Source organism: Dreissena polymorpha, chromosome 7, assembly GCF_020536995.1.
Source record: "Dreissena polymorpha isolate Duluth1 chromosome 7, UMN_Dpol_1.0, whole genome shotgun sequence".
Taxonomy (NCBI): Eukaryota; Metazoa; Mollusca; class Bivalvia; order Myida; family Dreissenidae; genus Dreissena; species Dreissena polymorpha.
In genome coordinates, this window is record NC_068361.1 from 20,452,371 (window position 1) to 20,524,459 (window position 72,089).

Genomic DNA, 72,089 nt, shown 5'->3' on the forward strand with positions numbered 1-72,089 from the left:
TGTGTGTGGCTTTAAATGTAACAACGTGTTATTTGTACACGGTACACTACTGAAATATGGGTCTAGAACTTTGAGTTATATCTCAATGTTTGAGACGAGTTGGATCATCATGCTCAATTATCTGTTAACTGAAGTTTGTTATCTCCACGCTTTTTAAAAAGTGTGGGGATATTTTGGTGATCTCTGCCGTCTGTCCGTCCGTCTGTCCGTCCGTCCTGGCCACTATCTCCTCCTACACTATTAGCACTAGAACATTGAAACTTAAACACATGGTAGCTTTGAGCATTTGTGCTACACCTGCAATATTTGGAATTTTGATCTGACCCTTGGGTCAAAAGTTATGGGGCTTGGGGTGGGGCCGGGTCAGAGATTTTCACTCATTTGGTTAGGCTATTTTACATTAACTTCTTCATTTCTACACCAATTCACTTCAAATTAATACTGAACCTCTCTTATGACAATACGGTCAATCTCAACTATGCATGGCCCCATTACCAACCCTAGGGCGCCCCGCCCACATAGGCCACACCCACCCAAAATTTCATTTTTCTATAATTTCTTCATGTCTACCCCGATTCACTTCAAATTGATACTGAACTTCTCTTATGACAATATGTTCAATCTCAACTATGCATTGCCCCATTACAACCCTTGGGCGCCCCGCCCACATAGGCCACACCCACCCAAAATTGCCTTTTACTATCATTTCTTCATTTCTACACCGATTCACTTCTAATTGATACTGAACTTTTATTATGAAAATACAGTCAATCTCAACTATGCATGGCCCCATTACCAGCCCTGGGGCGCCCCGCCCACATAGGCCACACCCACTCAAAATTGCCTTTTACTATCATTTCTTCATTTCTACACCGATTCATTTCTAATTGATAGTGAACTTCTCTTATGACAATACGGTCAATCTCAACTATGCATGGCCCCATTACCAACACTGGGCGCCCCTGGGTCAAACATACGGCGTGGGGATACGCGTCGGCCTCTGCCGCGCCATTTCTTGTTATGTTTTGAGTCTGACTCAAGCCTGTGTTTGAGGAGGAATATGAGTACATTCTTTTAGCTAAGATCTGAGATTGTACGTGCCCTGACCTACAGTCTCGGTATTCAGATGACACAGTTCATGGTGAAACCATATCGTTTTTATAAGTGAGATCATCAGTGTTTTGATGGAATCATCGTCGTTTATGATGACATCACACCATGCTACATATGCACTAAATTACTTCTTTTTTATATCAAATTCTACACTGATATCTTCATTTCTATCTGATGTTACATTCGTATATCACATCATATGTTGATGATACTAGTCTGTTCTATTCAGCAATTGATTTTCATAGTAAACTAGATGCACATTCAATGTGTGTGCTTAATATACTGTAAGTCTAGGTGAACGCGTTTTGCACTGTGGGAACACATACATAAACAATGTACTACTGTATTCAAGAGTGTCTTTAGCAAGTTATAAACTAGTTATTGTAATTATGATAGTATTTTTTCTATTCTTGATTTTTGGGGCTTTGTGTGGACAAGATATGTAGCAGACAAGTGTTGGCAATATAATTGGTCTGGTAAGGTGTTGTATATGATAACTGGGCTTAATGCATGTGCGTTAAGTGTAGTCCCAGATTAGTCGGTAAAGTCCACACAGGCTAATCAGGGACGACACTTTGCGCTTCTGTGATATTTTTTGTTTCAATTACGTTTCTTTTAAGCAAACAATCCAGTTAAGGTGGCAAGTGTTGTTTCCCATTAGGCTGTGTGGACAACACAGGCTTATTTGGGACGATACTTTACGAAATGCATTAAGCCTGTTTTATCCAGAGCGCTGCTCATATATTTACATGGTCTAACTATACATGGTATATCTGCTACACTGCATGTATTGTATAGGTTCTTCTGAACCAAATAGAATGTCAAGAAGTGATTTTTTAATTATGTGTTTACTAGGTCATAAAACAGTAAAAATTGGTTTACTGAATTAAAATGTTTAATGTTTAACAAGTCATCACATCGTCTATAGTTGTTGCAGAACATGTGCAGCCTTGTTATTGCATGGCTGAACTCTATCTCTTTATGTTCATTTTAATTGTGTATACTAATGAATTGATTGTATAATATATACATTGTTGAATTAAGATGTAATAAAGTCATGTCAAGGAAATAAATTCCATTTAATTCTTTAAATTATGGTGTAACTTTTTCTGACCAGAAAGGTTACACCAATTTATTTGTCTATTACTATTGAAGTGTGTGTAAATATAGCAAATATTCAGTGTCATTCATAAAACAAATTGTTACCTTGCTTTATTATTAGGATTTAATAACAATGTATGCACTATTGTAAAATGTACACAATTAACTTGTACAAAATCTTTCAGTTGGAGACTGTTGTTAGAAAATATTAATTTGAACGCTCTGAAAACCAATGATATAGTGGACATGTTATCTTTTGAAAAGGTTATTGGTGCTTAGTCTTAATCTGACCCAAATTTTAGAAAAACCACAAGTTAATCTAAAAAAAATATTTTATTTTAAATCGTTCGTTTAGCTGTAACAAGTTAAACACAATATTTAGTTGGTTTTAATTTTTGCGTTCAGATATTTATAACTAACAACTTAACTTATTATGCTTAACCATAATTATAAACAATGTGTAAAGGTTTTTTTAATATGGTACATTGTACCTATATGTTGTGTTCTATGTGTGCATAATTATGAACAGATGTTTTGGAAACTTTTGTAATTGTAATTGATATATAGATTAAATTGTTGAGAATATGCAAAATGTCATCATCATTTGACATGTTTCTTTATTTAAAAATTTGTAGAATCAGCTAAATGAACGCATGAACAATATATCGACTCCTATCTTGAGATTTTTTTTGTTGAATGTTTTCTGCATGACCAAATGCTCCCTGGGCCGGTATTCACCAACCCATTCTAAAAAAGTTGAAAAGACATGAAATCTAATAATTAGCTGACTCTATGTAACACAAAACAGAGATGGATGTACCATACTTTACCATACATTAAGCGCACAATGTGAAACACGTAAGGTAGAGCTCTAATAATTAGTTGACTCTATGTATCCCAAAACAGAGAGTGATGTAAATGTACTAGCCGTTGGGTCAACAGTTCATAAAACAACTACTGCTTAAAATAGCAGTGACCTTAGTCATTAAATTAGTATGGCAGTAATAAATTTAATCAATAAATATGTCCTTCCTTGATTAATCAAACATTCTTATGTTATGTACTTGATGTCAGTTTTTCTGCTGCAAACACTTGTTTAATTAGTGAAAGCAACTGAATAAATCCACCTAGATTTTGATATTTGTGTTGGATGTATAACAACATAAATAAAAAATAACTGAATTTTTTTTCACAAGTATCGCATTTACAGTAAAGATATGGAGATTTTTTTGCAATAAAACAGAAGAACTGATGTTATTGATATTATCCATTATGAATGTTAAGTATATTTCAAGAATTAACCTGAAGGCATTAAAGCTAATTAACAACTCAATGTATTCAGAATATTTAAAACAATATGTTGCCAAATTACTGTTATTGTAATTGGATTAGCATAATGTAGGGAGTGTGATATTTGAAGTCCAAGTGGTTCAAAAGAATTCCAGTATGGGTTCATTTTTTGTACAATTTCCAAATTAGCAGTCTCTCTTAAAGCATATATATATATATTAGTTTTTGTTTATGATTCATTTATATTGCAAACTTTATATTTTGCCATTATTTTAGTCGGTGTTTTAGCTCACCTGAGCACATAGAGCTCATGGTGAGCTTTAAGGATACGGTGATGTCGTTGGTCCGTCAGTCCTTGTGAGTGTCCAGTACCGTAATTATACTACACATTTGCTGTTGTGTTTAAGTAATAGTTCATTGAAACGAAACGTGCGAATATGTATGCATCCGCTCCTTTGCGAACTACGTTATATCTGCATAAATGTAAAATTACAACTAAAATAATAAGAATGGATCGTGCTTAAATTAGTTACTATTTGATGCGATCAATAAAATATATGTTTAATTGACTGCATACCTCTTTAATGCGTTTGTTTGTCAATACATATTGAATGTGTTCGACTTCATGCACCTAAAGGTTATGTTGACAGATACAATTATGTTATTATAATAATATGCTTAATACAATGACAGGAAATTAAATACCGTGTCCGAGGCCTAGTGATTAGAGCGTCCGTTTAAGGCCAAGGATTTTGTCTGGAACGTGACCTTCACTGACATTGGGTTACATAGCAGCTGTTATAATTGCCTTCTAACAATCTAAATATAAAAGATACTGGAAAATAAATTAAAAATCATGCTTATTGGTTGAAATGCGCGGAAATGCATGTGTTTTTTTTTTTACAGGGGATGAGTGTCACAATAAACAAACGAGCTTACCGCAAGTTATAATTATTTAAATCAATAAGAAACAAATGAGTACACATGTATACGAAAATATGGTATCTTAAACATTTCTAAGTGCTTGTTGATGTATGGCTGTAAACCTTTGTAAACAGTTTGCGGATGGGCACACGTGGTTCAAGTCACTACTAAATCGCAATCATGTATTAATACGAAATAATCTCATAAATGTTAGCAGAATTGCTTATAGGGATAACACCCTTTAAGAAACATAACATAGTGCGTGCATATCCGACTGAAAGAGAATCATTTTCGCCACCACCAGAAACTGTGCGAATCTGCGAAATAAAATATCGACAATATTAACGCATGTATGTATTTATTTGGTTATAAAACTGGTTTATCGTTTGCAATATTGGGAATATTTTTTATATCTACATTACATTTATTCCTATAAAATAATTTATTCCAACACAATTTTGCTATGCTACGTCACAATAGCTTGAAATTATTTCAAATATACCCCAGGTTGCAAATAAATAAACCCCTCAAAGATCAGAAATGTACCTCATACATATAGAAATATTGCACCCATATCTGAAGAACAAAGAACAAACAAGTTTTTTTATTACATAACATTTCATTTTTCATTAGTTTTTATAACAAAAAATTCATTTTTCAATATTCATATTTTGTTAGAATAACAATATATTCATATATGATAAAAATATGTATCTTACCTCTACGCTGATACAAAGGTGCCTGCTATAAAAATACCAGGAAGAATTCGCTTTTATCAATTTTGTTTATCTAAATAAAAAACATATATTACTCGGAAGCAGCCATTAAGTCTTCATATTATTTCGGAGTTAATCAGATAAACGATTTCATACTACGATGTATTACGTAAATTTTATGCAGAAAAACAACAATAGTAGCCTCACTGAAATGCAGACGGATATGCTCGGCATCATGACAAGCCTCATACTTTGTTCAATATGTATACATTCTCTGCAGTGCTGCAAGTACATTAATGACGGTGCATGGTATTTGAGACTGGTTAAACTTGAATTTTCCTAAGCTGTCTATTAATTAGTGGACCGGTTAAATGTCACTGCCGTACCTCCTGAAATACTTCAGACGCAAAGTCTCTACACTTTCCGGTATTTTAAGATTACACCAGTTGAATAAGGCCAGCAATAATTTAACATCTAAAATGTTATATACAACTAGAGAATCGAATATTTAGTTAGTAGTGTTAGACGTGTGAGCAATTCTTAAAATCAAATACTATTATAAACAATGTGCAACTATACGAAACACGCGTTTCATTTTGTATAGTACATGATGTCATTTTATAATAGTAATTTTACATTGGCAAATCACACGTTTTCAAACAAACTTATTTTGAGTCCATAGCGAATGATTAGTATTAACCCATTTCAAAAACGATTTAAATGGCATCTGTTTTAAGACTGATGGGCTTTAAGCTCTGCAAAAACGGTGCTTAGTCAATGTGCGTAAATTGTCGTCCCAGGTTAGCATGTGCAGTCCGCATAGTCGAGTCAGGGACGACACTTTCCGCCAAAACAGAATTGTCGCTGAGAAGAGACTTTTTTGTAAAGAAAAAGCCATTAAAAGCGGAAAGTGTCGTACCTGATGAACCTGTGCACACAACTTGCCTACTAATTGCGCTTTATGTGAAAATATGGCTCAATCCATAAACGGACTACACATGCTAATCTGGGGCGACACTAAGAAACTAAATGACCCGCGTCGTGCAAATACCGGATCTTATGCCATATGCCACCAGCGTAGCTCCAGCCTAGCCTGCGCACCCGCTAATGACACCATGTGTTTGCATTTTGAAGTGTATGAGGTCCTTCCGCGCCTAAGGCTTCGTTTTGTAAGGACCCGGAGTGTGTCCCGGCGTTCCTGTGTGATACACTGTTTTAGACTGACGAAAGTTGGAACGAAGTATTATCGCAAATTTGCTGGTTTTTTATAACTGAAAAATTTTCCATTTTGGCGCGGTCTTGTGCAGTGGGGACAAAAGCCGGGGGAAATATCATTTGTCCATTATGGCGACCACTAGCCAAGCTCACATACGTACGGACGCCGGAAGCTGGGATTTACAGCTAACCAGACAGTCACTGTAAATTAAGGTCTATGAGTACACTAACCCTACATGCATGTATACATACCATCGATGAACAACACGAATATAAATGTATATAATGACTGAACACGCCTCATAATTGATGGCATCGCCTAATAACAACTGATCACGTCTCAAATATACTGATCATGCCGTATAATTTCTGAAAATGCCTCATAATTTACCACGCCTAGTAATGAATGACAACGCCTCGTAACGACTGACCACGTGTTATACCGACTGACAACGCCTAATAATGTCTGACAACGTGTTATAGCGACTGATAACGCCTTATAATGTCTAACAACGCCTAATAATGACTGACCATGTATTTTTGCGACTGACAAAGACTAATAATGGCTGACAATGTATTATAGCGACTGGCAACGCCTAATAATGAATGACAACGTGTTATAGCGACTGACAACGCCTCAAAACCACTGATCACGTCTCATAGCGACTGACAACGCCTTATAATGTCTGACAACGTGTTATAGCTACTGACAACGCCTCATAACGACTGACAACGTGTTATAGCGACTGATAACGCCTAATAATGTCTGACAACGCCTAATAATGGCTGACAACGTCTTAAAGCGACTGACAACGCCTCATCACGACTGACAACGTGTTATAGCGACTGATAACGCCTAATAATGCCTGACAACGTGTTATAGCGACTGGCAACGCCTAATGATTGCTGACAACGCCTCATAACGACTGACCACGTGTTATAGCGACTGACAACGCCTAATAATGTCTGACAACGTGTTTTAGCGACTGACAACGCTTCTTCACGACTTTCAACGCTTCATAATGACTGACCACGTTTCATAACGACTGATCACGCCATATAAAGAATGGCAACGCCTCAATAAGTAATTCGAAATACTTGTTGATTTATTTAAAAAACAAGCTTATGTTTGAAATGTTAAGGACATTATATGCTAAATATATCGCTTCTAGATCATGTTATTAATTCTATCAAACAGTTCTGCATAATAAAACACACGTATAAAATATAGTTTAAAAGAAAGGGGAAAAAAAGAAACTAAATGAGTCGTGTCATGCACAAATGCGTCTGTGATTGAACCCGGATCGCCTTGGTGAGAAGCGTGTGTACGAATAACTGCACTGAAGGGACATGAACATGCTTAACACTGTTTCCCAGAGCGAGGCTCTCGTTTTTTTCTTTCAAATGCATTGTGATGTTGTACCTACTGATGAGCATTTCGTGACAGCTAATATACAGACATAACGTTATGGGAAAACAGGGCTTAATGCATATGCGGAGTGCAGAGGCTAATCTGGGACGACACATTACGCACATGCATAAAACTTGTTTTTCTCCATAACGCGAGTCATATCTAATGCAGGTATTTCGAGTTATAACTCGAAAGGCCAACAAATAGGTTCGCCAGATGGTTGGCCAACTTTGTACAATTCGGTCGTTTGTTACGAACCTCTGACGAAATTATCAGTGAGTACTTTGAAACAGCAACCGACCTTGCTTGCTGTTAAAATTGGTGACTATACACTAATTGATACACAGGACGACAATGTTCGTTACACGCTTGGAAAAGAGAAAACCCACGTTGGGTCCAGTGGCATAATAGTGACCAGTCAGGCAGCCTCAATCTGTATGCGGCGCTCAACTTTCGGCTTCGGTCAATATACGATTTGTGGCTGCCTGGCTGGTCACCATTATATCAACTGTCATTCTTATGCAGTTATTGCTTAATGTACACTGAATCCAATTCACATAGGGTCCCATTATGGAACGGCCGACGTTTTTCTTCACACCAGATTGTGCAAGGCTAGTATCAGTTGTAAAGATGAACGTCTCCTTCCGAAAGTTGTAATCAAAAAGAAAATCCCATTCGCCCAAATGCAAGCGCCCTCTGTAACAGGGTCTCGGCAGTGCGATGTCGACAAATGCAAAGTATTTCAATGAACACAACCCAAACGTTCATTTTTCAACGAAGTCCCCAATGTCATGCACACAAATATTGCAGATATACATAAGATGCTTTGGGTAGGGGGGGCGTTTGTTTGCGAAATAGCTTCTCGACCAGAAGGTAAACAGAACTCTTTACAAATAGGCACTGATTTCAACGAAATATCTTAGTATTTTTTTCATTACAAATTAGCATAAATACTAAAGCGCCCGAGGATGCGTTATGTAAGGACCCGGAGTGTGTCCCAGCACTCCTGTTAATACACTGTACGAGGCCCTCGAAGGCGGAACGAATTCGGAGCATTGCCACAAATTTGCTGCTTGGTTATAACTAAAAGATAGTCAATTTTGGTGCGGTTTTGTGCAGTGATGGAAAAATTGGAGTACCCGGGGGAAACCTCACATGTCCGCTATGGCGACCAATAACCAATCTCACATACGCCGGGAGCTGGGACTGAACCCGCCTTGGTGGTGAGCGCATGTACCAATCACTGCGCTTACCAGAGAGACACTGTATCATACGTAGGTAAAGTTAGGTCAATGAGTTCATTATCTCTACAGCGATTGGAAATATATTCGTTATTTTACAAGAGAACTATCCATTTTAATAGTTGTCATCGAACCAGGGCCCTCTGAGAGCAGAAGCGGGTGCGCTACCACTGCGCCACACTAGCTTTAACTGTACATGTAATCTGCGAATCACCATCATTTTCATAATAATAACCAAATTAAACCAGGCATACGCGCATACGCAGAGCGGCGTCATACGCACCATTATAACAGTGCAAGTAGATTTCGCTTTTTACATTTTATTTTAATTAACATACACTTGATTATTTAATGCACATATCATATCCGTTTAATTACCAATAAATCAAAAGAAAAAACCGAATCCTTTTGGTACTACTTTCCTCATCCACAATTGTCCTGGTGTTATGCATGTATATGTTTATATATGTTTGTGTGCTGCCAGGATTCCTATAATGTCGAAGATGAGAAAAACGACACGGTATTCTAGTACACGAACGTATTTGCGGTATGTTGAAATCAAACCAGGCAGAGTTGTTTCCGTCCCTGACGCCGCCGGTTACAACCTTCTTAATCTTACAAATCGATATGCTTTGAACATTAAATTAATATTGTAATATCGCATGTGCAAGCATAAAAAGAAAATATGGAACATTAAATTATACGATTAAATGTTTGTTGCTAGCGTTTCCTGCTACTTTGCTCATCCCAAACGAATTATGCCAGTAGACTTTTGTGGTGAATAAAATATGTGCATCGACATATTCAATTCTTGTTTTGCATGTTTTAGTATACATGTACCGTGTTAAAATCCAATCTCTTCTTAACAAACAAAAAATAAGCAAATGAATACACCTTACCAAACCGCATATTAGAAAACTACAGTAGACTCTGCCAATACCGGACTCTCTGAATACCGGAACTCTCCCGATTCCGGACGGTCGGGCCAGTCCCGTATTTTCTCCTTCTATTTCTTTGTTAAAAAATGTTGAATAAACCGAACTCTCTGAAAACCGGAAACCGGACGGGTATCTCCGTAAATTTGGTCATTTTCAACGTAAAATACATTGAGTATACCGGACGGTCTAAATTCTCAAGATGCCCGAGGCGTGAAAATAACAATACCTAGTCAGCACAGCGAGTGCGGTGTCACACATTTTGCTGGCGCAATTATCGATAATCGGATTAAACATACCATAAAGGTGTCAAGTCGTTACCGCGCTTTGGGAGTCCGATTAAGTAATGTTAAACAAACTGTGAATGTCTATAATAGACGTGCGGTAACACCAAAAAGTGATTGACTCGATCGTTTTATTAATTATTTATTATCGCCTATGATAAACAATTTAATTGAAAAAATAATGCATGCCGTTGCGACGATCACTTTCTTGTGATCTTCTCGGTATTTTACATTAGAGGATAAGATAAAGCTCATCACGGAATCAACTGCTCAACCAAAACCATCTCTGAAGGCACTCGGCGAGCGCTTCAAGATCGGGAAGTCAACGGTCGGCGACATCTTGAAGAAAAAGAACGTCTACCAGGAGATTTTGAGATTATGAATATCTAAAAAATAATTATGACGCTGTTTTTTGCTTGTGTGTATGTTTTTTGAAATGTTGTACATGTATGTATTGCATAATAAATCGTGTATCTACAACAATCTTATTTGTGTCGTCACTCGCCTATATGACAAATGCCACGTACGTACATGTATAAAGCACCACGCTTACTTTGGGATTAATCAAAACAAGTCGGTATGGATTTTTTTTGCTTTTAATCGATTAAAAACACATTTTTTTAAGAATGCAATTAACATCATCAGTACCTGCGTACAGTTATCACATGGAACATGTAAATGTATATAGTTTATTTTATTTTAATGTGATTCTGTACATAATGCATACCATGTATATTTCGGCAATATGAAAACTCTTGGTAAACCGGAACTCTCTGAAAACCGGACGATCAGGCCGGTCCCGAGACCGTCCGGTTTACATAGAGTCTACTGTATTACCTCATGAGTTCGCAAAGAAAGGTCGTTCTTACGAGGGCCCTACAATGTGCTTTCGGATAATGAAACAGCGGTCTCTTAAACATCTCGTAGTTTTAACCTCTTTTTTATAGTAAATGTAATTGTTTCAGATAAAGGCTTCAGAGGTCGACAATTTGAAGCAACTACTACCCATAACGGAACACCGCATGCTTCCGTATCGTCTGTTTCTACCGTTACGATATCGGAAATAAAGAGCAAATAGGCCACACTCACATAACTTACATTTCATGTTTGATGTGGTAAGCGCCCCTTATGCATTTTAAGTGGGAAGGGGAGGTGAATATACAAAACTAACGCTTACGTTAATAATATTTTTCATTAAATGAGGTGACACATACAGATAAAACAAATTACGACATGTCTTTATGTTTAACAATGTGGTTTTCTTGTTTTATTTCAATCATACAACAAATCATCAATAAACATTCCCATAAAATATTACAAAGCACACTCGTGCACGTTCGCATGCAAATCCCGAAAAGAGATTTGAGTCCCATACCCACTGACCAAGGTGCAGCTGCCCCTTTTAACCTTTTAACCCCTAAGTCTTTTGCCATTAGAGCGATGCTATTGTAACAGATCGTCTAAAATAGGGGATATTGCAATACCATCGCCTATATCATTACTGACACTTTGCCAATCGAAGCTTTTGAGAACAATTTTCATCCATTCGATATCATTTAATTTTAACTTTACAAAACTGCAGCTACTGTAGAGTATCTGAATTATTTGTACAATATTTAAGAAAATACATTTGTGTCTGGTCAGACATGGTTTAATGATATGCCATTAAAGTCAACGCTTATTTCCTCAACACATACAGACAATAACAATAATGAAAACATTTAAAAACAAGAGGGCCTGAAAGGCCCAAAGTCGCTCACCTGAGATAACAAGATATTATTGGGACAAATTTAATCTTCTGACCAAGTTTCACGAAAATCGGAAAATAAATGTGGCCTCTAGAGTGTTAACAAGGTTTTACTATAGCCATATACGGAAAAATGCCCCGCCCCCTGGCAGCCATGTGTTTCAACCAACCGGCATCATTTTTGAACTCGTCCAAGATATTATCGGGATAAATCTTCTGACCAAGTTTCATGAAGATCGGACAGTAAATGTGGCCTCTAGAGTGTTAACAAGATTTTACTATAGCCATATAAGGCAAAATGCCCCGCCCATCGGAAGCCAATTTTTTCAAGCAAACATAATTATTTTCGTACTCATCCAATATATCATTGAGACCAATCTTCTGACCAAATTTCATGAAGATTGGACAATAAATGTGGCTTCTAGAGTGTAAACAATGTTTTACTTTAGCCATATTTAGCCATATAAGGAACAAGATGTGTTTGTGAAACACAATGTTCCCCTATATGATGTTTGACCTTGTAGGATGACCTTGACCTTGTGAAGGATGACCTTGACCTTGACCTTTCACCACTCAAAATTTGCAGCTCCATGAGATGCACATGCATGCCAAATATCAAGTTGCTATCTTTAATATTGCAAAAGTATTTATAAAATAAGCGATTTGGGCCACATATATTTGACCTCTGACCTTGAAGGATGACCTTGACCTTGACCTTTCACCACTCAAAATGTGCAGCTCCATGAGATACACATGCATGCCAAATATCAAGTTGCTATCTTCAATATTGCAAAAGTATTCATAAAATGAGCGATTTTGGCCACATATATTTGACCTTTGACCTTGAAGGATGACCTTGACCTTGACCTTTCACCACTCAAAATGTGCAGCTTCATGAGATACATATGCATGCCAAATATGAAGTTGCTATCTTCAATATAGCAAAAGTTATTGCAAAATGTTAAAGTTGGCGCAAACAGACAGACCAACAGACAGACCAACAGACAGACCAACAGACAGGGCAAACACAATATGTTCCCCACTACTATAGTGGGGGACATAAAAATGCCCCGCCCACTGGTGGCCATGTTTTTAAAGCAACCAAAACCATTTTCGAACTCAGCCAAGATATCACTGGGACAAACCTTCTGACCAAGTTTCATGATGATCGGAAAATAAATGTGACCTCTAGAGTGTTAACAAGGTTTTACTATAGCCATATAAGGAAAATAGCCCCGCCCCCGTGGTGGCAATGTTTTTCAACCAACCGGCATCATTTTTAAACTCGTCCAAGATATCATTGGGATGAATCTTCTGACCAAGTTTCATGAAGATCAGACAATAAATGTGGCCTCTAGAGTGTTAACAAGATTTTACTATAGCCTTATATAGCCATATTAGGAAAAATGCCTCGCCCCTTGGCGGCCATGTTTTTCAAGCAAACGTAACCATTTTCGAACTCTTCCAAGATATCATTATAAACCAATCTTCTGACCAAATTTCATGAAGATTGGACAATGAATGTGGCCTCTAGAGAGTTAACAAGGCAAATGTTGACGCCGCACAACGCACAACGCACAACGCACGACGGACGACGGACAAAAAGCGATCACAAAAGCTCACCATGAGCACGTTGTGCTCAGGTGAGGTAACAAGATCTATCAGTATACAGTTTTTCATTCGCTAGATACGAAATCAACCATTCAATAAAGTTTATTGTCACACTGTCATGTCAGTAATCTGATTGTAACAAAGGCGTGCTCTGGAAACTGATGATACATGTATTTGGCTTCTTTTCAGCCCCTTTCTGCTGTTTCACCGAGGGTATATAGGCTTCGGTTCATCCGTCTGTCCGTGTATCTGTCGGTCTGTCTGTCTGTCCGTCAGTCAACAACACGAGATGAACTAAGAATGTACTTATAAAAAGGGACCAAACACATATGACGATCAATTGCAGTTTTATGCACTTTTCACCCGGGGTCAAACGTATGCTGAATATGGACATATATAGAAGCATACAACAGCCCAAACATGTATACTGTTGGATATACAACGAATTGACATGAAACTTGAATTTTAGAAGCTACACATAAGCATATTTAAGACACGATGAAAGTTAAGCACAATAAACAATTATGAAAGACATAAAAGGAAGAAACTAAAGAAACAAAAGTAACGTATTTAAACAATGTAAATGAATAAAAGCTATATCAAAGGAAGAGCGATTTGTTAGTTTAAAATTGGTATGTAATGATGCCCGATTTATTTTTGGCAGGATATGTCTTCAATATATAACCGGCTGGATTTTCTCTGTTCGGTGTCTTAAAGTCATTTGGACATAACAAGTGTTGAATAATATCATGCAATAAATATTAAGTCAACTCAAACCATTAAAAAACGCAAATAAAACACGAACAACAATTATTGCTTTTGCTCTGATGGCAATGATCTATCAAGTTATATCCAAATATCAAATAGCATTCTTAGCGTATTTTCATTTCGACAAATTTCAATGATTTAGTAAAATGAGTGAGACTGCCCCAGTGAATTCCATTCCCCATAATAACTTTATCGTTTCTCTGGAAGTATTTCCCATTCAGATTGACAGGGTGACAAGTGATATACCACCAACCTCCTCCGCCAAACGTGCATGCACAACATATACGATCTTTGTCATTATCTGCATCGACAGTTGAAAACGACTGACCATTGTGATGAGCTAAATCGTCATCTGCGTTACCAGAGTATCCGTCTACATGGAGCTTATACTTTTCAGACTCGGACGAAATACTGAACTTTGAATACAGCGCATATCGCTTTGTACCATTGAACGTCTCCATATCAATCCGCAGTTCTCTTGGTTCGTCCTTCGTCAGCTGGTAGATATTCTCATTTCCCAACCAGAACTCCCCACTCACGTTATCGAAGCCAGATTTGTAATCTGCCCAAGTGCGGTTGAAATTCACAGATCCGTCTGCTCTCCTCTGTATTACTATCCATCCCTTATTTGTGGATTCCTTATAACAATATACCTTGATGCCGTTTGGGTGAGAACTGGGGTAGATTGTGTATATGCCACTGTCTTTTACAAAGTCGCAAGAATGTGGGTGATGACGTTGAAGCTTAATAAAATTATCAGTTACGGTCTTTAAGTGATCATTCGACGTTTTCAGATTGACAATATCTGAAATTATCCGAGTTATTTTCTGCGATGAACTCAAAGAACGATCCATCAATGACTCATTTACTAGCAATAAACCGTTCTTGAAATAAGCACGCGTGTCATTTATCTCTTTTTGACAGACGGCATAGCTATCGTGTACCAGTTTCTGTACAGCGCTCATATTTGCCTTTGTTTCATTTGTGTGTGTGTATATTTCTAAATGTAATGCCCAGTCTGTACTGTTTAATATAGAAACAACATTATTAAACATTTTGCGTACATTTTCGATTTCAAAATCACGTTCTTTTCTTATTTCGTCGAATTTATTTCGAAGTAATACGTCGTTGAAATAAGCACGCGTGTCATTTATCTCTTTTTGACAGACGACATAGCTATCGTGTACCAGCTTCTGTGCAGCGCCCAAATTTACCGTTGTTTCATTTTTGATGGTGTCTACTTCTGAACGTAATGTTCTGTCCGTACTCTTTAATACAGAAATAATATTATTAAACATTTCGCGGAGATTTCCGATTTCCAAATCATGTTCTTTTCTCATTTCGTCGAATTTCTTTTGAAGCATTATCTTCTCAGAGTGTTCTCTCCTTAACGCATTCTCAATTGTTTCATGTTTGATTGTGTCTATTTCTGAACGTAATATCCTGTCCGTGCTGTTTAATCCAGAAAGAGCAATATTAAACATTTCGCGGAGATTTCCGATTTCGAAATCATGTTCCTTTCTCATTTTGTCGAATTTCTTTCGAAGTATAATATTCTCAGATTTTTCTCTCTTAAACGCATTCATTAAGTTTTCATATTGACTCACAATAGCATCAAAATCAGATGACCCGTGCGGCGCTATAGCAACTGGTTCTTTGTCATGTCCAGATAATTCCGATAACCTGTTAGAAAGTGAAGAAATGTCCTCTCTTAATAATTCATTTTCCTCGTTCAGATCCTTTCGAATCGTAAATGCATCGCTTTCAAGTCTTTCCAATCTTTTTAGAATTGTTTTTGCCGATATTTCACTTAGCAATTGTGAATCAACAGTTTGAATTAAAACGTAATATAGCACGTACACTAACATTTTATTTTTAAAATCCATATCCATACTTCTATATTCCATACGTTTAAGATGCAGTAGTGATACTGAAATCGCTACACCGAAGCACAAGAAACGCACTGCCTCAATGAATTAAACACTGGGCTACCTGCCAAACATTTTCCATGGAAACCGAATGTTATACATGTCTTACCTGTAATACACAATCCTCTGTTTAGCAACATTGAAGTGCAAGATACGGCGTTCTAGTAACTTGATATTAACGAAAATTGGGTTGCGGTTAGTGCGCAAAATATTTTCTTCTTCAGAGATAAGTATACTGTTAAAAGTGTTGCACGTTTAAATTAGCGTATCGATAAGATATTCAACATTTAAGAAAGGTAACTACTAGTACGTGCTGAATTGCATTGAGTATAATACACAGTTAATGTAGATTTAACATAATACTTGTGTGAAAAAAACACTATTTATATTCACGGAGCGTGTCATCTAGAGTCCGTGTTATATTATAGGGTGTAATGAGAAATAACATTATAGGAGATGTAAGTAAATATTCTAACAAGGGACCAGTCTATCGATAGAAAGTTCGCTACTACCTATTCAACTCTCAATATTTATTTCGCATAGCTATTTCGCTGACTCGTATCTAGTTCGCGTGCTTTCAAGCTTGTAATTTATTAGTCGACATTAATTAATAAATCGGAACATCGTAATAGAGCGACAAAAATTACGTTGCAGCAACGTTCGCACAACGTTTGATGCCCACTGGGTTGTTGCGATGTTAATTGGGTGGTTTGACAACCGTTTGCATCTTATGTTTTTATATGCAGCTTAGCGAATATTGTGAACTTTGTTTTGTACTAAATATAGAAATTAACATTACTGCGTTGACCCGAGTGGACAGAGCAGTTGTACCGCACGAGATTATTGTGTGATGCTGCATTCAACTAACACACGTTGGTTATGGAAATGTATATCACACTGTGACATATGTAATTCCTATTAAGCATCCCTTGTTTAATCATGTAAATACCCCATTATTGTATTAATAATACATATAGGTATATTATATACATTAAGTTCACGCTGACCCCACAGGCGCTGTGGATAGACAACGTGAACCCCAATGTGAGATGTATGACCGGAAATACTGCCTAGACCCAAAATACCGTCAATACATGAGCACTCACTGCGGCCGCTACAGCTGTCCCTGCCACATCGACGGCAACCTGTGTCGGTCTTAATTGCCGACGGTGGATTGCAAAGCTGAAATTGTGTTTATACCTTATTGCTGATGCGTATTTGTGAAGCAATTCTTAGCTTAATGACGATCGACAAGTTGAAATTTGATATAGATATTTGCTAGATAATTATGCTGTGTGTATGAATTTTACGTATTTGTAATCTTTTGCATTATTATGGGAGTTGAGCAAATAACTAATGCTAGATATTCATATATAAATATGTGGGTATGTGTAGTGCGATTAGTCGTTGTGTTTGTTTATCGCAATGGAGACCAGTATGATTAAATGTATCATATAAAACTGTTTTCACAGACATGTCAAACTGTATTATACAACATGTTATAATTTTGTCATTATAAATGTTCAGACATTGTGTACAGAATAATTTGGGCTTACACATAAATATAGTTAAGTTTGTACATTTTGACACATTTCTATATACTCACACTTCAACCGTATTAGCGGGCTTGCAATTATTACATGTAGTCGTACCACATATATACATTAAAAAAAGTAAGCATTCTTAAAGCAATAATTGAAGTAAATACCTATATCTATAACATGCATGACGATATGAAATGCAACATATCTTATTGTTTCGCCGAATGACCTAACATGTAAGTTAAATACGTTTTACAAGGACTTTGTAGTAAAAACAGTAAACCTGATTTAATATAACCGTTTATTATTTATTTTCGTCTGTCATTATATACTACTTCAAATAAGAATATGCATATAGTACAATTCTGTAAAACATTCTTCTTTTAGGAAAGTATGTATTGTGCTTTATGTTACCGGTAGTGTATCCTAATAAATCTGCTTTTGAAGCAATAAGTAATGTTGTGTCTATTTGTATTCCATATTTAGCCATTATAATAAACAAAAGGCCGAGACAGTTTGCCTTCTATTTATAAGATGTGCTGTATCTAGAGAAGAAGAAGAACATAACGATTGCAAAATAGTATTCTTGGTTATTGGAGTTGTTTCTGAAACACGAAACTTCGATCACGTGATCAGTCGATTATGATCAAACTTTGAAGACCCAGTTATCAGTGGAATATATTTTAAACGGATAAGTTCTTACAAACCTTTCAGACGATTATTTCATTGCAAACCATTTCGTTTGTAAGAAAATATTGCATTTACGCTTGTTGAGAACGGTAGTTATATGTGAAAACTTACGATGTTTGGTACAAACGAAATATACACATCACCCAGCATGTGTCGATTTACATTCGAATCATCGCCAACAATATCAGAATCTTTACGTTACATGTTGTGGCCTTTAACAAGTTACAATGAAATATAAATAAAAGATCTGGTAACATGTCAAATTGTACATATACAGCATAGAACATACAATTACATGAAATCACAACTCTTTCTCGTTCTCGCCTACCATTTGTGGAATGTGTACGGAACTCTCTCTCTACAATGATTTCTGCGGGTGCTGTGCTTATGCTGCAAATAAGATTATAAATGTGAAGAGTATGGGGAACTGTGAATAATGTTCATGGAATTAAAAGGGCTAAAACATTCTAAGACGGCGGCATCCATGCTGATGATGTTGGTAGAGGAGCAGTCTACAACCAAGCACAGATTGGTTAGACTTTATTCAAACAAATTCAATATCTGGAGATACCAGTGACTTCTAGGAAAGACTGGATGACAACCAAGAACAGAATGGTGACGCTAGAGAGACAGATGGCGCCAGGAACAGACTGAAACAGGGGCACTAGGGGTAGCATCCCGAAATGAAGTCTTCGAGAAGGGACACCCAACAAACAGCTACAGACTCCACAAATGAAAGACATCCCCAAAGTCTAGCGAGAGGGGGGGGGGAGGATGATAGACTCACATGGACGGATTTTATGGAATCGACACGGCCTGCCCAACCGACTATGAATAGAGATGGATCGGTCACTTGTAAGTGCGTAAAGGTGTGCAAGAACCAACGCGGTCTACGCATTCACCAAGGGAAATCAGGTTGACAACGTGTGGGGTCACAAGGACAGCGCATAGCCATCTTAGCTAGTGAGACGCAGGAGTACTACAGTCTGGATTCAACCCACAGTACTGAAAAACTCTCCGTCCAGGAGACCCCACAGGATGCCTTCCGAAATCTTGAAGAGAATGAGGACCCCCTTTTAGAGCTCTTACAGAATCAAAGCAGCCCTGAAGCAAGCCAGGCGACCAGTCCAGATAGACCACAACAAGACACTGTCACTAGAACCAGGAAACCAAGGATTAAGTGGCCCAAGGCTTCAGACAAGACATCATGGACCCAACTGGACGAGGACCTAGTTAACATCCTCGAAGCATCCATGCAAGGACCAGTAGACCCGAAGCTGTCCACCCTCACAACCTTGATTTATTCAGTAGGCAAGGAGAGGTTTGGACTAGAAGAGGAGAGAGTGCGAAAGGAACCTCGAAGACCAAACAGGCGGCAAGTCCGCATCCAGAACTTGAGACGTGAACTCAAGCAGCTGAGACGAAGGTACTGTGCTAGTTCACTCACAGAGAGTATTGGACTTACACAGCTCCGAGATACAGTTCGGTCACAGCTGACATCATTACGGAAAGCCGAAAACAGAAGAAAGACACGGGAACGGGCAAAGAAGAGGGCAGCCTTCACAGCCAACCCATACAAGTTCGGCAGATCTCTTCTCGACAAAGAAAGGTCAGGAAAGTTGGAAACTCCACTAGAGAAAGTAGAGAACTACCTTCATGTGACCCATTCTGACCCCAATCGAGAGGACGTGCTAGGAGACTGCGACCGAATAGATCCAGCGAAGGAACCCGAAAAACAGCTGAATGCGACGGAACCAACGCTAGGCGAGGTGAAGGAAGCTGTGAAAAAGGCCAGAGCTGCCTCAACGCCAGGACCCAATGCCATCCCGTACAAAGTGTACAAGATGTGCCCACTACTTCTCAAGCGTCTATGGAGGCTTCTCAAAGTAGTCTGGAGGAAGGGGGATGTATCAGAGGCTTGGAAAGAGGCAGAGGGGATATTTACACCAAAGGAACGCAATTCCAAGACGGTCAACCAGTTCCGAACGATCTCGTAGCTCAACGTCGAGGGGAAAATATTCTTCGCCATCCTTGCAAGAAGACTTACATCTTTCCTGACAGGCAACGCATACATTAGCACTTCGGTCAAGAAGGGAGGAGTGCCCGGTTTCTCCGGCTGTATAGAGCACACCAGTGCTATCACACACCTAATAAGTGAGGCAAAGAAAGGGAGGAAAGATCTCACTGTAGTTTTGCTCGACTTGACCAACGCATACGGGTCCATTCCACACCAGCTCGTCTATACAGCGCTCCGACACTACCATGTGGACGGCCACATACAGAAAATCATCACCAGTTACCTTGATGGAATCAAGCTCCGGTTTACTGTTGGTGACCAGCTAACCAGATGGCAGAGGTTGGTGAAAGGAATCGTTACTGGCTGCACAGTTTCCGTGGTGCTCTTCATCATGGGGATGAACCTGCTGAAAAATGCTGCCCAACGAGAGACACGTGGACTAAAGTCAGGAATCTATCTCCCATCTAGCAGAGGCTTCATGGATGAACTCACATTGACGACTACAACACATGTCCAAGCTAGATGGATGTTGACAGCCCTGACGGATGTCGCTTCATGGGGAAGAATGAAGTTCAAAGCAGCAAAATCCAGATCTCTCGTCATAAATAAAGGACAGGCAACAGAGAGGTTCAAACTCTACGTACAGAACGAAGAGGTTTATTCCATAGTTACAAGTCCAATTAAATGCCTGTGCAAGTGGTTTGATTCAAGCCTACAAGATCGCGACAATGTCAAGAAGTTAGAGCAACAGGTAGAGGAGGGTCTCAAGAAGATAGACCGCTGCGGACTATCTGGCAAGTTCAAAGCTTGGCTCTACCAGCACGCACTGCTCCCAAGACTAATCTGGCCGTTGATGCTTTACGAGGTACCCAGCACAACAGTGGAAGCCCTGGAGAGAACCACTAGTCGACACCTCAGGAAGTGGCTAGGAGTTCCACCCAGCTTTACCAGTATTGGACTCTACGGGAAGAGCAACAAGTTACAGCTCCCGCTATCTTCACTGGTAGAAGAGTTCAAGACAGCAAAAGCAAGACTTGTGTTGACCTTGAGGGACTCTCCGGATGAGCTCATCCGGGAGGCAGGGATCCAAACCCGAACGAGCAGGAAATGGTCAGCGACAGAGTCTGTGAGCCAGGCAGAGAACGCGCTCAAGCACAAAGACATTGTCGGACTGACTGCTGTTGGACGTGAAGGAATTTGTGCGAGAAAGGTGGTACTGTTAAGCCGATCAGACCAGAAAGAGAGGCGTGCGATGATCCAGCCTGAGGTCAGGAGAGCAGAAGAAAATGCCAGACAAGCAAGGGTTGTAGAAATGGGAGCGCAGGGAGCATGGACCACATGGAAAACCGCAGACCAGGAAGTTGACCTAGGGAGACATCTGGAAGTATGAGCCTTTTCGGTTTTCCTTTCTTCTCAGGTCAGTTTATGACCTTTTCCCATCCCCAGCGAACTTGTGCCGATGGGGACTCGCAGAAGATCCAAAATGCAGCCTGTGTGACAAAGTAGGCACCCTAGAGCATGTTCTGTCATCTTGTACTACAGCACTGACACAGGGAAGATATAGATGGAGGCATGACTTGGTCCTCAGAGAGTTGGCTGACTGGCTAGAGAAGGAACGAAAGAAGGGACGTGTTAATTACCCCCGCCATGGGCACATCGCTTTCGTCAAATCGAGTGAGACCATGAAGACACAGAAACCAACAAAAGCATCAGTTCTTGATGGCACGAGAGACTGGAAGATGGAAATCGACCTTGGTAGTAGGTTTGTTTTCCCAAACGTGGTTCAGACGACCCTACGACCAGATATTGTACTGCGGTCAGAGACAGGAAAGAAGCTCGTCACCATAGAGCTGACAGTACCATGGGAGGCAAGATGTGAAGAGGCCTACGAGCGAAAGAAGGCAAAGTTCACATAACTCATGGATCTGTGCAAGCAACAAGGCTGGCGTACTTGGCTATTTCCCGTGGAAGTTGGCGTTAGAGGGTTCTGTTCGCAGTCCGTGCACAGGCTGATGACAGCAGTAGGAACTACTGGCAGGGAGAAACAAGTTGCTATTCAGAGACTGAGCCAAGCAGCGGAACGGGCATCAAGCTGGCTGTGGCTTAGACGTTCTTATCTCTATGGATTTGTCTTATCGAATAGAGTATTGACCACTAAAGTCGTTTCAAAGTCAAAATGTGTGTGTGAAATAATATTGAACGATTTAACCAAACGGTTGAATTTGGAAAATTCGTCAACCAGCAAACGAGTCCTTAAAGAACATAACCATGCTTTAAATCTTATGAACACTGTGATATCAGTTCATACCACTCGATCTGCTCCGGCCGCTGAGATCATTTCTTATGAAGTCATTCTCCAGGTCTTAATCAACGTGAATAGGGTTCCCGTCATGTTGCTGATAGTAGTGCTTTATAAAGAGAAACACACTACTTTCGGTAATTAAATCTCAAAATAATCAATAAGATCAAGTAGAATAATCAGTAACATAAACAGTGTATTGTGCAGAAGTGTTTCGCACAATCGCATAAAATCAATGAAAATACCCCTTATGTACCACATACCTTTTTAATACATTAACACATACGACAAAACTCAAGAGTTCATGTCTATGAAGATATAATTATATCATCGTCACTCTTTGTTAAAAGGTTATACAAATGAATATACGATAAGCATGAACCAGCCGCAGCCTCAGCGAAGTGTGCGGGTGTATTTGCAAACAAGTAGCATGAACCATCAAATACCAGCCAGCCATCTGGACAATTGGTTCCCTCTAATGCTGATGACATGATTCGTTACGTGATATATATGAATATAGCTTTATTTCATTAAATGTTGGCAATTTGCATTATATTTTGATTCAGGTGATCTATTCACAATTTCTCATATAAGTAGTTGCACTGTGTTTGTACTGATAATTAAACATACATTACGCTTTAAAAATTAACGCAGATTATGTCTGCATAGATCGTAATTAATATTTATATTGTTATATGTTGTAAGATTACCGATCTTAAATTTCGAGTAATAAGAGTACACATAGTTCTATCATGAGTGAGTAATAACATTGACCGTAATTAATGTTCTATTTATTCAAACTTTAAAATCGTTAGTATGAATTTTTTTAACACACTGTTACAGGGTGTTGTTTCGGGAACTAGATTAAATTGCAGAACATACAGAGAAACAATTAGCTTCAATAATATTTGATTTTAAAGATTCGTGCTATTGTGGCCAAATAACCTATTAAATGAGCGTGAACTAGTTAGGAAGCCTGCTAGTGCACTTAAATACTATTACTTGCACGAGCAATTCCCGACGGAAATATCCGACAAGCGTAGGAAACTGGTACCGAATTTGAAAAAGGCGCGAAAAAGGGGGTCGAGGGCATGGATTTCGTATGATACGTTGTTCATTGACGGGGTACCCTAAAGGCAACAACAAGAGGTACGCCGGGGATGATGTAAAGGGCTATCATGGAATATAAACGGACTTACTGAGGATAAGAAAAGTAGTGATGACATTCTTTCTATTCTTGCTAAATATAATATTGTGTGTTTGTATGAAACTTTGACAAATGCAAATAGTAATATCGAAATACTCAATTTGAAACAGATGTTTATATTGGTGGTATATACCTATATTGTGATGAATCTCCTGCTTACACCGTTTGCAATGTTGATTTTTTTGATATTATTCAACGTGATATTTTTTACTTTGACAATGATGGTGATGTTTATCTAGTAGGAGATTGGAACAGTCGTGTTGGCATTAGAAATAATTATATTGTATATGATACATTCAATGCTGAGCTTGATAAGGATGATTATTTACCAGACGAACCCTAGCCCGGGCCTTACTTGATAAAAAGTGTAACGCGTTCGGTTATCGTTTACTGGATGTGTGTATAAGCACGGGCGTTCGCATAGCTAACGGTCGTTTATATCGTGATCATATGATTGGTAATAATACCTTTTTCTCGAGGCTAGGGTCGTCCGTTATAGATTATGTATTAACTAAACCTTGTAATTTTGCAAAGCTGAGCGACTTTGTGGTTCATGAGTTTAATGTGTGGAGTGATCACTGTCCTATTTCTTTTGGTTTACATTGTAAAACTGTAATAGAACATTGTATAGATGATAGCGAAAGCTTTGTTATTCATAAATGGTCAGTAGAACTGAAAGTAATTTCAGATCTTGTCTTATTACAAAACTAGAAATGGCGCGACAGAGGCCGACGCGTATCCCCACGCCGCATGTTTGACCCAGGGGGCGCCCCAGAAATGAAGAAGTTATAGTAAAAGGCAATTTTGGCTGGGCGTGGTCTATGTGGGCGGGGGCGACCCAGGGTTGGTAATGGGGCCATACATAGTTGAGATTGACTGTATTGTCATAAGAAATGTTCAGTATCAATTTGAAGTAAATCGGTGTAAAAATGAAGAAGTTATAGTAAAGGGCCATTTTTGGTGGGCGAGGTCTATGTGGGCGGGGCGCTCCAGGGTTGGTAATGGGGCCATGCATAGTTGAGATTGACCGTATTGTCATAAGAGATGTTCAGTATCAAATTTGAAGTAAATCGGCGTAGAAATGAAGAAGTTAATGTAAAATAACATAAAAAAATGAGTGAACATCTCTGACCTGGCCCCATCCCAACCCCCATAACTTTTGACCCAGGGGTCAGATCAAACTTCCAAATAGTGCAGTGTCGCACATATGCTCATAGCTACCATGTGTGTAAGTTTCAAGGTTCTAGTGCGTATAGTGTAGGAGGAGATAGTGGCCAGGACGGACGGACGGACAGACGGACGGACGGACGGACGGCGAAGATAACCACAATATCCCCACGCTTTTCAAAAAGCGTGGGGATAACAATCTGCTTTGAATAACGTAATATGTAACGTAGATTTGAATTACAGATCAGCAATATATAATATGTTGACTGAGTTTACATCAATTATACATGATGTTACAGATCCTTTATTTCGTAAGGATGTTACAATTACAAAAAATGTCTCGTTTAACCAAACCAAAAAATGTAGATGATAAGCCATGGTTTGACCTAGATTGTGAACGCTCAAGGCAGTTGTATATTTATGCATTAGGTAATTTCATCCGTTATAAATTATCTGCACACAGAGAGCAATTATATATATTTTTAAAAAGATATAAGCTTATAGTTAAGAAAAAGCGAAATTGTTATAAATTACAACAAATTAAGGAAATTTAAAAGTTGAGATTGTCTAAACCAAAATAGTTTAGGAACTATTTTAAAAGCAAAAATGTTGTTAATCATAAATTGTCTTTATACTCTTTTTTAAATACTTTTCCGAACTAGGAAACGATATAACTCGAAATGTTGATTCCGAGTCTGAGGATTTTGCCTCAACTCATGATTTTGATTGTTGTGATGATGCTGATGAAAGTTTGGATCAGCAAATATCTGTAAATGAAATTTTAGAAGCTGTAAAATCATTGAAGCGATGGAAAGCTTATGGGAATGTTTTTCTGCTAAATGAGTATTTTATTGAATATATGGATATTTTGTCCTCTCACTTATGTGATATATTTAATAAAATATTAGAAAGCGGATTTTTTTCCAAGTAATTGGGGTGAGGGTGTTATTATACCTCTGCATAAAAAGGGAGATGAAAATAATGTTAACAACTATCGTGGTATAACTTTAGTTAGTTGCTTATCAAAAATATTCACAGCAATATTAAATAAACGAATTAATACCTATTGTGAGGAAAATTGTATTTTATTGGATGCCCAATTTGGATTAAGAAAAGGTAAATCTACTGTTGATGCTTTATTTGTTTTATCGTCTATAGTACATAAATATATTGATGATACTAAACGTTTGTTTTGTGTATTTGTGGATTAAAAAAAAGCCTTTGATAGCGTTTTAACAAATGGCCTGTGGCTTATATTATATAAAAAGGGTATAATAGGTAAACTGTTGCGCATCGTTAAAGATATGTATAATAAAGTTAAATCATTCATTCAGCTATGTAATAATTATTCCGATTTTTTTAATATGCTGCAGGCTTAAGTCAATGGGAAGTAATCTCGCCGATTTTGTTTTCCCTGTTTATAGATGACTTCGAGTTATTTTTACAACAAGATATAAATTGTGGTTTAGAATTGAATGATATTATCTTGCTATTGTTGCTATTTGCTGATTACATGGTAATTCTTGGTAATTAGCCTGAAGAGATTACAAAGTTTACTTTTATTACATAGTTATTGTACTAAATGGAGTCAAGATGGTAATGTAGATAACACGAAAGTTATGTTTTTTAGAAAAAGAGGCAGTCTTTTGCAATCAGAGAATTTTGTATATAATCGTTTCCCACTGGGAGTGGTAAATGATTTTATTTATTTAGGAACAGTTTTCAATTATACTGGTAATTTTGCATTTAACCAAAAACAACTAATTGGTAAAGCTTTTAAAGCTTTGAATGTTTTATTGACTAATTGTAACAAATATAAATTGAATCCAAAACTACTGTTTGACTCCTTTGTTGGATCTACCTTATGGTATGCGGCAGAGATTTGGGGCCACGGTCAATCTAAGGTTTTTGAAATGGTTCACCTAAAATATTGTAAAAGGATACTAAATGTAAATATCAGAACTACAAATGCTGCTGCATATAGTTAATTGGCACGTTATCCATTATATATTGTCAGATATGTTAAGATAATTAAATATTGGTTTCGTTTACTTCAAACTGATAATATTATTCTCAAAGAAGTGTATAATATGTACCTAGATTGTAATAATGGTAAAAGCAATTGGTTAACTAAGGTTAAAAATGTGTTAGTTCAGTACGGGTTTAATTATGTTTGGAATAATCCATTTTGTGTCAACAGTTAATCATTTATACCAGTGTTTAAACAGAGAGTGATTGATACTTTCAAAAAATTATGGCATATCGACAAGGATAATAATGGTGTGTTAACTTTGTATGCAAATCTTAAAATAAATTTTGAGTATGAATCATATTAAGATATATTGCCTAGTAACCTAAGATTCTTTATTAGCAAAATAAGAATGTGTTCTCATCCATTGCATATTCATACTGGTAGATATGATGTAAATAGAGTTGAAAGAAATGAACGTTATTGTACATATTGTGATATGCATGATTTGGAAGACGAATATCATTGGATACTTATATGTCCTAGATATAATGATATTAAACAAAACTATATCAGACGATACTACTATGTTAATCCAAGCGTTATTGAATTCATTGTTAAATACTAATTGTAAGAATGTTCTGAAAAATCTAGCTCTTTATATGAAATTAGCACTGTCTCATAGAACTGCTATTACTTATAATTAAAAATCAGTTCATCTTCTTTTAGTTATGTAATTGTTTTATTGAATGTGCTTCTTTTTTCCACTGTGACTTTATATTATGTTTGTAATATATGTATTTATGTAATGATTATGTACTTATTGTACAAGTGGTAAATAAATTTATGTTCTGTTTAAACACTTTCACACTATATCAAATATTTGTATTTCCCTAAATACACTGAATAGCATTAGTATTTAAATAAATACTTTTATATAATATGCAATAAATAAGTCATATAAATAATAACAATCACATAGTATTTACCTGCCAACAAAGCAAGTAGAATTAAAAGACCGGTTTGTTTCGACATTCTGCCTGGTATGTAATGAAGTTGTCTAACAGATAAGGAACCTGGTCTGAAATAACTCGAACACAAATCCGATACAATAACACGTGATGTTAATGACATCTATTACTTAAAGAGGCATGTCAACAGAAATTCTGAAAATATAGACGCGACACATTCCAAATTGACTGACATTTACTTAAGTTATCCAAAACAGTTAAGACGAACAATATATTTTGACTAAACATTAAGTGCAGTTTTAAAGAGTAGAACAGTAAATTTTAAGTGCAAACTATACACATTTAGTTTAAACCTATATATTTTAGCTCGTTTGCATCGAAAGCCTAAGACTTATATAAATGCTCTCGAGTCCGTTTTCTGGGCCTAGAACCAGTACTTGGTGTCTTTGGGGGAGACCTAAAGAACGCTCCCACGGTGGGGATCGAACCCGTGACCTCCCGGTCGCTAGGCGGACAACATATCCATTCCACCACGGCGACCTTATACACATTTATTGAGATATTTGAACAACTGTGACGAAATGCAAGGGCATTCGAAACACAGTTCCGGCAGGATTTAAATCTCGCATGAAAGATCTAGCATTACAACAAAGGCACATCATACGAACATGTATTTTAAAAGACGGACATAGCAACACACATATTTAAATCAAGGTTTTGATATTTGTATTATTAATCTTAAATTGTATTTAAATAAGTTGTCCTTGTGCAGTTAATGCGGTTAAGACATTAGACGACATCAAGACGTCGCATTCCAAGAACAATTGTTAGCGTACTTAAAAGTAGCAACTGTTAAACACCTAATGAAATGGGGCGTGCGAACGCTCGCACCTTATCAAAGCATTTCACTTGATATTTTGACGCATCATAGTGATCGCAACTTTATTATAAACCAGAGGTTTATGGTATAATTCATCAAGTTATAAATAGTCAACCGTATTTACTTTCAGTAAATTGACAAATGCGAAACACCAGCGAGAGGTCATTCTTATCATTCTTATCGTGACACTAAACGTTCAGTGTAAACATAATGTTCACATAAAATAAATTAAAATAGAAAAGCGTGTACTTGTAATAATACATAAGATGGACGTATAACACTGAATGTTTATATTTGATATATTTTAGTTAGCTAACATGCGGATAATGCATGGGATTATAGATTCAATTTAAATTTAAATTAACTAATTAATACAATCTTAAAATCTGAAGCCTGAATTCTTGGCATGGTCATGTTTTTGTATATGTTAAAAAAGGGTATTAAGTGTATAAATTGTATCCAATAACAGAACAATATAACACATCTCTGAGTCACGAATAGGTATAATTTATTGTTGAAAAAAAAACTTGTTTGAATTAATTTACAATTTCATTTTACAGTTATTATATCTTAAATGTAATGACTCTTGAGTGTTTGGAGCTTAATACTTCCACACCGTTAGGCGATTCGATTGAAACTAACACTTTGTAAACACATTGAAGCTTCCGCACTATTGATCAACTATTGACTGACTTAATTGCCTCCTGAACAAAGCTGCCGAAGCTGTGATTGGATAGGATGGTTTTCTGTTACAAAGCTTTAGTTAATATAAATATGTATATATGTATAACGCTTACCCAAATTTATACATTTCACGTGTCAATTATTTAATATTAACCACTAAATGGCATTAAGGTTGCAGTGTAGAATTATAACATATATGTATCAACGTTAATAAGTATTAAGGCTTGTATTAAGTAATTGTTGTATGTCAATTGTAATGTTTTTGAACGCAACACGCATATAAACATTGTTTTCGTTCTGCAGGTTTTATTAATATCAGCGAGATTATATATTATATATTTTAATGAAACATCAAAACAACACTGTTACAAATTTAGTATCTAATTAAATTTCGAGTTTGTTTATGATTTCATAAAACGATAATTTTTGAGTTGCTAACAGTGCTATTAAACATTGTTTGTGCATTTTGTGTACTAGGAACGAGGTGAAATTATAAAAAAGCCTTTATATTGTATGAACATTGGTTTTGATTTATCACACTCCGCCATTTTTACATAATGAAATACAAACAAAAAAGGTAGGTTTTCATTCAATGTTTAATACATTTAATGGGAAATAGCGCTCAATTTAATTAGTTTGCTAAATCATAATATGAAATTGAAGGCGATAGTAGAGTTTGATTTATGTTATTGGGATAATAAATGTCGGGAAGTGTGTACAGCCGGCGGTTAACTATATAGTTATACAACTACAATAACTTTAATTTATTATAGCTATCAATGTATGCCTACGAAATAAAATAGCGACTTTTTGTTCTGTGCGAATACCATGTTGTGCGCTGCTTTCAAAAGATTATTAGAAACAAAAAACGCCTTTACAATGCCTCATTTAATTCGGGTTAAGTATACAAAAACGTTTGCTTTAAATATAACGGTTTGTTTGCTATGCCTCATCCTATATAGAACAATATAAGTGTTTATACGTATAAATATGTGTTTCACAATCCAAACCTGTGAAGAATGTCCCTGGTGCGTTATTCCCATGCAACACTGCTTGTTGCTAAACATGCAAGATTATGCTAGCAACTTAAACATTGAAGAGCATACCAGGCGACATGTCGTCCACACAAGGTAACCCATAACTGTGAAACAGTAAAAGCAGTATAACTCATGACGTATAATGTGTGCAACAAGCAATATATTGGCGAGACAAAACTGGCGTTGAACAAACGCATACATGTGCAACTGTCTAAATAGTAATTGGAAATTGGAAACACGGTGTCAACTTGCACTAACACAACGATAAAAGTAATTATAAGCTAGACCGAATTTGCTGCTACCTGTTTAGCTTATTTATTTGAAAAATAACACAAAATACCATTCATAAAATTAACCATTACAATCGTGATTTAGATATACATGCCAATCAGATAATACTCTTGTGTAGAAGCTGATTTCCGGACGCGCGAATTGCACCATAGTAATAACTTTGGCAGTTTCATTGTTTTAGGCATAATACAATGGTTATTTGCTTCCGTGAATAAATGCAATATGTATAAGAGTTTCAAAAGTGTCATTTTGTCTATGTTTTATCTTATTTCAATTTTATAATTGCTTGCTAGTCTAAACACAATTACATCTCATTTATACTTTATATAATCAAATTAATTTTCGACATGTTCAGCATAATTCATTTTCAATAAATATTGAAAATATATTCAGGATTTTGAAAAGGTTGCGCTCCAATTCCATCGTAATGTCTGAGTTATAAGCATCATTCCGCTTGTTATGTTGCGAAAGTTATCGCATTATTTAAGAACAATGAACACAATTGTAAAACCATCTTGCTCAAAATGCACGACGCAGAGCTAAAAATATCGATCAATGAGTAACTAAAAACGCGACTTTTAAATGATCTTTTTATTATGAAAACTGTGTTGAATTTTATTTTATAGCAAGATTATAAATATTTCAATTTTAACACTATAAGCGTTTGTTTCGAATGAAACTTAATGAACATATTGCGTGGTTCGTCAGTGTTTCCCGTGGTGCTCGGCCTCGTGCTGATCCAGTACTTCCGGGAGAAGGCTGGGATTCCGAGTGACGACCATGTGATTGTTCTTCACACTGACAATGAATTGCTTTGTGCTCGCAAATGCCACAACTTTGAAGCGTGCCAAGCGTTTAGGTTCAGTAACAGAACCTGTAAGCTGTTTAATGCTTCTATCGCCCCTTGCCATGGAAGCGGTTGTTACGCAGTATACCAGGTATGTAAAACTCATGGAAAAATGTCGCATATTTAAAAAGCAATGCATGAATTATATTCAAACAATTATACGACTGACTGAGATATTTTAAATAACTTTTTTAATGAATTTCCTTGCATTTAAACATAACGCTAAAATATTAAACCGTAAGAAACCCTCATAATCGATGTATCGATATATTTATTAAATTCCTATACACTATTCAAATAGAATAGATCATGCACTTTTAACACTATATATATATATATATATATATATATATATATATATATATATATATATATATATATATATATATATATATTACTTCGAGTGTAAATGGTTTAAAACAAATAAAAACAAAGTATATTGATACCAAATTTATGGATAGTTCAAGAATACTAAAATTGTAAACATAATTTGTTTGTCAACCAATAAGGTTTATGTGTGCGTATCACATTATAATACAACATTCACTTTAAGCATATTTCAAAACGATATTACTATGCAATGTCATTTATACAACATGAATGGCATATTCTCTATACATTTAAATAATATGTATAGACCGCACACTGAGAAGGATCAACTAGTATATCAGTCAATGTTTATAGCAACAATGGGACATATATTCGTAGTGACAGTATTATTAGGTTTATTTATCGCCCATCGTATTGATGTATTTATGTCTCGCTAACCACTATAGCTATAGCGACAGGTTCAACCGGTCATTTCACGTGTCTATGCATATGTCTGTTGCAGACGTCAGTGTTGGCAGTACTGACATCATTCCACAATTTGAAATATGGTTTGTGTACCAGTTAAGGTGGTAACATGTTTAATGCAATATTTCATGTGCATGTTATTGTATGTTCTACATTGTGCATGTTAATACACTGTTGTATGTGGCATGCAGTTGTGTTGTTTAGGCCATCGGTCACTTGAATAAGTAAAATAAAATAATATCGGCTGTCAAAAGAAATTTATCTTCTGATTTTGTTTCTGGAGTATAATTATTGATGCATATTCTTCTGTTGTACATACGTCATAATAACAAATGTATTACGCAAATTACTTACTGTACGTTTGTATGACTCTGTACTTGTATCGTTTACCAAGATAATTTAGTGCCTACATCAATAAAAAATTTCTGCACCGAGAAACGCATGCGATGTCACTATTGTGAACTCTTTTTATTTTAATTTGACACCATTTATAATAAATAAAAACCTAAATAATAATAGTATAACCTTTACAATTTTAGTAGTTTCTGCGATTGCAAATGCATAACAATAAAAAAAACTCTGTTTTTGAATCTTATATTTGTTTATTGATCGCGCAGTGATTACTATTTCGCATCACAGAGAATTCTTTCTTGATAGACAGGGAATATTACACAGTGGTATTCCTATTATTTGTTCTGCAAGATTTGATTGCGTGGCGTTGTATTTTACGTGGCCACATGTTTAATCTTCAAGAAAGCATCTCTTGCTTCCAGTTTAAATATTGTATTTGGTAACCGAATGTACAAAAATGACAAAAAATATCATTTGAAGCCAAAATCTAATTCAAATCAATATGGAAATGCAATTTCCCAATCATTTGTTATGTACGTCTGTTTACGGGTGATTGGGTCAGACATTATAAATATTGTAAAATGCTTTGGGTTGCACGATTTTGATTATTTATGTGGTCAGACTCTAACACTATTTTAAATTCTACGAGTCAATTTCAGTTTAAAAGTGAACATTTAACTGCTTGAAATAAACTGTGATATCTTCACATGTTTTTGTCTCAACTTCCATTTATTTAGTCTGATTTAAACTTTGTTGACTGTTGCTTGTGGTTGTATGTCATATTTTGTTTATTCATGTTTGATTCATTATTAGTGCTATGTAACCTATTTACCGCACTCTGGATCAGCAAACGATTTATTTCATAAATCAATCTCTGTGTTAATAGTCGCCATCTTTCGAACTACTTTCAAAAGTACAACAACAACAATAACAGTAGAAGACAATTTTAATTGCGAAAAATTGAGTACATGTGTCACGGTTGTTGAGTGGAATTTGTGTTATTTTCAACTGTGTACGAAGCATGTGAACTGGTATTGGAATAACCGAATTGTTATTGGAAATAGAATTTAGAAATATATCTAATTATTCATCATTTTTCATGTCATGATCGTGTAGAATTATCATCAGCATCATTTCTGTGGAACATTGCAATATATTTAAAATACAAGTGTTTCATAGCTATGGTGCTTTTGACATAGTTCACTAACCATCAAGACTGAAATGATTCATGCACACAGGTAAAGTAAATAATTGAATTTGTGCAGAATGTTTATTTTTTACAAATTATTATTTAATTTAACCAATTTATTTTAGATAGATTGCACTGAAACTCAAAGTCTAAAGCTTAGTAAGACACTTAAGCCAGTTTTATGAGACGAAACAATACTTGTTCAGAGTATAGCAGGCTCATGCGGCCTCTGGTTTATTTATTTGGCCTCGGCCTTTAACCTGGGTCGCTTTGATTTCAGGTGTTTAGCCCCCATATCAACAAGGCTTTCTCGACCCTATATGTACTTATTCATATTGTTTAAAGATTTTGAGAACCCTCGCTCAGTGCCAGTGGGGATAAAACAGGGACCTTCTTATAGCTAGATGAATGCATCAAATATGCCAGCAACACTTTATAATCAATAACTTTATAATTGATGATTCTGTTCTTTTAACAACATTACTAATTTACCAAAACAATGTGAAACACATTTTTATGTTCCCAAAGGAGGGCATATAGTGATCGCACTGTCCCTCTGTCTATCCGTCACACTTTGCATTTAGGTTTCGAAAAAATGCTCATAACTTCTATGTCGCTTCAGATGTAACATTCATATTTGGTATGCATGTGTATATGGACAAGGCCTTCCCATACACACACAAATTTTGACCCCTTTGACCTTGAACTTAGGGTCGGCGTTTAGGTTTTGAAAAATGCTCATAACTTCTATCAAAGCGTTTATCGGGGCGTATGTCATCCTACGGAGACAGCTCTTGTTTTTGCTACTGTCCTCTGCACAAACCATGATATTATCTGCATATATGCATCCCACCAAATCAGTAAAACTATTTGTCACTTAATTACAGTAAACTTATTGCATGTTAACTTTTTAACTATATATATACAAAATAAAAACTAATATGTCATGTGATATACAAAATGTGATTTATGTATTAGTATGCAATGGATGCAAACAATATTATATAGGCCAAACTGGCGATAAACTTAGAAATAGGCGATCTGTCCATGAACAACAAATGCGAGACTCCTCAACAAGACAGATGCCTTTAAGTAAACATTTAGATGAATGTTCACATAATGAACCAAAATTTAAAATATTTCCATTTTATAAGCTATTTTCGAACAATATTTCAGCTAGGTTAGCAAAAGAACAACATTTTATACATGTATTTAAACCCAAATTAAATTTCATTTAATATTTATTGACGTTATGACGTCATAATTGATATGACGTTATCTCCATGACATTTTGACGTTGTAATATATTGTATTATGCCCTGATGAGCTATGCGAAACGCGTTGGCTAAATCAATATATATTTAAAATCCCAGACACGTGTTTTTACTTTTATATATATATATATATATATATATATATATATATATATATATATATATATATATATATATATATATATATATATATATATATATATATAACAGATCTTGAGAAAAACACACATCAAACTTAAAATTGTTTTAGTAAATTATAGGCTTTAATTGGTATTGTGATATTGACAACACTCATGCATGTGACTATACAATTATACAACTATGGAACACATTATTTATGAGAAATTCCTATACATCAACATAACCTCTCAGATTTAAGGCAGATAATCTAGTGCTTTTTTGCTGCCATTTTTACTATTACACATTTTTTAATTTTATGTTATGATGCATTGATCTTGTTTCTAAATTAACCAAGCAATCATGTTAAACTTTTGAAGAAAGATGTTGTCTGATAAATATTGAAAATATAATCACTACAACGTGAACAAAATTCAGTTGAATACTGTGACCAACGAAGATTTGCCAAAGAGCAATTCAGATCATGATTTAAATTAAATACAAGTAATATGAAAGTCTGCCTATTGGATCCCAGTTATGATTTTGTCAAATCTGCACATTAATTTGCCCTTAGCCATGTAGAATTGGGGACCAAATACCATCAAGTCATGTAAAAAGGAGCAGGGTATAGCACGCTGCTATTGATCTCTTGAGCTTTCACATGAATTTTACGGGTAATTTTCATACAACAAATGATATTATATAGTGTAATGATAAAGCATTATGAGCACAAATTATATCTCTTACTAGTGTTGCAAAAATCAATTAAGTGTCACATTTCAAAAGAAAATTTATATAAAAAGGTATTATTAATTGTTAAAACGTTATAAAAGGTTATTTCAATTCACTAAAGCATTTAATTACAAGAACAAGTGCATTTTATGTCCATTACAATACATGTTACAGTATTGGCATTGTATTTATCTGCATTTGATGTGCATTTAATACACTTAAAATGCAGACCAGACACACTTCTAACAGAAACAAATGTATTTTTTTCTGCATTTTCCAGCATTAATACTCTTCAAGTGTATTTTTTATCATCCCAAATACACTTTACCAGGAAAAAGGTATGTTAAAATGCACTTTTAGTTTGTTTTAAGTATATTTTCAAATGCATTAAGACACTCTTTGGCAAAAAATGTTGAACAAAAACTTGAAAATATTTAATATACTAAAGTGAAGTAATAATTAAAGTTTTGTATGAGCATCAAAAACAGTGTCAAATTCAAATCAGTGCCTTTTTAGTAGCAGTAGGCCTTATATGGTCTACTTGTGGTAGAAATAATGCATTTTGTATAATACAACATACATAAATTAAAAAATATATCTGCCCATACAGTTCAATACAATGTTCAATTAACTACACTATGCAAAGTTGAAAAATGACATCAAGCTTGGAATAATCTTTTCAATAATGTATAATATGCTGTTTTAATTTATAAGTGAAATAGACACTTGCATATAAAAACTGATTTTACATCATAACTAAACGTTTAATTTGATTTTTAGCTCCACTGGCCAAAGGTCATGTGTCCATCGTGCAGCCGTGCATTAACTTTTCCTTTAAACATCTTCTCCTAAACTACTGGTCCAATTCTGATGAAATTTCTTAAGAATGTTCTTGGGGTGAACCTCTTTCAAATTTGTTCAAAAATTGAAAATTTGCTTATATAAGGCCCATTTTGTGAAAACTTTCAAAATCTCCCGTCCATAACCATTGGGTCTAGGGCTATCAAATTTGGTATGTAGAGACATCTAATAGTCCTCTACCAAATTTGTTCAAATTATGCCCCTGGGGTCAAATTTGACCCTGCCCCGGGGGTCACAAAATTGAACATATGCTTATATAGGGTATATTTTGTGAAAACTTTACAAATTTTCTCGTCCATAACCATTGGGCCTAGGGCTACCAAATTTGGTATGTTGTGGCATCTTATAGTCCTTTACCAAGTTTTTTCAAATTATGCCCCTGGGATCAAGTTTGACCCTGCCCCGAGGGTCACAAAATTGAACATATGCTTATATAAGGCCTATTTTGTGAAAACTTCAAAAATCTTCTTGTCCATAACCATCCGGCCTAGGGCTATCAAATTTGGTATATAGTGACATCTAATAGTCCTCTACCAAATTTGTTCAAATCTAATCCCTAGGGTCAAATTTGACACTGCCCCGGGGGTCACAAAATTGAACATATGCTTATATAATGCCTATTTTGTGAAAACTTAAAAAAAAATCTTGTCTATAACCATTAGGCCTAGGGCTACACAATTTGGTATGTAGTGACATTGTATAATCCTCTACTTAGTTTGTTCAAGTTATGCCCCAGGGGTCAAATTTGACCCTGCCCGGGGTCACAAAACTGAACATACGCTTATATGGGGCCTATTTTGTGAAAACTTTAAAAATCTTGTTGTCCATAACCATTGGGCCTAGGGCTACCAAATTTGGTATGTAGTGACATCTAATAGACCTCTACCAAATTTGTTCAAATAATGCCTCTGGGGTCAACTTTGACCCTGCCCCAGGAGGTCACAAAACTTAATAAACGCTTATAAAGCGCCTATTTTGTGAAATCTTTAAATATCTTCTTGGCGAAAACCATTCGGACTATGGCTACGAAATTTGGTATGCAATAACATCGTATAGTCCTCTACCAAGTTTGTTCAAATTATGCCCTTTGGGTCAAATTTGATCCTGACCCGCGGGTCACAAAATTGAACATTATATACGCTTATATCTTGCTTATTTTGTGACAACTTTAAAACTATTCTTGTCCTTAACTCTAGGACCTAGGGCTACCACATTTTGTTTCTAAATTAACCAAGCAATCATGTTAAACTTTTGAAGAAAGATGTTGTCTGACAAAGTTTGCTCAAATTATGCCCCTGGGGTTAAATTTGACCCAGCCCAGAAGGTCACAAATGTGTACATGTGCTTAAATAGGGCCTATATTTAAGTATTTGCACATGCAGAGAAATTTGTTTCAGCCTTTTTTTCAGCAGTGGAGCGATACAGGGCCATCATGGCCCTCTTGTTTAAATACTCAAAAAATGAAACCGTGTTCATGCTTGCATGAACACAGTTTATAAATGCTGTCAGAATAATAAAATATGCAATTACTATAAATACAAATGCCAGGGAAAAGTGCTTATTGTACTAAAAAATTCGAATGAATATTACAATAATACATTCTGAATACTTTGCTATGTAATTAACAGTTTTGTCTAAGAAAATCCCTAAATTTTATATATTTATTCAAATTCACATAAATCATATTTCAAAAACACATAATTACTTCAAATCCTTTCACACAATACTGAAAAAATGCACAGTTTCTGATTGTTATTGATTGTTTATTAATTTATACATGTACCATTTTTTTAATCTTGATGCATCCTCAATTGTATTATGCACATCTTAATCTGTTTTAACAATTATAATATAAAGATTAAGGCTGACTCAGTAAAATAATAATCCATGATTTCTGCAGTACTTGCAGACAAACTAGGAATACTGCTGTGATATTATCTATCTATCTAATGGGATATTAATTTGGCTTCAATAGAAAAAAATCAAAGCATACACATGTATATAAAGAGTATATATATATATATATATATATATATATATATACTTGTAAAACTAAACATTATATATGTATGTTTCTATTACAACATTTAGGACTTTAATTTTCAGACAAAGTAGAGTGAAGCTTAAAACAGTATCCAATTGTAACAGTCAATTTTGGGAAAATCAACCTTATAATTATTTTCTGTGTTGGTCAATGTCATAATTGGTATAAAATGTATATTGAACTGGAAGTTTTCTTTATTTTAAATGATAACATTTGCTTGGTCAGCCATAATTGTCACAATCAAGTGGTCTTTTTACACTGTAGTTTTCTCACTGACTATGGGTTTGTTCTGAGAATGAGCCACACAAAGTATCGTTGGGGAGATGAGTTGTCAATTTTAATTATGTTTATCAGTCTTTCATAATCCAGTATACCTGTAAAAAGTGAATTTGTAACTAATAATCACACAATATACACAATTAAAATTGTATGCATTTAGATTTTTCATTAGTACTGCACATTAATCATTTTCCAAAAATATGTAGCAACATTATATTATATAATGCTGCAATACTAAAGTAATTTACTAATTAAAGGTCGCTGATGTGTAATGGATGTGGTGTCCACCTAATGATCTGGAGGTCACTGGTTTGATCCCCAGTGTGGGAGCATTCTTAAGAAATCTCCAAGAGACACCCAAGTACTGGTTCTAGGCCCAGGAAACGAACTCAAGAGCATTTCACATACATGTATGTAGTTAGTACTTTAAATTTATTCGAACTAAAAATTGGATAAAAATTAAAAACTGAAACCCTTATTAATACATTTTATTTTGAATCAAGCAAATGTGGAAATTCATTAAAATAATGAGAAAAAATAAAAAATGCTACTTTAAAGTAATCATGATAATTTAGATTATTTTCAGAATATGTAATGATGAAAATGATACAATTATATATTACCTAAATGATAAAAATAAAACATGTAATGTTAATTTATGAAAAAAACGTTTTAATTTTATCAATATCATGGTAATTACAACTAGATACAGGCAATTAGATCAGAAACGTGCATTAATTATATTAATGATCAACCCAGACATTTGTAGTGATTTATGGTCACTATTTTGATTAACGTTCTAAACATGGCCTGTCATAAAAGGTATTTTTTAGCCAGTACTACAATGATAGTCTGTATTGCATACATATTCCACCGTCTATTATCGATTCGCTTCCTCAAACTGAACAAATATGTAATGTTTACATCGCGAAACGTAATGCATCCAGTTTCACTTTCGGTTTGGTTGGTTTTGTAAACACCGTAATTTCATCTTAAAAATTTTTGGATGATAGGGTGGTTAAATAATAATGGAAAAGTAAATCACTTGGATAATAGGTCAAAATGCAAAACAAATGAACGTTAATAGTGCTCTTAATATCAAAGTTTCGGTAAAAAGTTTGGCGCTAGTTCAACGCGCATCGTATACAGCCTCATAACAATAGACTGACAACCTTTTGGGTAGTAAAGTAGTAATACAAGGCAATATGGCGACCGTTAGCCACGAGGCCTATCTTACGGAGGAATCCGAGATAGCCGATGTATCACGATTGCTATTTACCGCTGAACTATCCGATGCGATAATAAATAAGAATGACGCTCAGTGGTGTTGTTTTTGTGTGACTACTGTAAACATGTACTGCTTTACGTCATTTTAAAGTAATTATGAAATGAAGTTAATATCGAATATGATTGTCTATTCAACCATTTCTTCCGATATATAAACATGGTGTTTTGATGCAGATGATTATTATTTTATTACCGCGACAATATCGGGCTTTATAATAAAAGTCGTTTTATTGCAGCGGCGAAGAATTTGTTGTCGCTGGTGGTTAAATAAACCGACAGAAGTATGGTACAATGCGTGATGGACGTAAATGCTGGTGAATCATTGAAACAGGCCTTACCAGCATCAAATTTGAATGGAAATAATATTGATAAAATAACCATGTTCCTGTATTGGTGTATTAATCGAGAAATAAACGTTTTGGAAATGCATGTATGTTGTAGTTTGCCTTTCACTTGCGACTGTATATTGTGATGGCGTTTAATCGACATTATGTTTCATACCTTACTATTGTTATTTACCCGAGTCCGATCATTTAATTTGTATATGGGTTTGAATAGCTACGGAATACAATTGTTTCCATTATACCGTTACAACTGCACGTTTGAGACACGGGGCACTTTCGGATTAATGTTTACTCCGATGGAGGTCTTCAGAATATCGAAATATTTTCTACTCAGCGTTAACTTTTGTTAATTAAAGATTTTGACGGTAATTTATTCTAAATTAAAATAAACCTATGAACATGTATAACATGCTCAATAAATCAAACGTTATTATGTGGTTTGTCAGTTCAATTGTAAATGGTTAAACACGGTTGCATTTGATAACCAATGCACACTTTTGGTAGTTAATTGATATGCAGGCCGATGTACAATGTTATGTTGACTTCACATACTAATGAAATGCTCCAACGCAATGTAAATGAAATAACTGTTATTTTCTTTGATTTGATGCACGTGAACGTTTTAGTATTATAATATTGGTTTTCAGTAAAACGCATACAATACTAACATTTATTACATAGTTGGTCAATTAAACGTATGTCGAACATTTTTCCGGGCAGCTATTGTATTCGTGTTGGTAAACAAAATAGCATGACTGAACCAGTGTCAGCCACCGATAACCAAGCCCTATGTCATTATGGATTCTAACGTTTTCTGTCGTAGCTTTCTTATAGAGGATGTTAAAGTGAAGTTTTTGTCCTATTAATATAAATTACCGATAAAACAGTGCGTACCGCCGGTTTTCCTCACAAACGGATTACCTTCATTTCATATTGAGTGTTATATGTCCATATTGGCATTATCTTCTCTATATATTTTATCCCTCATTGTCGACATATTTATCCTGTATTTACAAGTCACCTTACAGCAGTTTTCCACTAGGCTACCACACACTGTACATAGCGGTTGAATTGTTTTACAGTTCGGTCTTCGTTTTATTTTGTGACAAAAGCATGTGACTTATTTAGATATCTTTGAATATTTCGCCTTATGACAGTTATGATGGAATTGTTAAATTCACTTTGGCAGAACAATACTTACCCTTCATTGTGGGACTTTCGAATAGCTTTTTAGCTGTGATTGAAATCTTACGTCCAGGATTCATTGTCACATGTCAAAGAAACAATTTATGGTCAAAAACAAAATGATATGAACTTAAACCCTACCACTTTGATCGGATAATAACTTTATCTAGCGTTAATAAATTTTGTTATAACTTTGCCTTTTTCCTTTGAGACCAACTTTTAGAAACTATGCGGTCTGTCTGAGCAGTGCGTGAACAATATGCTGAAATTGCATATGTTCATCAGACACGCATACATTGTATAATAATTGCTATACATAGACTGTTGTGCAGTGTGCGTTAAAACAGTATATAGTAAGCTTTAAAGATCGTTGTTGTTTTCTTCACTTCGTCATTTTTGCAGTTTTGATTTGCCCCGTTACAACAATCTCATCAATTGCCTTTTGTAGGAATGAACCCATAAGGCCGTTATTTCATGGTCAAAATATGTGGCCGCTGAACAAAATAATTCTTATAAAAAAATGCTACATTTTTTTTCTAAATAACAAAGGGGAACACGACTGTTAAAGTCGTTCAATATGTAGATGCAACCATACTGAAGAGACAAATAGCAAAAGCTTCGTTTGAAAAAAATGGTGTGGGGCAAAATAAACCCTGCTCATGCCTGCGGGCGCTATGAACGAATTAAACATATTTTTCTTTCATCTAAAGATGTTTTGTGTGCGTGAAATCCGACGAACATCTTATCCGTTTCCTGTGGCTGTAATTACGAAAGGTGAATAATAACGTGATATAATAAGGCAATGAAGTTATTCGGTAGCCTAAAAGATTAATATGTCATTCAATTAGTGCGACACATTTTTATCTATAACAAAACAAGAAGTAGGACATGTTATAAGTGAGCAGAGGAAGTTAATAAAAAACAATTACAGAATCACATTAAATACAAGACATATATGAAATAAAACATTGGTTTTAGGCGCATGTCAACTATTTTTATAAAAATATTAGCACCATTGTATGGCCATTCACTACCATAGTGTCACATATATGTGCGTACCTTGCTCATATTAATTGAGATTTACCGTTTCTGATTGAACACGTCAATTTAATATTCAAATGTAGCGATTGACCGTATTATTACGTAATTTAGAGTCTTAAGTGTGAGGAGTTGGAACAGAACAGAACAAATTATACAATTTAATATAAAATTATATTCTGAAAAGGATCATGTTTTTGTGTTCTTTGCCCTAGCTTCCATACACGATTCCGGATGGCCGCCTGATGACATGTGAGAACATTTGCGTCTTAATTGAATTCAAAATAGAATGTTCAACGACCTTTCAAGAACTCACCGGCTTTAGTGGTATTGAGCTAATAAACATATAGTGTAGTTACATTCTCAGTTAGATAGATCAAGCATTCGGTAAATGTGCTTCTAGACGACGTTTGTATGCAGAGATAACAATAATGATATCGTTAGGACTACGTGTAAACATAGGTACGTTAAAAATGATGTTGTGTATCGTTTCAACAACATTTATGTTACATATATTTATATACATGTAATTAAGATCGACCTATTGAGAATATGTTGGTTTTAAGAAAGGCCTTTAAACAGTTAACGTTTGTCTATTTAATATCTTATTTAATTGTCATAAATTCCTTGCTAGTTCACACACAATTACATATATTGTATACCTTTGATTGTGTATTTAATTTCCTAGCAATTCCTTTTAAAATAAATGTATATTCTAGTCAAGTTGTCGACTAATCCAATTCAATCGCAATTAATGTGTTATGAAAATCATTTCGCTTGTTACGTTTGGGGAAAACACAATCGTTTCACCAACTTGTTCAAACCTAACTACGCACAGGTAAATGCTAACGATATAAATTCAATTAGAAAATGCCACTTTGAACTGATAAGTTAATATAAAACTGTGTTTAATTTAATTTATAGTATGTTTATATTTATTTGACATGCGCTATAAGCGTTTGTTTAAAATGGTACGTAGTAAACATATAGCAGTGGTTGTTCAGTGTTGCCCGTGGTGTTAGGCCTCGTGCGGATGCAGTACTTCTGGGAAAAGGTTGGGATTCCTTATGGCGACCCCGTACGTGTTCTTCAATCTGAAAACACACTGCATTGTGCTCTGAAATGTAACAAGTTAGCAGCTTGCTAAGCGTTTATGTTCACTTACAGTACGTGTGAGCTGTTCAATGCTTCTATCGTCCCTTGTCATGGAAGCGGTTGTTACGCAGTATACACAGGTATGTAAAACTGATGGAATGAGAATGACTGTTGTGAGTGAAAGTGACTTAATGGCAAGTTTTGAAAAATGTTGATTATTTAAAAAGTAATGTTTGCATTATATTCAAACAATCAAAGTTAAACGACTAACGGAGATGTTTAAAAAAATAATTTGTTAATTGATTCTTTTATTTCTAAACATAACGCTAAACTAAGAAATTGTTAGAAACCCTAATAATCGATTTATCGATAATTAATTTTTAAATACCTGTATTATTACATACTATTTGTATAAGTATTATACAAGTGTACTATACAGCACCATTCTGAAACACAAAAAATAGACTGTATAATAACAGTTTTAAATAATAAATACCTATATCATTGGATTAGAGTGTTAATAGTTTAATACAAAACTTTACAAAACCTATTGATATCGATTTTCTGGATTGTTTAAGAATTGTAAAAATTAAACAAAATTTCTCTTTCATAAAGCTAGGGTTTAGATGTTCTTCTGATATTATCATAAACATATAACAGTTAACAAATTGTAAAACGGTATTATTATTATAGAGTTAGTCAATCAACGCATTTTGAGTATTATGTAAATAATATTTATAGACCGCACACTGCGCCTGATCAACTTGATTAACAAATGACATGATTTAATACATACCATATAGTGTTCACAACAATGGAACATATAGTGGGACTTACAGTAGTATTAGTTTTATTTGGCCCCATCTATTGAATGTATTTATGTGTTTCCAACCACTATCGTTATAGCGACAGGTTCAACCGGTCCTTTCACGTGGACCTGCATATGAGTGTTAAAGCGAATTCACAACAACACCCATAACATATAGTATTACAGATCGCGAACTTGGATAACATTCCTATCAATTCTTTACCTTCTATATGACAGTCATTCGCATTTGTCACACTTATAAACATACTTACCATGACCATTGACCCCATTGTTTCAGACCCGGTTTAATATAGTTTAATATAGTTATTAGCTGAACGCATGATACACACGTGCGTGCACAATTGCTCTGACCTTAAACTGTTACATCTTTTAGAGTAGTGGCTGAAACGTTAATGTGGTAAAAGATATGAATGCTATCATGTTCACAAGACTTAACCTTATCAGTCCCATGTGTGTTTTATAAGTCATGCATTTGTGAAAGTATGCTATTATATAAAACAATATTTATAGGTTCGAATTTCTCACGGTTAATATATTCAATTTGCCGACTTGCTTTGATAATGGAAGTTAACATATTAGTTGGGAAAACAATCGTTTTGGCTTATTGTGTTGTGGGTTAGCTGGTTGTTGTATTATTATAAGACAATAACGATTTATTGTTTCTTTACACACATTAGCAAACAATAATGATAATCAATCTTTTTCATCAGCAACATCCAAATAATTTGTTGTTATTTCATTAAATTAAGAATTGTATGGGAATGGTTACCCGTTATAAATTTAATTTTTTCACAGCGGACGGCGGGCTTAGTTGTCCGGATGGGTGGCTGGTATTTGGAGGATCATGTTTCCTGTTTGGTAACTCGCCCGCAAATTTCTCGGCAGCTCAGGTTTAATATCAAATTTGTTGTGTTTTTCACATAAATTGACGTACACTAATTGATGCTAGAGATTGGCATATACATACTTATTGACAAACTGGAGCGGGAATAGGCTATGTAAAAAAATAAGTGTAACTTGTCAAATAATAGAATATTTTGCATTTTTGCCGTTCTACGATCATGAAACCGAAACCGAAACTACATTATAACTCCAGCAAATAATTCATTGTGACCGTTATGGTACGAACACGCCGCATTTAAACACATTAAACGTTGCATTTTAAAATACTATTCTTTAGTTAATCGATGTATTAACTGTCTAATGTATGCATTAATGCCGTTTGCGTATATTCCAACATTTCATTAACCGATCAAATACAGATGAATGTTATTAAATCTTTACCTAATAATATTTCAACATAGCAAAATCAACAGTGGAGGTTTGATCATGTAATTTACGTTATGTTTGCGTCTTTTCGCAAAGCATTTCTGTAAGTCACATGGAGGGAACATGATACACGTTAATTCGGCACCAGAGAACGATTTTGTACGGAGCCATGCTCGCAACCTTCAAGGTATGGACTAACGTACTCTCTTCGAACAGATCATGCACGCCTCTGCTTTGACCTAAACATATATAAACAAACTTAAAGAATCGTTGCAAAATGCGATCGCATAAAAAGACAACATAATAACAAGTTTCATTTTCAATTTATATCGTGTAATAAGACAGTATACAAAAAGTAACGCACTCTTATAATATATATTTATTTTAATATTGTTGTTCAGGGCGCTTTTGGTTGGGACTTACCCAGCCTGAAGAGGGACACTGGATATGGGTGGACACAAATGCAACAGACACGTTTCTCGGTACGCGTTTGTTTGTTATTTGTTGATGCCATGTCACATAGTAATATTATAAATCCATCACCTGTTTTTACATCAATATGAATATTGAAGTTTTAATATGTATATCGTAGACGCTGGTCGTAGTTGGTATAACAATGTCGATTGGGTTATACACTAGGCTGGGCCCCAGATGAGCCGGATTGGTCGGCAGGAGAGTGTGCTGTATTTGAACGCCAGAAAGACTTCCAATGGGCAGACTACCCATGCGTCTATAATGACGTCATACCGCAATGTGAAATAAGGTTTGTGAACCAGTTTAGATTGTAATATGTTAACTGCAATATTTCATTTGCATGTAATCGTATGTTCTACATCGTGAATCCTAATAAACTTTTTATAGTGTATGTTGCATGTATAGTACAATTATGTGTTGTTTAGGTAATTGGTAACTTGCATAAGTAAAATAAAAGTATAGTAGGTGTAAATAAGAATTTGTCTTCTGACATTGTGTCTGGAGAACAATTGTTGCTACATAGTATTATGCTGTACATGAATCAAAGTAAATTATGTATTACCAAAATAACTCATTATACGTGTGTATGATTGTGTTCTTGGATCGTTAACCAAGATAACTCAGTGTCTGAACAATTAAAGTGTTTTGCAACGAGAAACGCATTCGATGTCACAATTACGTATATGTGATCGTACCAATGAGGATACTGCATTTTGTATATTATTTTTGTTTACTGCACGTTTATGTATAACTATTTTGCATTTAAGATACTCTAATCATTCTTGATATATTGGAAATATTACGTTGTGGTGTTCCGATAGGTTGTATCGCATGAGTTCATTGCGTGACGTTGTATTGCACAGGCCGCCCACTGTGGGAGTGGAATTCAATTGTACACAATCATCAAGTTCGAAACCATTATCTGAAAACCGCAACCATGAACTATTCCATTTATTATATACATTCTTACGATGAGAAACAGCTATGCTATTCACCAACGCAACAATTTATTTGTGGTTTCCAAAAATAACGATTTCTCTTCAACGACGCTAATATTTACATACTAGCATGTACTCATTATGAGATGAATTACATCAATCATAAGTACCGTTTTCCCAGCCGTTTTCCGAGAACGGATATCATCGTTTAAGATACGAAATTCTGATAGTTTTCTATATTTGAAACCAAAAATTCACCCATATTTCAGTTAGCTTATTTATATGTAAACAATAAAATCTATTATATTAAAGCGGCGAATTATATGTTGGCGTTGTTGGTTGAAATATACCCACAGGAGCATGGTACATTGCGTAATGGAAGAGACAGTTTGTGAATCATTGAATACACATATCCGTTCCAGCATTGAAATTTGTTTTGGAAATAATATGTATAACATAACCTGTGTTACTGTATCGGTGCATTAATCGAGAAATAAAAGGTTCGATATGCATATGATTGTATTTTGCCTTTCCCTTTCTACTTCATATTGTAAAGGCATTCGTCGACATTATGTTTCACACTTTACTATTGCTATTAACACAAGTGATCATATCGTTTATATAGATTTGAATAACTCCGGAATACACCGGTGTACCGTTATCAAGTTTCAACTGTACGTTGGATACACGGTGCACTTTCGGATTAACATTTACTCCTCTTGAATGTCAAAACCTATTCTGTTTAGCGGGAAAGTTTTTGGATCCTAATTAGAGATTACGAAGGTAATATAGAATACATTAAAACTAATGCTATGAGCAGTTATCGCTTGTGAAATAAATCAAACTTTATTATGCGTTTTTTTTATTACATTTGTAAATGATTTAACAAAGCAAAGGTAAACATTAAACGGCACATAACTGTGAATGAACCTTTATACAATAGAACGATTAATTCAACAGTTGTAACCTTCTACTGCTGTCACAATAAATCTCTTTAGTGGGAAGAATATGTTCGTAATGGAAAAAAGCATCTAACGTTAATAAAAGTTAAATCGTAAAAGTAAGGAATTATTGATTGGGACAAGTTTATTTTATGTTTTTGCTATTCACATTGTTGCATATAAAATAAGTAGATCCTCTATTTAAAGATTTTAAGATCTATTTAAAATTAAAAAAAGGCTATTAGTTCTAAACGTCATATAATCTAAGAAAAACGAAACACTTATACAATTATATGGTCCGTTTCTTACCATAAATAAGTAAATATATTTCTTTTCTCCGTTAAATACTGCTATTACCCTATCACCTTTGTGCATGTGTATTGGCCTTTATATTTTGGAGAACCTTTTAGTGTCTATATCTTGCAGGCTTACATGCCGTCTTACTGATATTCGTGCCCGTTTCTGACAACTGTTACTTCAAGGAACCGACAAACTGACAATCTTACAACTTTGTCTTATAACGAGATGCATATGATATCACTCCATTTACAGTCGGTCGTCATGAAGAGTTGTTTAATGTTTATAGTGTCATAGGCATTGCTGTTATTGTGTGAACACTCAAACAAATTCAAACTTGTTTTAGTATAACAACACCATCAATAATACAATTCATGGAAATACGAGTAAGTGAAAGAAATGTGCGTTCCATAACAACATTATACTGATAAGGAGACCAATACACGCCAACAAATGAGTGATATACCATGGGCCAGACATGAGAGATAACCAAACAGGTAATGTGATTACTGCAAAAATGTGTCAATCACTTTGTGACGATATTAACAAACATCGGATTGTGATTTGTATGTGAAATTAATCAACTTTTTATTAACAATGCACGCATTTGCTAGGGTATTGGTATGCCAGCCGATGTCAAATATTATGTTGACTTCTCATACTAAGGAAATGTTTCACAGCTTTTTAAATAAAAGTAATGTCCTTTGATTTGATTGTCGTGAAAGTGTTATAATCTTTAAAATATTATAATATTGGTTTTTAGACAAATGCAAACGCTAATAAATAAAATTATATAATTAGTCAATTAAATGCCCTTCGCACATTTTTCCGGACAGCTCTCATATTCCTGTTGTTAAACAAAATAGCCTGACTGAACCAGTGTAAGCCACCGATAATCAGGCACTACGTCAATATCGATCCTAACTTTTCAAGTCTCAGCTTTCTTATACGGGATATTGAGAGGCAGTTTCTGCCTGATTTGATAGATTATTTATCAATACAATAGTGCGTGTCGTCGGTTGCCTTCACCAACGGATTTTATAGCTTTCTAAAAAAACGTTACTTTAATTTTCATATTTAGTAATTGACCGTTCAATTGCGTGATACGTATTGTCTCAAGCCTGTGGAATTTTATCAGAACGAAACAAATTATAAATTAAATCTAACATTATATATATTGGCACGGGTCATGTTTCTCTTGTTCTTTGTCCAAGCTTCTATTCACGATTCCGGATGACCGCCTGATGCCATTTGAGTTTTAATTGAATTAAATGTAATCTTATATCAACGACCTGTCAAGAATTTCAAGGCTTAACTGGTATTCATTTACTAATTATATAAGAACCAGTGTACTGACAATCTAAGTTAGATATGTGTCACATGCGAATAATTTGCTTCTAGACAAAGTTTGTATACAGAGTTAACAAGAATGATATCGTTAGGACTACGTTTTAACTCTAAAAATAATTGTGTGTATTGTTTCAACAACATATCTGTTACATGTATTTAAATACATGTAATCAAAATCGACATATTTAGAAAGAGCTTTAAACAGAAACCCTTTGTCTATTCATTATCTCATTGCATTTCCATTTAATTTCTTGCTAGGTTATACACAATTACATCTATTGTATATATTTAATTGTATATTACATTTCCAATTTTTTTTTAACAATTCCTTTTAATAGAAATGCAAATTGTATTTAGGGTTTCGACTAGGTTATACTCCAATTACATCGCAATTCATGTTTTATGAAAATCATTTCGCTTGTTATGTTGCCAAAATTATCTCATTATTAAGAAACAGTAAACACAATCGTTTAACATCTTGTTCAACCCGAACAACACGCAGGTAAATAATAACGATATATATGCAGTTAGAAAAGAAAATGCAACTTTTAAATGATCCATTTATTATCAAAACTGTGTTTAATTTTATGTTATAGTAATTTTATAGTTAATTCAACTGTATGCGCTATAACCGTTTGTTTCAAATGGAACGCAATACACATATAGCAGTGGTTGTTCAGTGTTGTCAATGGTGTTCGGTCTCGTGCGGATGCAGTACTTCCGGAAAAAGTCTGGGATTCCTAGTGGTGACCCCGTGATTGTTCTTCAAACTGACAAACAATTTCAATGTGCTCGACAATGCTACAACTTAGCAGCTTGCCAAGCGTTTAGGTTCAGTAGCAGAACTTGTGAGGAATTTATGCATTATATTCAAACAAGGAAAGTGGTTCACGACTGACTGAGATTTTTTGCAAAAGTTTTTCAATAAAGCGTTAGTAACGCTAATAATTGATTTACAATGTCTCGCAAACCGTTATCGCTAAGGTGCCAGGTTTGAGCTTTCATTTTACATGTCTGCATGTGTTTGTGGTAGCGAATTTAGGATCAAACCCTTAAAAAATGTATAATATTGATCGTGCAGTTGACTGGAAATCCTATTAAATCATGGTCACAGTACACAAACTAATCATCACCATACGTGAAAGATCCATGCAGTTAAGTGTCACATCAGTCATGCATTTGTGCCAATATGTTCTCATAAACCACAATCTGTATCTGTTCGAATGCCTCAATAACTTTACTTTACTTTACTGGAAACGGTTAAAGAATAATACAATCAAAGACAATAACTTAAATATAAGTAGTATGGAGTTTTTAAACTATTATAAATAAATTAATTATCGTAACTCTAGATTTTTTCAAACTGATGCAGATGTTTTGTTTTATCCGGACCAGTACTTATATGGATAATAAGATATACTAGTTAATGAGTTTAATGCAGCATTTACTGATAAAGAAGTATTTCGTGCTGGTAAGCAATAACAAAATGATAAATCACGTGGCCCCGACTTTCTGCTGAATTATATTTGTTTTTAATTTGGAATAAGTAGTAAACTTTTGTTAAAGAATGGTTTGACTTTGTTTAATAACATGTTTGAATATGGAAATTTTCGTGAAGGGTGGTGGTGAGAGGGCTATTGTGTCTTTTACATAAATAATGTGATGAGCAGTATGTTAGTAATTACAGAGAGATAACATTATTAAATTATTTTGGGAAATTATGGTCATTAACATTTAACAATAGGCTTAACAATTCGGCTGAAAAATATCATGTCTACATAGAGTCACAGGCAGGATTCAGGCACACTATAGGAACTCTAAGACTTGATAACATTTGTGTATTACATGGTGTCATTTATTATGTATTAAATGAACAAGAAAGATTGTATGCCATACTTGTTGATTTCACCAAATTATTGATTTCACCAAAGCGTTAGATTATTTGGTGAGGGATATTATTTGGTATAAAATGTTTAAGCTACATATTTTATAAATTTGAAATCAAGAATAAAATTAGGCAACACAATAAGTAATGCTGATTTAACCTGTTTTTAGGGTAAAGACAAGGCGAATCATTATCACCATTCCAATTTTCTATTTATTTGAATGACTTAAAAGAACATTATTATTATGTTCAATGGTTTTAAATGAATTGATATTGGTGTGCTAAGATTATTTGTGTTGCTATATGCATATGCCATTTTAATAATGAAAGAAACAGAGGTAGAACTAATTAAAGCTTTTTGTTGTTGGATGAATATTATGATTGGTGGAAGTTATGTGTTTACTAAAATAAATCAAGGTGCATGGTGTTTGAAAAAGGGGTACAACTTAGGAGTGATATGTAATCTATTAACATAGACCAAGCATTAAAAATTGTTAAATCATTTACATACTTAGGCATTGTCGTCACTACAGGAGGATCTTATGCAATTAATTTTGAAACACTTGGAGGCCAAACCTTGAAGGCTGTTTTTAAGCTTAATTCATATTTAGTAATTTTTCCTACAATGTCAATGCATACCAAATTAGAGTTGTTTGATAAGCTTGTTTTTTATTTACCAATTTTAAATAATCGATTCACTTTAAGCTGTTTTTTTCACGTGTTTTTTGTAAATTGACAAAATTTTAATTGTTTGTCATATCTTTCTGTATTCATGTTTGATTAATTATGCGTGCTATGTAACCTTTTAACCGCGGAAAAATCCGATGTGATGATAAATAAGAGTGACGGCAGTGGTGTTGTTTTTGTTGTGACTACTGTTAAAATTTGATGCTTTCCGTAATATAAAACTAATTATGAAATGAAGTTTAAGTCAAATACGATTGTTTACTCAATCATTTGTTCGATATATATGTAGTGGGAGTGGGAATGTGGGCACATCATTCAACCGTATCCATGGAGGTTTATTTGTATTTATTGAAGACGCAGACCAATATAGCCATGCCGTAAAACACCTAAACAACAAAGAAATTATATTAAATATAAACGTTTCCTCGAATACTAACATAAAATACGTATGTTTTAAAGTATAACCATATTGTTAAAGACTGAAAAGGCACCTAACCGAATACATAACGTGTTTTCGTACGCTATGTTTACATTTAATTTGTTTTCACATACGCACAAATAGGGCGTCGTACATATTAAAATAGATTCAATTAATCAAAACTTACGTGGTCAATCCAATTACTAATATTAATGAATACAAATTTACACAAACACATCCAAAAAACGTCCACAAAGCACGATCACGGAAGTTACTGATGACGAAGTTCACAATTAAAAGTACAACAGTCACGTGGTGTAAACAAAACGTCACACACACACATTACAATAAAAATACGCGGATTTCTCTTACGAGAAAGTGCACAAGACGAGCTGTCCACGCCGGAAGTACTTCAGGTCCTGCCGAAACGGTTCTAGAAGCTGAACGGAAGTCAACCCGCCTCTTTTTGATTGTCGTGCTCCCGAATCCAGCACCATTCCGACAGCGTGATACCGTCCTCAATGAACGTGGTTCCAACCGTGCAGCCCTCCTGAAATCTTGTCCAGCCGCCAACCTGGTCCTTGCGTCGCACGTTTGTCCCCCGTTGGGCGCCATTTATAGTGGGTGTGGGAATGGGGGTATATGATGCAACCAAATGCATGGAGTTTTTTTGTGTATTTATTGAAGACACTGACAAATATAGTCATGACGGAAAAGACCTAAACAAAACAATGACAATATTTAACAAACAGAACAAAACTAGAGTCATTACGTACGAAATATGAATGAAATGAATATCACAATAATTACACTAGTCAACACACATTTCATAATACAATACTGTTAAATGAAGGAAAACAGATTAACTCACCGGGTTTGAATAAAATATTAACCACGTGGACTTGCGTCCACAAGACGGTCTCGGCAAATGCAAGCGTGGTCAGTAAATTTAAAATGAAATAAAACGCTTATATTTAAAGACCAATGCGCATATTGCATCGGAGTAATTAGTGATTATGATAGAACATAACAAGTAGGTGAACGAGTATTTGCGAGAAGACAGAGTTCAAAAAAATAGTAAATGTTTGTTATATGAAAAGGGAGACAATAAATTGTAGTATACTATACTACATATGTAATATTTAAAAACATGGTGTTTTGATGCGGATGCTGATTAATTTAGTACCGCGATAATACCAGTTGTTTCATTACAGCGGCGAGACAATCTGTTGGTGCTGATGGTTAAATATACCCGCAGGAGTATGGTACACTTTGTGATGAACGTGAACGCTGGTGAATCATTACAAGCATCAAATTGCGTTTGGAAATATTATTTATAACATAACCATGTTCCTCAATTTGTGTATTAATCGAGAAATAACGTTTGGGAAATGCATGAGTTTTGTAGTTTGCCTTTCACTTTTTACTTTATATTGTAAAGGCGTTTAATCGACATTATGTTTTATACCTTACTAGTGTTTAATTTGTATATGGGTTTTTACATTTATATTCGTTCAAAGGAAGTCTCTTAGCGAAAATCCAATTTAGGCGGAAAATGTACCCAAAATTTTCGTACCCATTTTTTCCTACCCAAAATTTTCGTACCCACATGCTACTACGACTACTACTAACACTACTACTACTACTTCTACTACTTCTACTACTACTTCTACTTCTACAACTACTACTACTACCACTACTACTACCACTACTACTACTACTACTACTACTACTACTACTACTACTACTACTACTACTACTACTACTACCACTACTACTACTACTACTACTACTACTACTACTACTACTACTACTACTACTACTACTACTTCTACTACTACTACTACTACAGTACTACTACTACTACTACTACTACTACTACTACTACTACTACTACTACTACTACTACTACTACTACTACTACTACTACTACTACTACTACTACTTCTACTACTACTACTACTACTACTACTACTACTACTACTACTACAACTACTACTACTACTACTACTACTAATACTAGTACTACTAGTACTACTACTACTATCGTAGGCGGATCCAGGTGAGGGGCGGACGCGGCGTACGCCCCCCTAAAATCGCCAAAGTAAAGTCAATTCATATGATGTTTCACACTTAACTAGATCTAAATCACCTATTTGAACTTGGCAAAGCCTTCAAAACCACTAAATAGTGGAGCTTCCGAGGGGCTTCGCCCCCTTGAACCACCTAAACTAAAAACTATGCACTTTGTTGGTATTATATGAGGTACTTTGATGAAAGTATATAAGGCGTGACATGCTCGAGAAGTGGTTGTCAAAGCCTTCAAAATCACTAAAATCGTGGAGCTTACGGGGCCTGGACCCTCTAGCAGGACTTTGCCCTGCACCAACCAGGCCCCCCTGGACCCCCAGCAAATCTTTCAATAACCCCCCCCCCCAACCAGAAATCCTGGATTCGCCCCTGCTGTAAGTACTAAGCCCCCCCCATATAAAATTTAGTAAATAAAAAACGTTTACATGCGACAAAACGGATGTTGGCGGGCGCTTATTATCGAACCTGTTGACATACTGTAATGGGCGTAGACAGAAAACATAAGAACAGTTATCTTGAAACTCTCTATTTCCTTCTTTATTGTAGCTCTAGTATTATTTTGTTGTTACTGATTTCGTTACTTAAAACGCGATACAACCGTGAAAGAATACACACAGGGCGGTTTAAAATGATTGACATATACATTCTTACAGATGGTCTTAAAGCTTGCTGAATCAAATCATTTAAACATCATCTTTCATATACAACATAACCAAATTATTATGTGATTTCTTTTGTAATTTCTTAATGATTTATTCTAAACGAATCAGATTAAAGCCGACTATATATGTTCACTAGAAATTCAATCATATTGTAGACGATAGATTTAAGGCCCTCTGAACTTAAGTGAAACGGAGTTTAAAGGAACTTGTACAGATTTTTAGTAATATCAGTCACTCGAATAGTTTTCTTAAAGCATGGGCAACCGACATATAAAACTGTGTATGTTTCGTGCGTATTTGACCTTTTGGTACTAACGTGTGGATGTTCTCTATAGAGTTGTTGTTATCACTGTTTGGTAATTGCCTAATTGGTACTTTGCCATTCAAAGCACCACATTGTAAAATACGGTTCCTTTCATGCTATTGCAACTGAAATTACAGTGTATGTGTTTTTCATAAATTCTTTAACTCTTTACTTATTATAAAGTTTCACATTTTGTCTGTGTAAATGATATATTCCGTAACAAAGTGTAAATTTGAGTACATAACAACTATTAAATTTATTAAATTTATACATGTACCAATAGTGTGGAACACCTATATAACCAAAGTGCCGGCATATTATATAGTTTCGATTAATTAAACATATATATGAGTCAAATAATAGCGATTTTCTTAAAAACTGTACCATCATCAAAAGCATTACAGGTGAATGGATAGTCGACTAAAGATTAGAACAAGTTATCAGTCCCACGAATTTTTACTATAAAGCGTTAAGGAATCAATCGTAATCTCCAGTCTGCCAATTTATATAAAGAAAAAAATAATTATGCAGAAACAAACATGTTTCACAATAGGAATCTTATTTTGACAAAGAGTTATGCATCAAATGTTCAGTGAACCGTTTAGAATGGCACACAATACCGAAAGCAAAACGTGTCAATGTTAATAAAAAAAACATATCATTCCAAATAATTATTACTTTGTTATTATTCCGAACTTCAACTGATTTGAGTGATATTTAATGGATAAGAAGCCAACTATGTACTTGACATTTTATTTTTATTATAAACAAATAGATTTGTTAACACATAAGTTAACCACGCACAAATAACAATTTGTTTATTAAAACTTAAATTTTCCCATTGTTTGCATTTGTAAAACTAAGAATCCCGATAGCATATCCAATAGTCATCATTGAATGCAAGTCTTCAGAAACGACTTAAACATTACAAAAGAGAAACATTGTGGGACCATTTTCGTTCTTACAATTATCACTGTACTATTGTTGTTTTGTTCTTTTCTCTATATGTCGAATTCTATAACGGTACGTACAATGGGACCGCGTCTTATACAGCATTTAAATATATTATAGATATGCGTGTAAAACTGTGTGTATTATTTTTTGTTATTTTTGTGTTGTTTTTTGAAAACACAGAATACGAATAATGATTTTAAAACGTATCATTCAATGGAATCTTCAAAAATAAATGTTAGTGTTTAGATATGGTTTCTGCCTTCATGCTGAGCAAAACTAGTACAGAATCTCACGACCTTTCCATACAATTTATTACACATGCCGTTTGAAATAAGACATAAAACTGGCAGATGCACGGTATATGGTCTGAATATAAAATTGCTAAAACTACACGGTTTCTTCACGCCTTATGTTCTACAATAAATTTGTATAATGTGTGTTCTTAAATGAACGTTTGGAGTCTCTTAAAACTATTAGTCGCGTATGTTTTTATTTCCAGTTACAAAATATTGTCTGAAAGACATTCCGTCGTAATAAAGGTTCACAAAAGCATGGATTAATGTTAAACAGTCTCATTTCTCATTTAGTTGTCTTATCGAAAGGAAAATAAACTTCATCTTCACACCTTGAAACTGTCTCTATATTACCGAGCAATTAGGTCCATAGCTGCAAACCTCTTATATTTCCCAGCACGTGTCTTGAAATGACCATCAGCCATGTGTACAATATATAATAAACAATGTGTATATAATAAACAATGACCCGTTTGAAACACATTGATAGTTTTCAGTTATGTGAAACATAATATTAAATTCTTCTTTTAATGAATTAATCCAGATATTATCAATAATTTAAATGTATCAAAAGTAAATCTCTTACTTCAAATGTAATATTTTAAATTGTAACGATGTTATTCCGATTTACGTTGTTTTTTGTTTAGGCTTATAGTGAACGTATATCAACGACTGTTCATTCACAATAGTAGGACACGCCACTGCTAATACAGCAAAATAAGTTTTATAAAACGTGCTTATAAAATGAGGACATCAATCATAACAACTTTACTCCTTGAGGATTGTTTTTAAGCCGACAAAGTTCGGAATTAAGACAAAAACACCCGACCAGAACTGGACCGGACGTCTATAATCGGCCCGCGGCTGACATAACGGCCCGTTGAGAAGAACCGTTGTATGTGTTCAATAACTTAGCCACATAAACACAATTTGTTCAACCCTTTGTCAGTGTTGAGGAATCTCGAAAATACGAAAACTCAAATAACATCGTAATAATATATGTGTATGAGCGTCGTTGAAAAACTCATAGGGCAGCGTCATTTCCATTTTCTCCGTGAAAAAAAAAGTTTATTTGTTAAAAACTTCGCCACTTAAAATCGATTTTTTTTTTTATGTTTATGTTTACATATTGATAGCTATATCTCAATTCATTTCATCGAAAACAATGTCAACGTGACCTAACGAAATCAGTTTTGAATATATTATTTGCCTGTTGTCTTTCGTTTTTTGTACGAGTAACATATCGCAAAATATACGTTTTTTAAGCCATGTGACACTTGATTTCATCGAAAACTATGTCAACCTGACCTAACGAAATCAGTTTTCAATATATCATTTGCCTGTGTAATTTCGTTTTTTGTACGAATAGCATATCGTACAATATACGTTTTTGAAGCCATATGTCACTTGATTAGAACGAAAACAATGTCAGCGTGACCTAACGAAATCAGTTTTGAATATATAATTTGCTTGTGTTATATCGTTTTTTGTACGAATAACAAATCGTAAAATGTACGTGTTTTAAGCCATATGTCACTTGATTAGAACGAAAACAATGTCAACGTGATATAACGAAATCAGTTTTGAATATAGTATTTTCCTGTGTTATTTCGTTTTAAGCTCACCTGAGCTGTGCTCATGGTGAGCTTTTGTGATCACTTTTTGTCCGTCGTGCGTCGTGCGTCGACAACATTTGCCTTGTGAACACTCCAGAGGGCACATTAATTGTCCGATCTTCATGAAACTTGGTCAGAATATTTGACCCATTGATACCTCGACTAAATTTGAAACTGGGTCATGCTGGGTCAAAAACAAGGTCACTAGGTAAAAAAAAACTTGTGAAAACTGTAGAAGTCACATTTGATGCTCAATCTTCATGTTACTTTGTCAAAATGTTTGTCTAAATGAAATGTTAGTTGAGTTCAAAAAGGGTTCCGGTCCGTTGAAAAACATGGCCGCTAGGGAGCGGGGCAGTATGGCTATAGAGAAACCTTGTGAACACTATAGAAGTCACAATTTTTGCCCAATCATCATGAAACTTGGTCAAAACATTGGTTTCATTGATATCTCGGACGAGTTCGAAAATCTGAATATAACGGTTGAGTTCGAAAATGGTCCAGATCGGTGGAAAAACATGGCCGCCAGAAGTTGGGGCAGTTTTCTCTATGTGTATATAGTGAAAGCATTTGAACAGTCTAGTTGTGATAAGCCATAATGTTAAAGAAAGATAACCTGTACATACTTTCTAATAGTTAACTAATAGTTAACTCCCTTGTATAAACCTAGGACTTCTTTCATAAAATGTGGTGTACATAAAGACAGTAGTTTGCATGCAATTTAATAAACCTATGTAATAAAATAACTGTACATGTACTAATGCACTGTAGAGCCTTATCTTTGATCTTTACTGATAAGCCAAGTTAACCTTCTGTGTTTTGGTGTATTTAGCAGACTACTGTGCTATGAAACTGTTTCCATGACAACCTTTTTATTTGGCATTTTCTATTTTATAAACAAAATTGTTGAAGCAAATTCTAGACTAACAGTAACTAATATTTATATCACACATGGTCCAGATTTACCAATCAGAGCAACACAATACAACAACAAGTTTGAAATTTTTAGTCAAACACTAGTGTGTGTCTTTTTAATGATTTCAAACAATGCTGCCCAATAAAGAGGTAAATATATAGATCTTTCTAGTCAGATACTGTTAATGGTGTGTATTTTATTGTAATTTAACTAAACAACACATTCATTTTGATGAATAAGGTATAAAATTAGGGCATAGACATGTCACAGTTTGTCAAAAGTGGGTGGGTTAATGGTCAGTGTTTTCTTGAAAACAATTTCATAAACTCAATATAATAATTGCTCAGATTTATCTATTTAATAAGATAAAATAATGATATATAGTTAAATGACGTCCGTCTGACTAATAAAATGTTGTCTTGATTTTGAGTTTTTTTCAAGAGGGTCTATATGCGAGCGTGGCGTATTCGTTGTTTAGATGTAAGAAATCTTAAGTGATGTAAGTGATGTTTGATCGCCCGTTAAGTGACACATGCTATTGTAAGTTATCACTTCTTTTCTAAATATATTTTAAACTTTTATTGGTTACAATACACTTGTTGAAGGCTTATCTATATGGTTATGTAACATTCAAAGCATAACAACTTGAATAAATGGAGTTTATGACAAAACAGTTTTTGATTGGTTCCCCACCCACTTGCAAGTGTGATTAACCCTTAAACCGATAAAGCAGCGAAAATTTCTATTGCTGTGATGGGTTAAAGTTTTCTTGCACATGCCCGTTTTTTAGCTCTACTGGCAGAAGGCCGGAAGAGCTTATGTGATGGTATGGTTTCCGTCGTTCGTCCGTGGGTCCTTGCGTTCGTCCGTCTGTATAAGCGGCTTATATGCAAACTGCTCAATTTCTCTATAGCTCGCATATAAATCGCTTATATGGCGCATATAAGCGGCTTATAAGCAAACTGCTCAATTACTTTAAAGTCCGCTTATAAACCGATATAAATCGCATATAACTACCTTATACCCAGCTTCTATGTATCCAATTTTTATATGCGGCTTATACTTCACTTACATCTCATTTGCATGTAAAATCCCAACATGCGGCTTTTAAGCGACTTATATGCAAAACTTGTAAACCACTTATATGCGACTTTTTTTTGGTAAGGGAAAACATCCCAAAAAGGGGAACATTTTGTCAATTTTGTTCCAAAAGTGCATTATCTGCAATTAAACAAATAACATGGCACTGAAACTGAACATTTCAAGCCAAAATGCATGCAAATGAATCATGGAATTAGTTTGTGCTGTTTATACAAAGCAATTAAAGAAGGCCATTAGTTCCCAATTTCAGGGGTTTTTGTGCTTATTTTTCCCAAATGGTGGCGTACTGGTACTTTTCTTAATTGGGAAAAAATGCTGAGTACAACTGAAAATAAAGACACATACAAAAACAAGAGCTGTCGGAAGACAGCGCGCTTGATTATTCGAGTGTTTGACAGTATAACGTAAGCCATCATGGGGAAATTGTTCATATTCAATAAGGTCAAGGTAATATTGTCATATTCTAACTGGAAGAGGACTATAATTGAAACATATTGATCGCTTATGATTTTAAGAATGTGTACAATATAGACGATTCTGAGTTCAGGTTTATTTTTATAATCTTTTGAACATTTGTAAAGACATAAAACAAACTATAAGATTTTATTTCAAGTTTGATAGCAATAGCTTGGGTGGGATGGTTAGATGGTCATTCAAAAAAAAATTAATAAAAATAAATATTTGTGTTTTTCGAGGGGATTCTGGGGTGGGGCGTGGGGAATGGTTTGGGTGGAGTCCATTGTGGTTTGTCAGGTAAGTGATGTTTTGTCAAAGTAAGAATCAAATCTGATCATAAATAAAGAAGTTATGGCAATTTTAGCAAATTGTATTCATTTGACCTTGAGAGTCAAGGTCATTCAAAGGTCAAGGTCAAATTTAACTTTCCAGGTACAGTACCCTCATGATGGTAATTAAGTTTTTGAAGTTTGAAAGCAATAGCCTTGATACTTTAGAAATAAGGTGGATCTAAATACAAAATGTAACAAAATATTCAAAGTTACTAAGTCAAAAAAGGGCCATAATTCAATCAAAATGCCAACCAGAGTTATGCAACTTTACCTGTACAGTCCCCTTATGATAGTTAGGGAGTGTTCCAAGTATGAAAGCAATAGCTATGATACTTATGGAGTAAAGTGGACCAAAACCTAACCAAATTTTTAATTTTCTATGTATAAAAGGGGCCATAATTCTGTCAAAATGCTAGTCAGAGTTACATAACTTTGCCTGCACAGTCCCCTTTTGATAGTTAGTAAGTGTTGCAAGTATGAAAGCAATAGCTTTGAAACTTTAAGAATAAAGTGGACCTTAACACCACATTTAACCAAATTTTCAATTTTTTAGGTATAAAAGGGAACATAATTCTTACAAAATGCTTGATACAATTGTTTGCTCTTGTTAATAGATTGGGGTCATGTTGGTAAAGAAGTATGTAAAATATAAAAGCAACATGTCCAGGGACATAGGCAATATTTGAGGTGGTATGCACATTGTAACATAGATTTATCAATAATATGCATATTCTAGATGGAAAAAGGGCCATAATTCTTACGCATTTCCATGATAGCTTTTATACTGTAGGAAGAAAAGTAGACCTAAAGTCCTAAACACAAAACTTGACCAAATTTTTAATTTTCTAAGCATAAAAAGGGAACATAATTCTTTCAAAAGTGCTTAACACAGTTGTCTGCTCTTTTTTATAGATTAGGATCATGTTGTTTAAAAAGTATGCAAAATATAAAAGCAAAATGTCAAGGGGCATAGAAAATATTTGAGGTGGTACGACTGACTTTATCATTGATTTATCAATAATATGCATATTCATGTGGAAAAAGGGCCATAATTCTTACAAAATGCTTGATACAGTTGTCTGCTCTTGTTTAAAGATTGGGGTCCAGCATGTTGGTAAAGAAGTATGCAAAATATAAAAGAAATATGTCAAGGGACGGACATTGAGAAAATATTTGAGCTGGTACACAAACTTTAACATTTCAACGATCACACTTGCACTAATGCTAACGCCGACGCAGGGGCGAGTAGGATAGCTCCACTATATATATTTCATATATAATAGCCGAGCTTTAAATATTTTTGGTGGTATGCAATTTTTAACATAGATTTATCAATAATATGCATATTCTAAATGGAAAAGGTCCATAGTTCTTACAAAATGCTTGATACAAATGTCTGCTCTTGTTTATAGATTGGGGCCATGTTGGTTAAGAAGTATGCAAAATATAAAAGCAAATGTCAAGGGACATAGAAAATAGTTGAGGTGGTACGCAAACTGCAACATAGATTTATCAATAATATGCATATTCTTAGTGGGAAAAGGGCCATAATTCTTACAAAATCCTTGATACAGTTGTCTTCTCTTGTTTATAGATTGGGGTAATGTTGGTAAAGAAATATGCAAAATATAAAAGCAATATGTCAAGTGACATAGAAAATATTTAAGGTGGTACGCAAATTTTAACATCCCAACGCTCACGCTCACGCCGACACCAGGGTGAGTAGGAAAACTCCACTATATATATTTCATATATAATAGTGGAGCTAAAAATGAAGAAGACAAAAAGAATAATTGCATTTCAAAACCTTGCATCCAAAAAATAATCCAAATTTAACCGTATATTCCCTTCTTTTTAGCATTATATAATAATCCACTTCCCCAGTGTAAACACAACCATTTACCGGTATTGTCCATTGTAATGGAGTAATCTCCCTTTGGTGTGATGTCATCAGAATTAGATCAATCATGCTAGTAGTGAATGCTATTGCAGTATGTATGGAACTGTTGGCTTTGATTGGTTTTCATATGTTATTAAAATTCAATTTTTTAGATAAAATTATAATGACACTAGTTTCCAAAAAAGGGAGAACATGGGATTTTTTTCCAATTTTGATTTTTTTGTACATCTCAGTTTGGGAATGGGTCAGTTTAAAGCAGATGTACATATGCCAGCAAAACCCCTCTACATTGTCTATCTCTGGAAACACCCAAAAGATAGTTAGCCTGTCTGATCAACTAATTGTGATACATGGATTATCTCCGGAACCTTCATAAGATTGATTAAATTGTCAATGAAAAACTTCTGCTTTCGGTTTGATAACGATTTTTATCAATTTGTTCTGAAGACAAAAAAAACGAATTAATGTTGATGGTAACAGAAATTGTGTTTGTTACAATAGTTGGCTGATTGAACACAATTTTATAGACATAAGCGAGACATTATTAAGTAATGTCTTGCGTATTTCTAGAAAATCAAGTTCAAATAATTTATTTAAATGATTTTTGCCTTTATAAGGAAAAGCTTTGAGCAGGGGTTTTTCCAACCATTTTGGGAAAAGGAGTCAAGTGTTATTGGGATTTTTTTATCGATAAAAGTGGCAAATTCGGGAAATTTTTATCGACAAAAAGGACCAAATTAGGATTTTTTATCAACAAATATTGAAACGACAGGTCTTTTCCTTGCCACTTTGGAAAAAAATCATATAAATTATAGTTATATATTTTGTTGGTTGTTAAGAAAATAAAATTTAGATATAGAGTTTAATTATCATAATTCAACAGACACTTCTGTAAAAAAAAAAACAACAAAAAATGTTCTTGGGAAATTGGTATTTTATAAAAATAATTTTGGTTTGGGATCGAGTCCGTTTTTGATCTCCGTTTTATGGCCTTTTTTACATATTAGAAAACCGCCTGGAGCTGTACATATGTACTCATAAAAGCTAAGAATATTCAACAACTAGTTCACATAGGTTTATTTGTAAACAAATATCTTGGAGCGTTTCATCGAATACCACTCAAAAACCAGTTAAGAGGGACTTACACATTCTTATCAAAGTTAACTTCTACATCATGATATTCATGCTCCTAAAATATTGCAAATCCTGCTTCTATGCTGCTGCATTTTTTTCAATTGTACAGCAATGCCAATAAAATAAGTTACGAAAATTGCATTCGTCCTCGAAAATATGTTTCTTAGTCCAGTTAGTGTGGCAAACAAAGGCTTTTATCAAATAACTCATGATCTTCGCGTTCAAAGGTTTACCGCCATTTAGTTTCCTTTGTCTTTTCCCCATTACTTCAGAATGGTGGAACATTGGATAACTCAACCGAACAAAATAAAAATCACTGTGTTTGTGATCGTCTGCTTTTTGATATTTCACGCAATGTGTCAAACCTGCTTGATTCGCTTTCGGCAGACACCAATTTAATCGATAAAAGGTTAAATACCACTATATTACATGTTTACACATTATATTTTTAAGATTAAACTCGAGAGAAAAAAACTTATTTTAATTTACAGAACAACAACAAAAAACAATTTAAAGTGGAATTATATCTGTTGGAATTAAACGGGCAGTAAATTTAATGTTTAAAACAAATTCCAACCTTCCGTATCATCCTGCTTCACTCCGGTCTGGCACGTGAACCAGTCCGTTAACTTGTTATTGACGCGGACACTAGCCGTCGAATGTTGGTAAATGTTTTTAATTGACGTATATATTTTGCCATCAATGCCGTTTAGTAGCAGTTTGTAAAGAAGCGTGTCAATGTCGATGAAGTCGAAACATTTACGCAAGTCAATGAAAGCCGTAAATACCGTCGTATTATTACGTATGATGCCGTAAGGTGAAAAAACGTGGTCTTCGCATGAACGATTACGCCGGAACCCGTTCTGCTCGTCTTCAAGGATTTCATTTTCGTCCATATACCGTGTCAATCGTTTATTAATGTATCCGGTATAAAGCTTGCTTACACAGGATAGCAGACTTACTCCTCGGGACTGCAAAGGAATCCGCGGATCAGATAACGGGTCCTTAAGGATAGGACAAATAATTGACTTTCTCCAAATAGAGGGAATGATGTCAGTGTCGAAAATTAGCTGAAACAGTTCTTTCAGCGTAGCGATAGTTGCGGGGCATTTCAGCACAAAGTATGGTATTTCATCATAGCCGCAGGCGGAACGGGATTTAGCTTTCATTACTAGGTCATTTATCTCATTTATCGTGATATTACCGTTAAGGGTTACGTTCGGCGTGTACAAGGGGTCATTTATGTTGTTTTCTATTAGTATTTTATGAATGTTTGCTCGGTTATAATGTTCACTATTAAATTCACTATTGTCCGTGCCGTTGTATAAACTTTCAAAGTATCGCTTCCATTTGCAAAGAACTGCATCTTCGTCACGCACAACGCTACCATTATCATCGATAATTTCACAGGGGATTTTTTATCACTTCGGGGGCTAAGCTTGTTAATCTTATCCCAAAACTCATTTGGGTTACTTGTTGATATAGATTCTATTTCATCCGCTTTTGCCTTTCTATACGCGCGTTCTGCTTGATGTAAAGATTTGTCGAAATTGTCCCGTGCATGTATGTATTCTTGTCTCAATACCGTTTTGACTCGCTGATTATCAATGCATCTTAAAAAATCACGTTCCCGTTGACGTAATAATTTCCACTGATCGGATAGAGTGTCATTCCGGTACGGTTTCCTGGTTTTATAGCGTTTACTAGTCGATCGCGAATCATATTTTGGTAATGTTCTGTTCATTTCGTCGGTTATCGCTTGACCTAGGTTGCTATATATGGTATTCCCTCTCGTTTTGTGTTTCTCGGCAAGTTTCAATTCTTGTGATACAGTCAATAATTGCCAATCTCGCGATATCGCTATCCATGAAATCATCTGGAACGGTTCTCACTTTGTACCGTTGTCGTCTGACCTCCTGACTAGCAGACGAATGATGACCCTCATTGTTTGTATACACTGTGTGGAATACGGTTATAATTGCTGAGTGATCAGGTAATCGTGATCTTTCGCCCAGTAGCCCTTGTAATCCGCAATTATCTACAATATCTTGCATTGGTATAACTTTTAAAAAAATGCACTTTGTGAATTGGTCGTGTGGAACACAGATATAATCTACTACCGCTCTACCTCGCCGGGAAGTTGATGTCCAGTTATTATTATAATATCTACCATTTAAAGCACAAAACTTAGCATCGTTTAAAAATTCAAGCAAATCATGACCATGTTGGTTTATCGACTTATCCAGCACGTTCCTATGTGGGATACTGTCAAAATCACCGATTATATCCGACATTGAACCTATTCGAGCATTGAAATCTGCTGCTATTAATATTCCGTCGCTTTCACTATTTATGTAAATTTGCGACAGCAAGTGAGCGTAAAACGTTTGGGCATCACGACCACGAGTTGAGTTTTCTGGTGGCAAATAACATGCAAATACAATGAAATCGTAATCTGTACTTTTATGAACAAAAACGCCCAGTATTCCATCCAGTGATTTGTCCACGATAGAAATTTCATATTCTTCATACATCCATGATTTCACTAACAGACCAACACCGCCCGACGGTTTTGGTGCATTAACATGCATATCTTGTCTATTGTAACCAATCCACGTGTAACCTGGTATGTTTAATCCATTGTTTCCGCCTAGATGCGTTTCACATACTGATATAATATCACTATTCAGACCATTCACTAGATTAATCCGTAAATCATTATTGCATGGCGTCCAGCCACATACGTTAAGATGGGCAAGACTTATAGATTTGGGTCGGGGTGCATCCTAGAGACCAGCGTCCTGTGCCTGGCCTCTGTCAATCTGTATTGGCTCCTGGGTTGACTGTTGCTGCACGCGTGGTTTAATGCGTCCACTGGCGTCAACGCGCAATGAGCGCCCATGAGGTAGATTTCGCAAAACTGCACGTGCGTTCGTCTCCAAGATACGTTCTATTCTAGATTTACTGCTGCGAACCCGTACATGTTTATGCTGTTGTATAAATCTTAATTGGGGTTTGTTTCTTAGCAACAACACTTTCTGGTCAAGTGAACCAACAGTGAATTTCAGTGTTCTGTCATTAAATCTTAAATGTAAACGGATAGCATCGGAAACTGTAACCTGTGACTTGACCTCCTCTCCTAGCGAATTTACAAGTTCTTGTGCTTTTTGGATCAGATTTTCATTGACCGTTACCTGGATTCCGCTAGCTGTCAATGAGCGATTTGGGTCATGTAAAGGATGACCATGATTAGCGGTGGATTGGTCAGGTAGTACGTTTTCTTGTAGGGTTGATCTTTGTTGCTCCAGGGTGTCCAATCGAGACTGCATGAGCTGAATTGTTGTCAATACCCCATTGACCCGGCGGGTTTCTTCTGAGATTCTCTTAGTAAATTATAATTTCAGTGTTTGTACTTTAGAGTTTCTATTTGTAATTAACTCTGATTTCGAATTCTCCAATTAAGCCTCAAATAAAGCTTTCATAGAGTCCTGGCCTTCTTTTATCTTAGTCACAGTGCTAACAAGAAATGATAGCTGTTCCTTTTCTGTCATGACATGTGGTTGGTGAGAAATTTTACCTGGAGATACAGAGTGAACTCTCGCCATATTTGTAACGTCGGCGTCTTCCGTTGGCGACTTGTTGCCGGGTTGTTATACTGTTGATGCTATATGATCGAAAACTGTAGCCTCACATTCACTATATTCCGAATTACTGTCAATGTAACTCTCAATATAACTCTCATATAAAACACTTTCACCAAGAATGTCGCTTGTCAATGGTCCGCCATATTTGAAAGGTTTTGATGACCTGTTCTCACTATCGGATTCGCTGCTCCTTTTGAGTTTTTGTCTATCCCTATGCTTTTTTCCACGGCCCATGTATAATATCCAAATCTAACAACATTTAGACACAGTTATTTATAAAAATCTAGGCCGTAAAGTCGCTTGAAATATTTTAGAATCCAATTTTTAGCAGGTGTTTACTGAGTAACGAGGCGCCGGATGGAGAATGCAGGTGTCCCTTTCTGGTTTAAAGAAGTATTACGAGTTTATTAAGTTAATGACACATTATACAAACAAACACGATATCGAACAAAACGCGTAGCACAATTTTAGCAATTCGTTACTGAAATCGTAGTTTTTAAATCACACGAGTATATACATGTAAATGCAATTATGATAACATTCGATAATTAGCATTCACCTAGCAACGATATTTAAAACTAAAAAAAAATAACTGTGTTCAAATATAGTTTTAGTAACCTTATAACGCTCCAGAGATTGTATATGTACACAAATAATTTCCGTGGTGGATTTGACGGGCATGTCATTGAGCCCCCATCGACTTCTTCGACTTTACTGTGCTTCTGGCTAAGCCACTTAATAGTAATATAAATAGGCCGTGCTCTGTGAAAATGTGGTTAAATGCATGTGCGTAAAGTGTCGTCCCAGATTAGCCTTTGCAGTCCAAAAAGGCTAATCAGTGAAGACACTTTCCGCCTAAACTTGATTTTTGCTGAGAAATGACTTTCTTTAAACGAAAAATATCATAACAGCGGAAAGTGTTTTCCCTGATTAGCCTGTGCGGACTGCACAGACTAATCTGGGACGACACTTTACACACATGCATTAAACCCCTTTTTCAAAGAGCACGGTTCAAATGAAAGCACTGATAATAGGGCTCTGGTCGACAATATTTTGTTCAGCTAATTTAGTCCTCTTTCATAAGAAACACTTTTTTTTCGCATCACAACTGTCATGTATTATAACCACTACTTCTGATCTCAATGTAGATTCTGTTTTTCTATAAACATGAGCCAGAGTTCAAGCCTACTTGTGTGTAACATCCTAAAAAGTTGTTTGTTCTTGTATCGATCCGATGCAATAGCTTTACAGCTTTTTTAATATGTTCAGGATCGGTATTTACAGAGCTCCGTATTAAATCTTCACTAGAGTCTTAAGATGTCGTTAAAATTCCAGATTACATTTTCTATATGAAATCCAATATTTGTGCATACAGAATGGCAATACATTAATCATTTTATCAATCATTAAGTCAAAATAGTTTAATGTTAAAGGATAGCAACACGAATTAAATTGAGACTTAAAGAATTTCGTTAGGGAAATGTGTGAATGTTGTAGCGACGTCTCGTTACGTCACGCAAAGCGGAAGTTTAGTGACGTCATATCCTGGCGTTCTTACGTCATTCAACGTCGTTTCTAAGACGATTTAAATCAAGGAGACGAGGGAATTGAGACGAGCTGTACTGCTTGTTTGTTGTTGATTTACATAAAAAAATAATTCAATATAAAAATGGAGGACGATGGAAAACAAATGTCGCTGTACGGTAAAAGGATTTAAACCCCACAAGAACAAATGGGTTTATGGAAAAACATAGTATGGGTAAGCCGAAAATGTAAAATGTGTATAATTATCTTTAGATCTTATTGAGAAAGTGGATAAGTAAATATTTAAAAAATATAAATATTTATTGTTTTAAAATTAAACGATAATTCAAATGTTACCTTTATTTTTAGACTTTGGACTGAAAATAAAGAGGATATGATAAAAATTGTCCAGCATCTATTAATACACTTTATAAATAACATAATAATATAAATATAGCTATATAGCTAGTTTTCTAACGTCGTTTGTCATTAATACTCTGTATAAATAAAGATGTTTCAATAAAACGGCATATATAAGGTTCATCACTAAAAATACCGGTTAGCGAAAAAAAGTAGCAAGAAAATTCGGTTGGTTTAAAGGAATATCTATCCAAATAGAGACCCCAGTCAAAACCTTGCCATTTATGTTTGTATTGTCGGCATTTTGTATTCTGTTTTAAGAGTCTTTTTATGTGTTTTAAGGTATGTATACCAAGTTATTGAGACATAATGTTCTAACTTTAAAAGGGGAACATGAATTATTTTATTTCCCGAAATACAGACATGTATAAAACAATTGATAATGCCACGCACCTATAATTACATTTTATCTGCAGTAATGTTATATTGAGTACAAAAGATCTCACGCCTACAAAAAATCATTTTTTATTGAAAACTCTTTGAAAACGCATCAGTACCGTTAATTAGAGTGTGAACCACGGTATTTTATATTCATAATGATCCACAACGATTTTTCTATTACCCCTGCTTATATTCCCACGCCTATTTAAAGGTGGCTGGTTAGAGTTGTACAAACACATAGGTAAATGGTTTTTGCAATGTCATCGTTGATTTATCCATTTTGTGCAGCGTGCCGTGAATACATGTTGTGTTAAAAGTGCAAGTTTTATTTTAAAAAAGCCACAATTGTTGGAAATTTTGACGTCGTTTGATTATATAAACCACTGCTTAAAGAAATTATAAAATAGACCGATCAAAGAAAACCGAAATAAGGCTCGATTATTCATTGTCGGCTCGGTTACTTCTTACATGTTCCCCGGGTACTCTTAGGTATACTTACATGTACCCCGGGTACGGTACATATACTTAAACGTACCCGGGAATTTTAGCGCTAAACCGTTCGTTGTCGGCTATTTTTTTTTAAATTAATCATGTTTAAATTTATGTCAATTTTCCTTTTTAAAAGACCTCTCTACTATCGGAACTCATACCCAAAAAGCTTTTTAGTGCATTTTTTTAAAAAGAGAAGTTTGTTAAAGATAAATAGATGGATATATATCGTTTTACGGTAATCGGTAGCGCGTTCTACGACATCGGATTTTGGTCGGGAATACAAATCGGGTACAGTCTAATATCGAC

The 72,089-nt window shown here is 35.0% G+C and overlaps 2 protein-coding genes across 2 annotated transcripts in view; both read left to right on the top strand.

The window, feature by feature from the left end:
- Positions 1-18,999: 18,999 nt before the first annotated feature.
- Positions 19,000-22,448, top strand: LOC127839510 (uncharacterized). Its single transcript, XM_052367900.1, has 4 exons — positions 19,000-19,047; positions 19,541-20,508; positions 20,593-21,916; positions 22,086-22,448. The coding sequence occupies exons 1-4, from the start codon at positions 19,000-19,002 to the stop codon at positions 22,446-22,448; spliced, it is 2,703 nt and encodes a 900-aa protein (XP_052223860.1).
- A 48,086-nt stretch (positions 22,449-70,534) lies between these two features.
- Positions 70,535-72,089, top strand: part of LOC127838445 (uncharacterized protein C5orf49-like) — a 7,510-nt gene continuing 5,955 nt past the window's right edge. Inside the window, exon 1 of the mRNA XM_052366236.1 lies at positions 70,535-70,725. Within this exon, the coding sequence (XP_052222196.1) occupies positions 70,699-70,725 (27 nt within the window). The 5' untranslated portion in view covers positions 70,535-70,698. The remainder of the gene's footprint in view (positions 70,726-72,089) is intronic.

What these genes read in the sequence shown, in the direction of transcription:
- LOC127839510 (XM_052367900.1), top strand. Translation starts at nt 19,000, where the DNA reads ATGCTGATGATGTTGGTAGAGGAGCAGTCTACAACCAAGCACAGATTG. An exon ending in CTACAACCAAGCACAGATTG is followed by an intron (nt 19,048 to 19,540) that starts GTTAGACTTTAT and finishes CTCTCCGTCCAG; the next exon opens with GAGACCCCACAGGATGCCTT. An exon ending in AACCAGTTCCGAACGATCTC is followed by an intron (nt 20,509 to 20,592) that starts GTAGCTCAACGT and finishes CGCATACATTAG; the next exon opens with CACTTCGGTCAAGAAGGGAG.